Source organism: Harpia harpyja, chromosome Z, assembly GCF_026419915.1.
Source record: "Harpia harpyja isolate bHarHar1 chromosome Z, bHarHar1 primary haplotype, whole genome shotgun sequence".
Classification (NCBI taxonomy): domain Eukaryota; kingdom Metazoa; phylum Chordata; class Aves; order Accipitriformes; family Accipitridae; genus Harpia; species Harpia harpyja.
In genome coordinates, this window is record NC_068969.1 from 30,281,806 (window position 1) to 30,353,894 (window position 72,089).

The following is a 72,089-nucleotide window of genomic DNA, read 5'->3' on the forward strand; positions in this document are numbered from 1 at the left end:
CCACAAAAATACTCACCACATGGTGAGCGACTTTTTAAAAGCATCCATTTAGGAGCATGGCTTTGCTACAGAAAAAGTTTCCAGTGTGGGCAAACAGCTACTTCAGCGAGCATTGAATTCACTTGCACATGACCACAACTCCGGGGTCTGTCTAGGATGCCACTGAAAACATGCAAAGATGTTGTAAACCAGCAACTAGCATGATGGGGGAGTTAACAATACACTGCAAGCTGAAAACTGCTGTATGGGCAAAACTGAATGGGTGTTAAAGCAATGGCATACACATAGGAATGGATTAGCACGTTAAAAGTAATCCCAGGGATCACATACAAAGAGTTGCCCCCCCCAGGTAGAGAGGGGTGGAAATGCTGAACAATGCAGGTAAGCCCCATCCAGGAGTAGAGTCATGGCATGGAGGATCTTGAAATCTTGTAGATATTCCACTACATATCTACATATCTGTATCTCAGCGCTGGAGATGATAACCCCTCCCTAAAAAGTAGAGGAAGACCGCTTTGCCCTACATCAGCTCTGCCTGTTCCTCAATGATCAGAGTACCTGGGTGCACAGGAGACCTGTACCCAAACCCTTGTGTAAAGGCACTTTCTCTCCCGTTGTCCTCTCAGAAGACTCCCTGACTGACCAGCTATAGGGCATACAGAAAGGGTCCGCAAAGAGTGATCCTTTCTTTACAAGCTGTTCTCTTTAATGCTGTCACTCAAATTCCCTCATGCAGGAGCATCCTGGAACTAGTGGGTAAAAATTAAGAAGGTGAGGTTACCTTCTCCTCCACTTTTGTATAATGAGTCATCTAGAAGGCATAGTCTTTGATCGCCTCTCAAATTAACATCCTGAAAATGATGTAGTTAAGGAAATTCAACCTTATAATTGTAAGAAAGGAGCTTAGCACCCGTCTGGTCCTGTATATGGGTACACAAAAGTCTCTGCTTAGGCTCCCTGGGACAAAACTCCCTTCCTTTCATGGTAAGGTGATTGCTAAGGAAAGTTAGAGACAGTACATTAGTTAGGGACAAAAGTGTCTAAATCCACATTTAGAGCCCAGTTCACTAGGTGTCCCTTCCTGTGGATTCAGCCCATCATTTTCCAAGGGATGACAAAATAAGTTTAAAATGAAAGTGACAAATTTCAGTCAAACCATAAATGGAAATGAATTATTACTTCATAAATAATATCAAAAAGACAATTTGAAAAGTTCCCATGCAAATGTCCTTCGAATGCTTTTTCATATGCCCTAAGACAGTTTTTTAAAAATTTAAATGATTATATTATTTCAGCTGGTTGATGGAAAAATATCATACCAACCAAACTCACTTGGTGTAGAAGGGTGTTATATATATGATATGGTAGAACATGTGTCCTAATTTAAAGATACTGCTAAAAAATCAAAACCACAGAACTCCTCAAAATAAAACCAGAAAGCAAAAAAAGTATTTAGCATTTCTTACTAAGTGGCCTTCGACGTAATAAAAGAATAAAGGAAAACTAGTTTTCTAGCTGTGTATAAATAATAAGAGATGTCAACAATGTGCTGGTACACAAAATCAATCATATTTTCAAATAATATGTTAAATATTAAAATAAAAAAAATCCAATTTTTTACCTATCTTTGGAGATATTTTCAGGGATATGTTCCTGCCAGTAACTTCATATGGCAGCTGTAGAAAATCAGGACCAGGAGATATGAGGAAGCTGAAACATGCAGCTGGACAGGAAAATATTTAAGACTTTAAAAATCCATAATCTGAATTTAAAAAAATAAGAAAAACATTAGTTCTGCCAAATATGAGTTCTGGTATTGAAAATTTTGAACAATTTTGATTGCTGTTAATCATTTTTACTATAGTATTAAAAATTTATACCATAATCAGCAGAAATTTTAAGAGCTTATTTGAAGAAGTACATAACTTGAAAAAATATTTCTTTGTTTTGGAACTGCCAAAATATTGCTTTTCATCGATGGTGGATATTTACAAATAAAGAACATTTCAAAAATTAGTGCTGGAATTACAGTGAAGGAGCCTGGAAAACAAGAATTATCTACCAATTCTAACAAATGTCAAGACTGTGAAGACTAATTTTCAAAAACCCTGAACACAAATTTTGAACGAAAGGAAATGTCATTTGCAAATGCACATCTCTGAAATAGAAATTCTGCTGAATCAGCAGCTATTTCATAAAAACTGAGGTGCACTTTACATGCTTCAATTTCCCACAGTGAATAAAAGTAATTTTCTCATTTCATCCTCAATGCTTAGTATTAAGTATTGATTATAAAATTCTTTACAATTTCTCTATTAATACATCTGTATTAATACAAGGTATTCCCTTAGGGAAGAGCAACTAAAAATCGGCAAGATGTTTTCCTTCCTTCCTTGCTTCCTTTCTCTCTCCCCTCCCATTTCTCTCCTCTCTTTCTGTTTCTCTCAGTGTGTGCATGTGTGCGTGTAGCAACACTTTCTTAATTCTTGCTTGATCTCTAGCGAAATTATCATATGATAAGATTTTTAAAATTCAGATGGGCTGGTCAGATAGGCTTGAATATTTTTACTATACAACACTACACCTTTAGAAAAGAAATTGCATGCCCTTATTTCATCAGTCAAGCCTTCCTTCTTATGGAGGACAGGTATCAAAGAATTTTGAAAAAAAGGGAGGAGTGGCATGAATGAAAAAATGTAGGTATGCTTCATAAAAAAGAAGGATCATTTTGGGAACGTAGATAAAGCTTTTGCAAAATACTAGCACTTGTCCCTGTAAGGAAGATAGAATAGTTGCAGGAAATTAATGAATCAAAGTTTAGTTTTATATTTTCTTACCTTGATTACAGACACAAGACTATGACAAGTTTTGCAAAGTGGAAAATACGTTGCAACAAACACCAGTTTTTTGAGAACAAACGTTTAAAATATGTTGTCACATTTACTTTTTGAAGTAGTTGGTTTAGGTCTTTTCTGGAAACAAAAACTTTTATATACACAAATGGACAAATTAAGATTCTTCCAGACAGGCCAAGTACACACCCTGTTAAGTGGACAATTTACACAATAGCTGAGGTACTGATAAGAAACCTCTGTGCAAGACAAAAAATAATAAATGAGGCACAGCATTACAGCACAGTTCACTGTTGTGTTAGTAGGCTCACACCATGACTCAAAAAGAGATTACACATTTACATGGGCAACAAGCCTATCTAGAGACACCGTGGCTAGGGCTAACCAGAATTTTAAAGGGCTATTAAAATCACACTTCTGGGTATAAACTGTTCTAACTATTACAAATTATTTATCTAATGGGTTAAATATTTCTCATATCTTTGTAATTTGGGATTGCTGGATATACATCTAGAGATAAATAATTGGAGTAAAGTAATCCCAGACTTGATTAAGAATGGCAAACACTTTTTTTTTTTTTTTTTTTTGCAGCTACATCACAAATTTGGAGCAGGTAGAGCACAGTTTGACATCCATCAAACATATCCTTACCGGCATCGTTACACACACTTGAAGGAGGAAGAGGAAGGGGAGAAGAGGACCTCTATTTTAGCACAGAGGATTTCTCCTAAACAAACATGAGATGTAATTACTCTTCAGTTCCTCTCTTCTACCACCTGTTTCATGCTGTATCATGGATATAGAGCTCCATAACACCTTGGCAGTCCAGTTTCTCTGACCAATTTGGTACACCCTTATAAAAAGCCTTATATAAATCACAACCACATAACTTCCTCTGGCTATCAGCTCTCAAGCGCTCTCTATTTCATGGAATTTTCATCTATATGAAATACTCTGGTTGCATTGACTGTAATAGTATATTAATAATGAAATCTTCAAAGTAATATTTGTATTCTAATAAAACAGAAGTTCTACAGCTACCAGACAGACATAAAATTTACAGGTACTCTTGCTACTGTGGATTTTTTTTTCTTTTGTTTAAGAGGCAGAAGTAATTTATCCATTTCTAAATACTGTAGCAGCCATTCCAAAAAGGACAAATATTTTCATCTTATGTGGTAATGTCAGAGAAGGTTCAATCACAGTTATTAGAAAACATCATCTAAAACTCCTAAAGGGACCTAATATTAAAAAAAAATTCCGAAACCCATGAAGGGCATTATTTGCTGAAAAATACCTGGTTTTCCAACTAACTCCAACTACATGTAAAATATGTGGGCTAAGCTATAAAAGCTATACATTCACATAGACCATTAGCTGTTGTGAGAGACTATTCTTCCTGCATAGCAGCCACATAATACAAATTACTGGATTTCTATTTCACAGCTATATGATCACTCGTCTTACCCTAAAAATCCTCATCTCGACACCTGATCAGCCATCAGAGCAAATTTCGTAACTGATAAGACTTAATTTTCAAGAAGGGATAATATACTTATCCAAAATACTATAAAATAAAAATAACCAGTTGCAGAGATTGAAAGCTAATCCCTGTGACAAAGCCATAGTACTTTAGTCCATACTAAAAAATGGCTTGGTGGAGCTGAAAAGATTTGGTACTCAGACTGATTCAGTTCTCACCTTTTCTTTAGACATTCCCTGTTTCATAGGATGGAGCATTTGTGATAATCTTTGCATTTTTATCTGTCTGGGATTCTTGAAAAAGAGCTGTATCTTGTCTATTTTTCTTGTTACAAAATAAACAATAAAAGCGCAAGTACTTTGTACAAACTTTGGATAAACACAACAGAGCTCAAGGCACTTCCCCTTCTGTTGGACAAATAAAATGAATCCTTTCAGCAATTTTTCTACTTTTTTTTTTTCTTGTTGGAAACCTCTGATGTGTGAAAAGTTACCCTAAGGTATAAGAGGCAAGGATCCAAAGACTCTTCAGGTCAGTACAGCACTTTATCACAAGAAAATATCATTACTGACATTTTAAAAAGATCAGGTATAATAGTCTAACAATAGTAAGTATGTATTTCCTTTGTTTCAGCTTCTGTTTAAATACTACTTCCTTTAACCCAGTATGAAATACATTTCTTACACAGAACATCTCAGTTCATGTGTACCAATACAGAATTTCATGACCTCCTGTGTTCTGTCTGTAAGACTCTGTTCCTATGCATTTGCCATGCACACCTTTTTACAAGATCAGGCCTGCTGTACATAAGATCCTTGTCCCGTTTGTACCATGAGTGAAGAAAAGAGAGACAGAATAGAAAAATATAATCAAGGACCAGTTTCTTAATTGTGTTACATGTTATTGTACCCTTTTTATTGCACCACTGGCAGGGATAGGGGAGCAGGGGATAAAAGTGTTAGTCTGTCATTGAAATAAAAGAAGGTTTTCCACAAAAAGAAGCTATGATTCTCTAATCACTTTAAGTGTACAATTCTGACAGAAATAAAAGTAAAAAAACCCAAACCCAAACAAAAACTCAAAACCAAAAACCACAAGGAAATGCCATAGTAAAAACACCTGAGGGATTACACATGAATATTCTTATTTCTTAAACATTATCTACAGGCCCTCAAAACAGCTGGTTTGTCCTTCTCCACAGATGCTGTCATTAAAGACAGGGTTTCCCCTATTACAAGAATGTTCCAGTGTCAGAGAGGGCAGCTGCAGAAACCTGGCCAACCCTGCAGTGAAATGTGTGGGTTAGATTCCTTTTGGGTATTTGACTAGATGAGCCAGACACAAGTTTCCCTGAAGACCCCATGGATGCACATGAGATTCACTGCCATCACACCCTGAGTTCAGCAGAGCCTTGTGGATACATCTTCGGAGCTCCCACTTTGGAAATTTCCCCATAACTGACAAATAGGATAGGATTTAACATTAGCATTGCTTCTTAATATCATCAAACTAAACTAAAGTAGGATTTCTAAGCAACTTAATTAGTATTCTGAATATTTTCAGAACTCACTTTAAATATTTCTTTCCTTCAAGCACATGGTTAAGCACTTTAATATGATTCAGTGTAATATGACTAACAGAATTCATTAACATGGTATTTAATTATTTGGCTGTGAAATCTTAGTTTCTCCATCTAATTGTAAACACCCAAAATACAGATTGCAGTGACTGCCTGCCACCCTTCTTATAGGAGAGGCTGGAAAATCATAGACAGGCAACAAAAGGACAGAGGTTTTCTTTTCCAAAGAAGAAAGTTGCAGGAAGAGGTCATGGAGAGCTTACACAGCTTGACCATCTTCAGTGGAGTGGCCAAGCAGAAAGGCTGGCAGGAGACAGGACTGAATTGCATCTCCCTTCCACCATACTGTAAGCTGTGAAAAATCAGAGATATAGGGCAGTGGTGCAAAGCTACTGTTAATATTATCATCAGGAAGCCACTTCTGATTACACAGGGAGCATAAAAGATCATGACTTGAAGTGCTACACAGAAGAAAGTGATGTAGCAGCTCCAAGGGGCTGCCAGCTAAATCCAGGTCACACAGCCAAACTGACCTGCCACCTGCCCTATTTGTATCCTTTATTATACTGGTCCTTATAAACATCACTTAGTTCATGGGATTGGCACCCTGAAGCTACATATCGATTTTTTTTCTCGAGTGCTATTATAGACCTGGGATTTCTTGTGGCTGTTTTCCTTTTAACCGTTTACTCCTGTTCCAACACCATCAACAGTGGTTGTTTTTGACAGTCTTAGCAAGTCTGCTGTAGCTAGTCACACTCACGGTGAATAGCTTTGCATGAGTAGGATGGATTTGCATATGCTAATGTGACATCTGGCCATTGTGCAATTTCTTATTTCTGTAACCCTTGAGTAGAAGATCTTCCTAGAAGATAAGTTAGCAATAATCACCATTCAAGCTTTCAACTCAAGTCTTTTTTACTATAGGTGTCAATCTTAATCAAAAGATCTATTACACGTAAGTCTGCAGGCAGACCAAAGAAAGCTACTTAAAATACCAGTAGGATGTTCCACGTTCATTCAGAAACAGCTTATTTGCTTTTATGTAGTCAGAACTTTGAAATGAAGAACGAGAATTTAACTAAACTTGGATATTGCAAGTTTTATCTTTCCCGAGGTGAGAGTTAATTCAGATGTAGAACAATATATAACACAATTATCCAACCACAAAATCTGCACTGTGGTTAGCAGTGGTATTATAAAGACAAATGTAATTTATATGACAGCTTAACAAAGGTCAAAATGTAACCAATAGGGAAATAAAATATGACTTTTTAGCTAGAGTCAATACTGATCGTGTATTTTACAAATATCTTCTTTTGCCAACTACATTTAGGCCTTTCGATCCTAATTTCAGTAGTAATTTTAGACTTGGGCAAAAGAAAGAATGCTTAAGTAAAGGAACATCATTAGCTCAAACCTTTGAATTTCAGAAAGTATAATCTCAAGGGCAATTAAGCACTGAACAGATCTTCCTTATCCAAGCAGATTATTTCAGTTTGATTCCAGAAATTTCCATGAGAGACGTAAGATGATTTTAAAAGATATTTTCCGATCAAATTTGGCCAAAAAATACTATTTTAATATAAACAAGCTTTAAAAATCCTAAAATCACCAACACATTCATGAAGCTTTTTCATTAACACAGCAATTCTTCTCTGAACAAATAAGCATTCTCCTGAATTCCTTGTATTCCAAAGCAGGTGTGCCAACATTGGTAAGTATTACAATGGTAAGTAGGCAAAAAGAAGAACTGTGGTTAAAATATATCTCTTTTTTTGTTGTCTTCTGGGAAAGAAAACCACTTAACAATAAGTTTTGGTGAGATTCAGGTCACCTAGGCAGAAAGTCCCAATTTACCAGGAGTTAGGAACACAATTCTCAATTTGAGCCACAATCTCTCAAATGAAAACTAGACCAGGAGTTGTCTGCAAACGATTCGTACTTCCATTATGGACCAAAAAAAGTCACACTGTGCTTAAAATCCCACATGTATACAGAAGCAACCTGATTGCAGGCATCTAAGCCTGTAAGCAACAGCAGGAGTTAGCCTTTCCAACAATAAGCATCTGGATGCTTGTTGTCAATCCAGCTCTAGGTGTGCAACTGATAACGAGTGTAGGAACAGAAGTGCTACACTTCTAGACAGTATTTACCAGCGCTCGCTGTCAAGCAGGGCATTGAACCTAGATATGAGGACACCTCCTCAGAAGCAGGAGAACCACATCCTACAGTGTTTGTAGTATAACGCACCTTGAAATCACATTCTGGGTCAGGGAGCAGTTCTAGCTATCTTAGTTTGAGGTATTTTGAGTAAAATCTTTGTAGGTACTTCCTACTGAATCTGTGCTATTGTGCATGCAGAAAGCAGCAGTCATGAGTTCAAAGGAGAACAGCCTATAACTCTAGCACAGCAATTAAGGCATCTGGCTGGGTAGGGCAGACTTGGTATACTTGATCTCATGCTTTGGTCTGTCTTACGTATTTGAAATAAGACAATTACTGTTTCATAGAACATAGAATCATAGAACAGTCCAGGTTGGAAGGAAACTTGAAAGACCATCTGCTCCAGCATTTTATGGGAAAGTGAGCCTAGATGAAATCACCCAGCACACTGTCCAATCACATCTTGAAAACCTCCAGTGACGGGGACTCTACCATGTCCCTGGGGAGGTTCTTCCAGTGACTGATTGTTCTCACCATATGAAATTTCTTTCTTATATTGAGATGGAACATCCCTGCTGCAACTTGTACCCATTGACCCTTGTCTTCTCCATGTGGCTTTTTGTGAAGAGAGAACCTCCGACCTCTTTGTAGCCACCCTTCAATTACAGGAATTCTGTGTCTTCTCCAGGGTGAAAAGACCCAGCCCCTATAGTGGGATGATCATATCTCTACCTCTGCTAGCAATGTCCGTGTGGGTGCAGCCCAGGATCCGATCTGCCTTTGCTGCTGTAGTGGCACGCTGCTGACTTCTGATCATTCTGTTGTTCACCAGGACTCCCAGATCCCTCTCAGCAAGGCTGCTCCCCAGCCACACAGATCCCAGCCTGGACTGGGCTCTTTAGTTATGTCATCACTGGTGCAGGAATACAAATAATTTCAATAGAAATAATTGAAAAGATAATTTTTATAGACAGATTTAAAGAAAGAATAAATTATTGGAATTTCCACTAAAGGCATTTTGTTATTAATGACAAGAAGACTGAAATAATTTTCAAATTAAAAAAGTAAGTTGTGTTTGTTTAAAAGACAGGTCACACTTCTGAGAACAAAATGTCTTTTTCTTAAAAAAAGGGGATTTGACAAAATGGTGAATGGACAAATTCAAGAATTTTTAAAGACAACATAATTTTTGGATTTGCCAGTTTGGACACACATGTTCCCATAACCTTCAATTGTTACTCCAATGCAAGGAACCAACATGGGATGCAGGGGAGAGCACCTAGAAGGAGGGAGGCTGGAATAGCTGAAATCCATAGTAATTTCTGAAAATGTAGAAATACTTTTCCATTAGTTTGTGTCCAATTATTGTAGTCCAGTTACAGAGCCATAATTAGACTGGATCCATAGAGCAGCTTCTAACCCTTTTCAAATGTAATTTTCTGTTGATCTACATATAATGTATCTTTGCGTTATACACATTCTTCTAACATATAATATTGTTAGCCAAAAGTATACTAAAAATTTAGTCTGTGGTGTGTAAAAGACAAACAAAACATTTAAATGTATTTCCAAAATAAAGCAAATCTACAGTACAAATGATGCACTTATCAATTGTAATATGTTATGTTTTCTGTCTCATTTCAGAAGGTATTATGGTAATAATTTTGGATTTTAGCCAAGTGCTCAGCAGAGGATTTTAAACATCCTCTGAATAGACACATTTAATAGCTTTTAACTGTACAGAGCACTGCTCTTATCAGTGAGTAGCAGGAAAATGATTAATATACTTTGGGTAAACTTGCACTTGGTCTTCTTTAGGTGGAGAAGGAGGCATCACTAAGGGCTGAAATCTCTAATTATATAAGAAAATATAAAAGACAGCAACTCACAGACATCAGATGCATATTCTGTAGGTCTACACAACAGATGGTGGTGTCTGGCAGTGTCTTTTCTTTTAAACAGAAAAATATTGTTATAAAAATATTCAGAATACATTTTTAGTTACTTAACCAAATGTGTGGATGAATTAGTGGGAAATGAAAGTCATGATGTGGTGCATGCAGGAGCAAAAATTTTCTATGAAATCTCGTTATTTAAGATTCTTCTACTCTTATGCTGCTTTCAGCTTTAAGACACACCGATGTGTTCATGTCCTTGGTACTACCTATTTAAATACATCCTGAACCCGTACATTTTTGATACATTTAATTTGTACTGCAGTGTATTGGGATATCCTGAATACCATGTTTTTACCCCTTCCCAATCCATTACTGCTAAAAAGAATCACTATTATCAGCCACAAAGGGAATTCTCTCTTGCAACCAAAGTTCTCTGAAGGGAGAATCCTCTGCAGACCTACACTTTGAGTGACAAGTTCTTATGCATGTCTCATTATGAGTGGGTTAAATTAACATATATTCTGCCAAGCAGAAGAAAATAGCTGTGGCTAATAGACGAACATGCAGGAAATAGTCTTTAAATCTGACTATGATTAATTTCATCAAGGTGATCCAATACTTCTGGGGGTCAGGTGAAAATATTACAATTATGTTCAAATCTAAGTAAATCCTACACATCTGGACTGCTTTTTTGTTGGAACAGGTATTTCAACTCTTCTCCAAAGAGATCAGCTCTTTCTCCTGCACTGCCAAAGCACAGCATTAGAGTAAGTTAGAGTGAAAGTGGTCACACTGCCTCCTGAACCACAAAGCTCTATACATAGTCAGATACCCAAAACCTGCAGGCAGACTTCACTGAATGAACATTTTCTGCTGAAAGGCTTTTTTCAGTACGCAAGTTCTTTCTTTTCATAAAAATGAATGTGACTACCTAATCCCCTTCCTAAACAATAACTATACGAAGATAGCACTCATACCTTGAGAAGGACATTATATGAGAAGTGGAAATAAAAGATTTTCTGTAGTCTTTTTAATGTTTTGCACACATGGCTATACAACACCAATGTTTAAACCAGACCATTAAGGAGCAGTATCTTGCATTGTAAGCAATCGGGAGATCTTCTGGAAGAAAGACGCTGGGCAGAATGATGTTGCCCTACACAATTCTTATTTTTACAGTTAAAACAGCAGTTAAGACAGAATCAACAGTTCCCAACAGACAACAATGTGATCGAAGAAATAATTCATAATGATGGGCACAGCATTTCGAGAACACGGACTCTCTGTGATGTCTCCAGTCAGTCACATCTTGCAAGATCCTTCCATCTATTGAGATGGGAAAAGATGTCAATATGCCAGTGTCTTTATTTCAAAGACACAAAAATGCTAGCCAAAATGAAAACACAAGACAATAATGATTCTGAAATTATGTCATCAAATCTTGTAAAACATTTGCTACAGGTGTTTGAAATCACCCACTTAAAAAAACAAACTCTATTGATTTCAGCAGTATTTAGTGATATCTATTAAAAACTTACTGTTATTTGTAAAATCTATAAATATATTCTACAGCAGCATCCATCTAGTGACTTTTACATGAACTGCAAAAACAAATGATCAGATTGCCAAAACAAATGAGATCGATCTAGGGGCAAACCCTGCCAGCAAACCTCAGTGCAAAAAGAGATACAGCAAATCACCATAATCTAACCTCTCTGTTTCCCCTCTAGATACCCCATACCATGCACCCTAAAAGAGAGCCATGCACCGTATTGCTTCAGATCAAACACAGGGAACAGTTTCCAAATGGGGACCCATGTCAGGAATGCCCTGCCACACAGCTCTTCTTCCTTTAAAAGACAGGGCCTCTGGTGTAATGCATGGCTTCTGATCACAGATAGGATAACATTATAAAGTTAGAGACGCTGTCTTAGGCAGAAAGGTCCTGAGCTGTTTGGGCATTCATAAAATGATATCAATAGGCATCCTGGGCAGAAAAAAGCCCATATAGAACTATCTTACTGAGGAAATGCCAGTTAATAAGCACTCTCTGTTAAAACAAATAAAATATAAATAAAACTTGGTGCTAACACTTTTTCCATATCTTTTACAGTTTTTCCTTTTTTTTTTTTTGTGAACAAGCTATACAGGGATTTTTTATTACTTTTTTAATCAACGCTTGCAAAAATAAATTAATTTACACCATAGAAGATAGTGTTTGTAACCTTAATAAAAACAATGTGCATTCCCTGTACTGAAGTGTGACAAGCGGTCTGTAGTTTCTAGCTATTCTTTGCATTTTTCACCAGCACAGAGGAACCAAAGGAACTAAGAGTTCTATAAAAACAGTTTACCCAGTTTGTAATTCACAAGCCTTAGATCAGAGTTAGTTCATGCTAAACACATTAACGTTCCTAAAAATGGATCTTTTCTCCTAATCCACTTGATCAATGTGCAGAGCTTTGATCAGAGAACAACTTAAAGGTACCTTCATATTTCATACCTGTTACTTTTATATCCAAGGAATGGGTACCGCTACTTCAGAACGAAACCATGAAAGCCTTTGCAACACTTTCATTAAAAAAAAAAAGAAGAGTTCAAAAGAGGAAAAAACAATGCTTTTGCGTCTCATACTCAACAACAAAGGTAGTATATAATAGTTCAATATCTCTTTCAGGTCAGAGGTGTATTAAGAAAAACATCAAGGATGATTCTGTCTAGATTTATAAGTAAGCTAAATGACACATACTGCACTTTAATCTTCTTTTGATGCATACAGTTGACAGGAGCTACAAAGGTACAATATAAATCTTTTGAGTATTTCCCCATATATTTTGTACAAGATGGAGGAACACATCTTCTTCCATAAAATACAAATACTTATATTTGTGCATTATGTATGTGAGGTTCTACAAATTAATAAGTTCCCTAAAATGTACCAGAGTTGAAACACAAAGAGGATGTACAGCTTGCAGGAAGAAAATCAATTAACCTGGTACACTAACAATACCAAAATGAAATCCTTTCTCAGTGGGGCTGATTCTAATTTAACTCTCATTTGTCTTGATGTAACTCCATAAATTTAATCAAATGCTCTGAAATTATGTTGTTTAAAGAAATACCATATTCTGATAAATTCTGGTTTATATTAATTCATATTTGATATTTGCTGCTTTATTTACTTTGATGCATTCTGGTCTTTCAGGCAGTTAATGAAAAGCTGCTTAGAAAGCTACACAGACTCGAGTAAACAAGAAAGCAATTCATAAATTACATTCATTTACACACAGTTGGACTTATCACAATGTCTTTTTATAGCAACAAATAAAACATCCTGTATTTTTCACAGAAATGATTTTTCATGATTTCACAGAAATCATGTTATAGATGTCCCATGCCTGTTTTTTTGACAGGTAGCAGGCCATAACAGTCTTCTTCAAAGTAAGAATTTTTTTGTTGTTGTTGTCAATGGTATTCTTTATCCAAGAAATTACATGACTGCCTTGACTTGCGGGAGCTTAGTTATGAGCACATAGAATTGCAGTGAAGTCACTATAAACCAATTCATATCATCTTATCAAAAGGAATTAATTCTAGGATAAGGTTGATGTGTCTGTAATGCCTTATGCTGTACAAGTACATAAAAATGAACTCCAGTGAGATCAACTGTATCTGTCTTTTGATTAGATCAATTCCATAAAAAACTACTCTGAAACCTTCCACAGGAAAAGATGCATGTATTCAGCTTCAGGATCTGGGTCCATACATCTCAGAATAGTAATAATAATCAAATGGTGAATTTATTTAGTGCTTTGAGAGGCAAAGGCTCAGAGAAAAAATGGGAATTGTTTTGTTCAGGAGAAAGTCACCACTGACCCTTCATAAGGCTGTCACAGGATAAAGCTTTTGTGAGTGTAGTGAGGAAGACAAAAAATGTTGGAGGGTCTTTTGGAAAAAAAATGATAAATAATGTCCAGGGATAACTTGGCAACAGACCTTTTCAGATAGGTAACTGTAAGTAAATCATGATTTTCATAAAAGTCATATAATGGATTTGTTTCTTAATTTTGGGGTTATTTTTTTAAGAACAATAAGACATTTCTTCTGTATGAAGAACTGATTTGACCATAATTAGAGCTATGTTAGTGGAATGGACATGTATGGCTATGTTATTTCAATAGAAGTCTCTGTTATATTTAATGAAAAAATTATATTCCCCAGAAAGAATGGTAAATTTTCCAAATGGAGAGTTGTTGGGTTCTTGTTGGTTTGGATTTTGTTGTGGGTTTTGGGGTGGTTTTTTTTAATGCTCATGTTCTGTTTTATATTTGAAGGGAAAAGGCTATCTTGTCATGCATTTTTATGGCTGGCAAGATAAAAGTCATTCTGACATTATTGTGTTAACTCTAGAACAAGAATGAAACATGAATGAAAATCTGAAATGCATTTAAATCTCCATATACAGAACTTTTTAAGTATGGAAGATATAAAGATTAAAATATTTAGATCTTCACAGCTTCCAAAAAAACCTCTAGTTAACTTAAAATCTGGACTAGAATGAACCTCAAGGAGTCATCTAGTTACCCCTCTGTACTTCGTGGTTTGAAATATGCATACTACACACTTATTTAAATAATAGTAATTGTCTAACAAGCCAAATATATTTTACCAAATGTGACAGAATGTCAAATATTCAGCAAAGATTACTTTACATTTCAGCCAAAAATAATGTAACAGCAACAAGAATGAAAGTGTATGCTATGACACTTTCTAAAGCCTCAGGTCCACTACAATTTGTATGAACAGTGGTCTTTTAAAAAACATTACAAAACTGAATTTCAGGAGGACTGCTGCACTAATACTCAAAACATATTTCTCAGCTTTTCATGGTTTCATGCTCTAACTATTGTTCCTCTTTTCTGGTACTCCTTCAGGAATTCTTGCTTTATAAAATGCTATCGTGAAGGGTTGAAGGATTTTTTTCCTCCCACTTGTATACTGTCAAGGGATGCTTTTTGAAGACCTCACTTTCACCATCAAGAGCTAGGGAGGCAAACCTGATGGCCTTGTGGGATTTAATTAGAGTTCACCAAGTTAGAATCTCCAAGCTCTCAAAGCCCTAATTTAAATATAAGTTCACTCACTCTTCAACTGTTCCTTAGGTCCTTGTTAAAATTTCAAGTTATTAAAGAGAATATTCGAAGGAGTTTTTTTGCAATAGATATAAACTAAACTAGAAATGTGCCTCAGTCAAACAGCCCTCCTGTGTTAAAACCCTTGCCAATTGCTTGTGACAAAACTACCTCAAAAAGAACAGAATTTGTGGAAACGCATTTACGCTATTTGGTGTTCAACCAGAGGGAGATAGAGAGACACCTGCATGGCCGGGGTGAAGCTGGTGCTGGATCACATGCACATTTCAAAGGTTCTTTGGGTATCTGACTTAATGTAGTCTTAAGGTAATAACAAGTACTGTTACTCTTGCTTGGTGTGATTGGTGTAATATTTCCTCCATTAAGATGTCATTCAAAAAGCTTGTTTTACACTGATGACACATCAGATCCATTTAAAATAAACTTTCTTGTCAATCAAAGCTTTACAACATGTGGCTATGTGGAAAGAAGTATATATAACAAGGTTTATGAGTGACAATGTAGCTACACAGCAATTTTTAAAAATACAAAACACACTGCATTTTTTTTTTAAATGAAATCCTGGCAGCAGCATTCACACCCCAAGACCCCGTGACTCCACAGAGAAGTCAGGTTAGAAAATTGCAGGGACCAAAGTGAAAAGAGAGTGAGCTGCAGCCACACTGATGTTGGGGAAATTAAGCAGAAATGAGAAGGCATAGTACAGGGAAACAAAATATTGACTGGCTGCAGAAATCATTCATGGGGAGATGGCAGGGACAGCATTGTTAGCATTATCTCTGCTTTATCCTTCCTGTAATTTGAAAAAGTTGCAGTGATTCCTAAAATAGTAACTAGGATCACAAAGCTTCCTACTCTGTTTTGTGGTTTCCATGTACTTATCAGATTGCTTGAGTTTACGTTTGTATGGCTGGCAGCAACGCCAGCAAGATGCAACAGATGGAGCAGCTTCCTCTTGATCATGACCACCTGTCTTCTACTTGATTTACTTTATCCCACAATTGTCATATTGACCGTCTCACCGTTCATATGTATCAATTTTTAAGTAGCTAGATTTGGGATTAAACGATATCTGAAAATTACCTGGAAGAAGCTTAAATAACCCAAAGTGATTTTTAGGCACTTCTGGTACACTTTCTGTCAATTCAGCCTGGAGAAGGAGAAGGCTCCGGGGAGACCTTACTGCAGCCTGCCAGTACTTGAAGGACCTACAGGAAAGATGGGGAGGGACTCTTTAACAGGGAGTGTGGTGATAGGATGAGGGATAAAGGTTTTAAACTGAAAGGTGGTAAATTTAGATTAGATCTAAGGAAGAAATGTTTTACGATGAGGGTGGTGAGGCACTGGAACAGGTTGCCCAGAGAGGTTGTGGATGCCCCATCCCTGGAAGAGTTCAAGGCCAGGTTGGATGGCGCTTTGAGCAACCTGGTCTAGTGGAAGGTGTCCCTGCCCATGGCAGGGGGGTTGGAACTAGAGATCTTTAAGGTCCCTTCCAACCCAAACCATTACGTGATTCTAAGATTCTATACATGCCAGGTGGATTAATCATATATTCCCAGAAATGTATGTGAATGTTAAATTGCAAATGTAAAGGGGAGAATTATCCTTCCTGGACTTTCACTAATTTCGGCATAGATATAATTGAGGGTACTCTAAAATGTCCACATATCATTTAATTTTGCTCTTATTGGAAATTAACCGAACGAGTGCAGTTTAGATTTGGTTAAAAGTTTGAACTTCCCCACTTGCAAGAACTTTTGAGAAGCTGTCAGAATAGGAAGAAGCAGCCAGGATTCAGGTTTGGCTTGACTTCCAGACTACATGCAAAAAGCAGATAACATAAATTAAATGTAATCGTATATTATTTCTCAGTGGCTAGGTAACCACTTGCACAACCTTCACAGAAAGATGTGCATTTCTCTAATTCTCATCACAAGAGAATTTTAACACCCTTTGCCCACAAATCCAGGTTACTTGGAGCCATGTTTGAGTCTGCTGATGAACAGAATAGCACCTAGGATTGATTTGGCTGCTTTGTGAAATTTCAGTGTTGACCTAGACAGCTATGGCAATGATACAGCCATTGCTAAAAATGAGGTGCCCAGTTCAAAGCTCTTGAAGATCAAAGTCTCTCCATCCACAACAAGGTTATCTAGCATATGGATATCCCACAACTGCAACAACAAAAATAATTTATTTTATTACCTAGACCAAACTGAAATCATCCTCATGATCCTTGGCCAGGAAAAAGGTAAGTAAAGGGCACAGAGCAGAGCTAAGGCAAGTCATACTGCCCACAGAAGTTCTGTGTTGGCAGCAATCACTTAGCAGGCTCCAGCAGGGCTATAACTGTTAAGTCATCAGTTTATTTTGAAATATAGGAGCTGGTAGATAAATCCTAGTAATGTCAGCAAAGATATGGTAATCAAACCCACACCTGTTCATCACCCTGCCAAACAGGAGCATACAAATATAAACAAAAATATGTGTATAGAACTCTAGGGGTACACATTTTAAATTAAAAATTTCTGATAATCTGTTTACCCAATATAGTGTGTTCTGTGTACTGGCTAAGATAATTACATTTCAAGCCAGTTCAGTGCTAGCCATGACACCATGTGAAACACATGCCATTTTCTCCAGTATTAGAGGTGCTTGAGACATCTAAACTGAAAGGCACAGATAACATTTTTAACTGGTAACCATTCACATATCTCTGGAGCGACTTAAGTGGGCAGTCTCACATTCGAGGACCAATCATAAAGCAAGTTAAAATCTATCCAAATTTCTTTTATCAATTAAATGTTCCTATAAATATGTTCTCAAAAGCTTCTCAAGCAAATACAGATTAAGAAAGAGGTTAAAAAATTGGGAAGTCCTTCTTGAGAAAAGCAAGTTAAATTATGAGGTTATAAAAACAAAGAAAAACTGGACATAGATGAATTTCAGATTTCTGCGTGGGGATTTAGTTAATTGACTGATATTAACAACAGATATTGCAAGTCTAAATTTTAACATAATTCTCTGAAAAAAAAAAAAATGAAAAAGCCTTGCCAACAGAAAATAAGTAAGCTACATTATGCACAAAAAGCCAGTCGTGGGCTGAGATAGTAGATATTTAGCAGGGGAGCCTGTTGCATACAGTTATGAGGCAAAAAAATGAGAGTATTGGTTTCTGACAACCATACAGTCATTAAGAGAATTAACAAGGCAGGCAAAATCATGGTCTTTTTTCCAATGTTTTTACATGTCTAACACTTCTCATTTTTTCCTATCATCACCAGTATTCTACTAATTCACTGGCTACGAAATAAATACTTCTTCAGAACTGAGGACATGTCTTGTGCTGGAGGCTCCTCAAAAAAAAAAAAAACAAAAATCCACCTTCCATGGGGCGATATAATGATTGCATGACAACATTTGTCAGTTACTTAGTTTTGGGTCTAGAACAATACCTTGAAAAATCGGTAAATAGAGTTTGCTCTTGGTGATGTTGACTAAAGATAGGACATACTAGAAGTATGACATTTTTTATTTGAAACATTTATGTGCATAAATGCTTGATGCATATGTGCAAATACATTCCCTGCTTCTCCATATAGTCTTAAAATAAAAAAAATATATTCTTGATTTTGACAAGAAACTGCTTTGGAAAGCATCAGAGAATTAGTAATTTTTTTTTTAATTAAATCCTTTCAATATTGAGAAAATATTTTTTACTTAGTTTCACATAGTTCCCCTTTAGAGGAGGAAGAGGTGAATTAAAACTATGAGACTATTGGACTCAATACAGTCAATTCTTCCTACCAACATACAGAAGAAATGTTTCTTGCATGCCATAAGAGATTCAGAGTCAGTACCCAAAAAATCAAAGTAGGATTTATAGTGGAATTTAGATGCTTAAGTCCACAAAAAAACCCACCACCAAATCACCTTGAGCTGCTGTTCATCTGAACACTGACCGCATTTTATGAACAACCTGAATATTTCTTGTAGGATAAATTTAGGTGCTTAAATGCAGGTAGTTGCTCCAAGATATCCTGGTCATAGGCACCATCTGGCAGATAAAAGTCAGGCTCTATGGGAAACCCACACAGTTCTAGAGCAGATGGAGGTTCCCTGGACAAAATGTCCCTCTCCAAGTTAGGAGGCTGCAAGGGACACGGAGAAAGCAAGGAATTAACTTTGGTGAAGACAAGAGACATAGGTACTGGTCTCCACTTAAAATAGGTTATATTCTTAGGGTTCAAGACCAAGAGATTTCAGATACTATCAACATCCACTTTAAATTTGAAGGAAATAATTGTTTATGGTATGTCCTATTTGTAGCTCATCTCATCTCAAGATTTACAAAGGTTATAGCAATTTCCAATGTCACACATACTGTGGATGTTCTTTCTGCATGCAGTTCAGTCCTCATGTTTATTTAAAAATAAAATTCCTGCTATTTGTAAAGGCGGTTTCTTGATCAGTAGTATTTTGTTAATGCTAGAAATTAGAGTGAATATTATAGCAATAAAGTTTAGCTTAGGCAACTATACTTACTTTTTATAGCAACAATGAAGGAAATACTGTAAGGTCCTCCTCCTTTCTGCCTGAAGAAGTCATCTGCTTTACCTATGTCATCTTCCTCACTTGAACCCCTATTTCCTTCTAGACTGCTGACAGCATCTCTTCAGGAGCTTCTTTTTTCTTGAATCTATATTGTTTCACTTCCAAAAATAATTTCAACAAATTAAAGGAAAGAACATACAATTTCCCTGTAATGCCGGTTAAGTGCTAAACCTATATTCTTTATGACTTGTGGAAATTTGACACAGTTTGTGATGTTCCAGTGAAATTCAGCCAGATATCAACAAACCTCAACTAAAAAGAAATTTTTCTTTCTTTTCTTGGTATTACAGAGGCAGGGAAAAGCTCTTAGGTCTGAAGTTAAAATATACGAATAAATAATGATGAAACAGGCAATGTACAAAAGAGAAAACAAAAGGTTCTTCTGTCATCAATAATCTTTTTTTGAGTGTTAGAAAAAAGAAAGCAACAAAATTCTTTGTATTAACATCTTCATGCCAAGACAGCTATTATTTCATTTCTCAAGATCTCCACATCTACAGATACTCATACCTTCTCTAAATCTATCTTGTCTACATAGGGTCACCAATTAGGAAAGATATGAGCGAAAATCAAAGAGCAGTTCTGCTGAAGGCAATAAGATGTTAAAAGTAGAATGAAATAAGAATATTATTAATTTATTTAATAATTTGGATCTTGACTAAGAGGACACTTTTGACACAGGTGCTCTATAGCAATACTCTGAAGGGAAAGAAACAAAATTAATATACTAAAAATTATCTTGCTTTGTGTCAAGGTCTTCTTTATCATTTATAGATTTTATCATTAGGTTTGTACCAAATTATGCATAAAATTTACTTTCTTCTGCACAGAGTTTTCTGTGTCAATGTTGAGGATCCAGAGAATTCTAGGTACTTTTGATATTTATTTCTTTGTCTTTATTTTCCTTTCCCAAGCAGGATAGTAAGTGAAGTCTATGACACACAGGTTTCTAGAGTGAGCTGGGTATGACTTGACCAGCAGCTGGAGTGTAAGCAATGTGTTGTGCAATGTGGGTCTGTTCCCTGCAACACCTACAAGTGTAAAACAAATAGGGCTCCCTCTGACCGTTGCACGGTGACCGACTCAATGGAAATCCAGTCAAGAGGTCACTTTGTCATATGCAGCATTCGTTGCCTTACATGGCATAATTCCTTTGCAACTGTATGCAAATTACAAAACCACAATGTCCATTTTCTTTAAATGAGGTTATACCAGTATCAACAAGAGGTAGGAAATGGTTTTCCACTCATGAGAAAACCCATGACATTTCAAAAATTTGCCCCAACAGAATGATAACAATTCTAACTTTTATTCTGAGGAACTGACATCCAAGTTTTTCTCACAGTTCAGGGGTTCCTTTATAACAAGCATGAAAAGGAACAGGATGGTAAGTGGAAGATGTAAAAGAAACTCCTAGAAGTTCATTCCAAAAGAACTCTGAGAACTTCAGTGATATCGAACAATTTTCCGATTAAATGTTTTATTGTAATAGATCTTGATGGAAACGTGCTTTGCTGGAATTCCTCCAAGTGGCTGTCACTGAGGAAGGATGCTGCAGATAACACCTGTAGGGGAGTGATAGCTGTAAAACGTGTGGAAAGAACAGCCCTACCAGGACGTACAAGAAGATTAGGGCTTGTGGGAGTGAGCACTGGCAGCTGACCATATAGTGGTCCTGTTTTATTGTCCATATCAAAGTCAATGCTGTATCTTATGAGTACCAGAGCTCTAATGTTCCATAAGAAAGCCATCCTGGATCAGATAAAGGATCGACCAAGTGCATTATTTTGTGTCTGACAGTTCCCATATAACATCCCTAAAAAGTAGTCTAAAAATAGAGCAAACATCCTCAAACACTGCCCTGATCTTCAACAGTTTGTGGATCAGGAACATCACAAGTCAGTGCTGGTACTTTTTCAAAGATTTTTTTTTCCTTTTATATAAATTTTAAAAGTATAAGAAGAAATTTGTCTGACATAGCTTCACAAATACTGTTACTGTGTCAGTGTGTCTATCACACTTTCTACCATTGCACTGCTGTTCCATCTGCAATCATTTCCAAATCTTTCATATGCAAAAAAGTGAAAAAGATGAGATATCTGTCTGTAGCTAGGATCATTGGTCCTTCCCAATAGTCCAGGGGTTGTTTAATAAAGTTCTCCTGCAGTACCACAGCACTGGATGGTCATCAACGGTGTCATACTGCCAGCAGTCTTGTTGCTATACAAAATCAATCTTGTCCTGTCACGCATCTGTGATAGTATATTATTTTTACAAGAGTTTCCCCAAAAACTTTTTTTGCATGTCACAACCTGAAAAATATTTTTCTGTAGTTAGGAACTGGTCATAGGTAGACATAAATGGAAGACTTCCCCCATTTTAGAGGAAATTCCACAATTTTTCTGCTTGCCAAGGAAGAAAAGAGCAGGAGGAAGTTTTTTCAATGATTTGTCATGTAACATTGGTAATGCTTTTAGTAGTATTTTTTCTTTAACACCTATGAGCTATCTCCTCCTCTGACAGATGAATGGTTGGCATTAGTGAAAGCGATATTGCTAAGGTACACAGCAAAGCATATAAAAATTGAAACATTATTCCGGTCCCGGAAGCTGTCACTGTCCAGAGCTTTTCTCTTGATTATCTACACTAAAGCTTTCTCAGTTTCATTAAATTTCTCCTACACAATCCCCTCTGTATGGTCAATCAAATGTTCTCTATTCCTAGTGATTATTCCTTTCAAATATTCACAGATAGTTATCATGAACCCTCCAGTTGTCTTTAGCCAAGCTATAAATATATATTCAGTGCTCTACATATTTTCATATTTTAATTCCTCCAGTCTCTTAATCACATTTAGGGCTCTTCTCTGAACTACTAATTTTCCATTACCTTTTGTGAGGAAGTGTTTACAAACTCATGGTAATATCTATGTGAGCTATTATCACAGTTATATTGAGGGGAAATATAATTAATCTGCCCTATGATGTTACTTCTCCAAATACACCACTAAGGATCACATTGGTTTCCCAGCCATGTTGTATGTAAACACCTACCAAATCTGATGCTTAAGGAGTGCAGGTGTTAACATTATTGCTTTTTTCTGTTATAATCTACTTATTATTCTTTATATGATTGATTTTCCAAGTTAATCCCTACCTATGGTGTAATCAAGTGTGTTCCAAGAGGATGAGCCTGAAGCTTAACCACTCATTCATTCTTTCAGGGGTTACTGTTGTGCCACATGAGCATCAAACAGGGCCATGCACTTCTGGGTGTTTCAAGGTATTTTCATTTTTGTTTGTGATAAATATTGACTATTGTTCAAAATATAGTCCCTCAATGTCTGATTATTTGTTTAGATTTCTTATTACAGCTCTTCTGACTACAGAAACTTAATATGATTTGGATAGTAACTAAGTAATAACTCATTAAAAATTAAAAACCACATTCCAGCTTCAGTTGGTTGGAAGGAAAGTGGCGTTTTGATTAGACTTTCCCTGAGACATTATTTCAAAACATCTGTTGCTCTCTAATTTTGTTTTCTTTTTCTCAAAGCAACATTATTTCAGTTTGTGGGGGTGCAATCATGTCTTTCCCTATTGACAAAGAAAACAAAAACCAACTAGTTAATTGAATAAAAATGTTTATGGGGAAAAGTTATTTCCCTGCTCTAACTCAAACTATGCTAAGAAAAATTAAGAGAAATTATTTCATAGGAGGATATGAACTCAAAACAGAAATATAAAATACTTAAAAGTATGGCACATGCCTGCACTGCAGTAACACAAGTGATTATACTGGTATAGGTAACAACCTGAATTCTCTTTAGACCAGCTTAGGTATCAAAACCAGCATACTTGTCCTATCTTAGTGCATGCTAATTTCAATCTGCTGAAAAGGGTGCATTTCCTGTGACTACAACATGGGTATAACTCTAACTGGGGTAAAATCCTTTGAAAAGGATTTGTTCTTGCATGCTTTTGGACCATCGGTATAGAATGAGGAAATTCTTAATATGTAATATTTGAGTCAATGTGGACCAAAACTTTGGGTTGATAAATTTACAGTTGGTTATTTCAGGGTTTTTTTCCAAATGTTGTCTATGAGGTTAAAATACAGTTGTCAGGTCTGTGCCCCTCACTGTCTCTGGACAGAGAATGATTCCAAAGTTGCATATTGCTCTTTCAATGCAGCCAAGCAAAGGAGATTTCAGGTCAGGGAAGTTCATAATTTTTCTTCTCTTTTTTTTTTTCCTTCTCTCCAAGTCTAGAAAACTAAATTTAATCACTAAAAAAACTGGCATCTTTTGCCAGTAGGGATATTTTCATACACTCTAATGGATTATTTTTGCTCTGCTTGGCAGGGGACCTTTTCCTCCATATGCAACAACACTGTACAGTGAAAGTTATATTAGATGAGTTGAGACTAGATACCCATTTTACATTTCTGCAGTTCACCCTTTGAAATCCACAGCCTTTGTTCTTTACATAATATTCCTGTGCTGCTGACCTTCCAAATGTTTCTTTAATTTCTGTTCCCTGCTGCACTGCAGGAGTTTTATGAGGGTGAACATAGAATTAGTAGTCCATTTCCATTAGTAATAAATTTGCTTTTGCCCTTGCAGGGGAACCTTTGCTTCAGTGTCTGTACTTTTGCAAAAATAATGAATTCATGCAGGAGGTTACCCAGATAACAGCAAACCAGGGTTTAAAGTCTAACCTGGTACATCACCACCTCAGGGCTAAATTCTGAGCCCATTTAAGCAGGAGAGATGGGCCACAAACATGAAAACACTCCCAGCAGCCCCCATGGCTGCTTGAGTCACCAAATCACATTCAGAGGCTAATGATTCTTTAATTTAACTGTGCTGTGAATACTCTGTTTTCAAGGGAACAAAAAGGCCCTTTAATCAGGATTTTCTCTCTCTTTTCTTGATTGGTTTCAACCATTTAACTGGCTTGTGTTTTAGCTGCATGAATTCTGGGAAGTTAGTGCATTCATGATCATCTTCAGAAACATTACATTGTTTTATTTATTTGTTTTAAATTTTTATATATGTTACCTTTATAGTTTATTTATATATTTATAATTTATATATTTTTACTATAAATTTGTTATTCTTTTCTGCTATGATTTCAACAATGCTTGAGAAAATTCTACCTCTATTGTGAACCTCATATTCAGATTACAGTGTCAACATTTAAAGGAATTTCTCCTGCTGTTTTTAAATGAAAACAAAATGAAATATTTAGCTTGAGGTTCCAAGATAGCACAAAACCCCCCTATCATTACATTTTGCTACATATTCTTTGCAGGACATAGAAAGTACAAGACAAGGCTTAAATATAAAATTACCACACCCAGAAGTATAATAAAACTGGTTAAATGACAAAAAAAAACCCACCAGCATGTACAGTTTTTTGATGATATCTTTTTGAAATTTGGATAAATTTTTAACTGATGTGACGAGCTATAAAAATGGCCATTCAATAAAAAAAAAAAAAATCAGAAAAATGCTCTTGTGTAAGAATGGTATTAACATTATATTAAAAGAATTAGAGAGAGATCTCCTACAACTAAAGTCCAGCATTGTTCGGTATATATTTAAATATATATTTAATATGTATTAAAAAACTAACTGGTTACCCACTTATTTATAAGAAAGCAGCTTTCTATACATGTATTGGTCTAAGCCTGAATACCAGGCTGCTGAATAAATGTAGAAAAGAAAGGATAGCTGATAACTTGCTCCACTGAGCAGCTCAGAAGAGTGATGGAATAGCATCAGAACAACTTTCCTAAGCAAAAGTTTATCTTATTAGTCACTTCCCATTTCAATGCAACAGTAAACAGTGTGATCTGTTCCGAGGATCAACTGCCTTGAATAGATTAGCTTTTCATCTGAATTTGGCTGCTTAAAAGTTAATATGAAGAAGCTTTCAATACTGATCTGCTTATGAGTGAAACAATGAGGATTACAGGGTGTTAGGGAGGTTGGATGTACCCTAAGGGTATAATCTCTGGTGAGGTCAAGGCTGGGTGGCTTGGGGAAAAAGAGACATGTAAGCACTGTAAAGATCCATTTTCCCAGCTCAATAAAAAAGGCCAGAGCATAGTTTGATGCCTTACTCTTTACCAGGCGAAGTGCATGAAAAAAAGGTTACACATGCTCCTCTTGCATTTAAATTGAAAAATAAGTAGAAAGATAACTCCTGTTCCTTTTGTATTTAATCAGGTTTATAACCTGTTAAGCATGGACAAATATAAGTGACAGATAATGAAATTTTTGTAAATACATCTCCATATTTGTTCTTGTCTGAGTCTCCAAGCTGCTAACATTTGGACTTTCCTGAGAAGAGGTTGTGGAAACACAGGGAAAAGAGAAAAATTTTGAACAAGTAACTGTAATAAAAATTAATATATCCCTTTTTTGGTAAATAAAACAAATGACCCATACACTTTGATTTTCTAAATAAGGCTTCCAGACTTTCCCCCAGACCTTTGTTCTGTTCTGCCATAAAACAAGATTAGCCTTCTGGAGGAAGGAGAGTGCATCACAGAACCAGTATTTCAGCAGCATCCAACTGTCAGAAATGCTCCCCCTTGCAGAATGGTTGCAGCTGCTTTGATTGCTAATCTCTATGCCTATTGAAATCTGAATTTCTTACTTTCAAAAGGAGTTACATATGTTGTGGTTTAGCAAAATTGCATAGTCAGGAATACTAAAGTTTCACAACATAGAAGTGTCTAAAAATCAGAATAGGATTTTTTTTTTTTTTAAACAGCTTTCTGAATAATGGGGAGCAACTGAGGGTCAGAGAACAGCATTTTGCAGCAAAAGCAGGCAAAGAAAACTTTTCAACTTATGAAAATGTTCCATTTTCCACATCTCATGTCAGAGTGGCACTTGCTTAAATGTGAATGCTCTAAGTCATGGAAGGATAATAAAATGGCATAAAATTTAAACTATATTTAATTTGAAATATTTTGAACATTTAAAACTCTTGAAATATGAAAACACTTGCACTTTAATATTGGGATTCAGTTGAGAGAAAACCCATTCTTGTAGTAACTAATCAAATTAATTGCCCTGGTCATATTATTCTCCTAATATCTGGAACTGACAGCTGCCAGATGAGATGAATGTGCGATGCAAGCTTGTGTAGTAATTTTTTTCCTTGCAAATGTTTTTGTCATACGATCTAAGTGATTCTTGCAAATTGAGAACCACATTAAGTGGGTAGTTGAAATCACTTGCTGTTCATACTAATGACTTGCAATATCTGTGTAGTAAGATATATTTTGAATATCTAGATATGTATCGGTGTAGAGCTTCTCTGTGGGATAAATTGAAAACCCCACACTCCACACTTTTAAGAAAGCTTATAAATATTACATAAATCCTTTAGAAATAGCCCAACTATAATTAATTAGGCTGATAATGAGATCAAGTTTTCTAGACCTTTTCCCTACACAGGACTGTAATAGAAACTACAAGTACAGCTGCACTTCCTTAGATGAAAGTTACAATCTCCATGTGTTATAAATCAGTGTCCTTTTTTTCTTTTTCGGAAAGAAAATGACAAAGTAGCATGCAGCCAGACTTTTCCACCTCACTGCACCTTTCTGACCATGATCAGCAAGACCAGTTGCATAATAATCAATTCTGTTGCTCATGTGCTTAAATTAAGTGTGTATTTAGATGTTTTGCTGAGAGAGACTTATGCTGCTATACAATGCAAATAAGGGGGTTGAAGCTAACTCTTCGGGCCTCTGACAAAGTTAATAAGAACCTTGCCATTGATTTCCATAGGCTTTGTATCAGGATCTTAGATTTTAACAAGTGGATCCTTGGGACCTGAGGGGTAGAGTGAATGTAACACAACCCACAGGGGAGGTTTCTCTTCTCCTCCTGGGACATATCCACACTAAGGGTATGAGTCAGTTACAGCTTTCAGCAATCAGCCCTGTCAAATTCAAGTCGTAATTGTTCGGATGTTCTCTTCTGACATTTCTCCTGCTCAGCCCCTGTGAGTTAAAGTGGCAACCACCGTATAAATAAAGCCAGTTGTGAGAGCTAAGCCTGCTAATTATTGAGCATCTTCAAATGCATCACATTAGCATGTGCCTTAGTTAAACGGTAAGATTTTCCTTCTCAGTAGTATGGCTTTGAATAGGAAAATCGATATTTGCATTATTTCTAAAAAATAAGCACGTCCTTGGAGATTTGTATTTTTATGTCATCTCTGGAAACAGAGTGACCTTTCACACTTAAGGGTGGGACTTCAGTAAGAGAGCACATTAGCCTGATGATAATTTCCTGAAGTTAAATCATCCCCAAAAACCCCACCAAAATTTTCTTAATTTAATCTGTTAAAAATGTTAGAGTAGCTTGAAAATTTTCTGAAGCAAGTCCCTTAACACTGCCACAGCTAAGGTTGGACAAAATAAATAATTGTAACTATTCCAAGTTTTTTTTTCCCTGCAAGCACTATTATCTTACTCCCAGAAATGGCAGACTTTTATTTTTCCATCCAAAAATAAAAATAAAAATGATTATCTTGTTTTAAAGGATAATCTAATTTATTGTTAATGGTTTGAATCATTCCAGGGGTCAAAGGCATCTTTTACATCAATTTGCAAAAGCAAATTAATGTTTTGAAGGAAATGTAAAAGTCAAGTTGCTTGGGAGTACATTAAATTATATGCTAGTTAATGGTGTTAGAGAGATGGTTTAAAAATAAATTGCCCATAATACCTTTTAATAAAGGAGCTAAATGCATTTTTGTTCCCTGCTAAAAGCAGATGCCTATTTGGCACTGTTTTGAATCCCATTTGCCATGTATATTTTGATTAATACTATGCGGGGTAATCTGCACTACGTGGTCTAGTTTCAGTAACCTCACTGTAAAATAATGAGCCTTCAAGAATAAAAAATACGTTAGCTATAAGGTTGTATATTCTGAGGGGCTCTGAACATATTCAAACAAAAATAAAACAATAAAAAAAAAAGACGCTTTCACCCAGTAAATTTGCTCCAAAGTGAAACTTGCATATCTCAATTTGTATTTAGCGTTCTGTCTGAGCTCTGAAAATTGGACAAGTCATCAACTCTTTGCAGATGTTTTCTATAAATACCTTTTCTTTGAGTTAGCTGCCACAGGACATTGCAAAAGCCCCAGTCTTAAGGGAGCTTATGGCAACTGGGATGCAGCCAATAACAATGAGTTCATTCACTAAGTAGTGTCTTCAGAAAAAGGTCCAGTGCTCATATTTTATGAAATATGTAACATGATTTACCCAAGGTTGTCAAAAGAGATGAATTTCAGCCAAATGCAAGGTAATAAATAGTAATATGTGCTGCATATAGTTGACTTATAACCCCTGGCATTTTGAAACAAAATTCTTTTGAAGAATTCATTTTATACGTCATAAACTTTCCTATTGTTTTTCCTGTTTTGACTGTCTTTGTCATCAGATTTCTTGTCGAAAGTATTTCTGAAAACTGTAAATGAAGCAATATTTTCAAGAATACTTATATAGGTCTCTATTTCCATGGTATTCTTGGAATAAGAAAGTTAGTAGTGTAGAAAAATGGTCTGTTTCATTAAATCGGAACCTAGGGGGAAAAAGAGGCAATAAGGTAATGTATATGTGAGCTTTTTTATTATTATTTATTTAATGATTATAGGAAAACCTTTTCCAAGGTTGAAAGTTATTTGTTTGCATGACATACACACGTTATTTTGAGGAACAGAGTAATTTAGGGGTTGTATTATTGTTATTACTATTGTTGTTGTTGTTGTTGTTGTTATTAATCAATTTTGTGATAGAATGCAAAGTACATTTATTCAATCATTTACACTTACTTTAAAGTAAGTATAATTGAAAACGTGTATTATATTATGATGTATCCACTTCAAATCTGCTCGTTTAAAATACGTATATGCAGTTATAAATCCTCAAATATGAGTGAAATACATGTCCTTTACTGCCATCCCATGCACCTCAATTTAGGCTTCTATAGCACTACTTGTCATCTGTTAAAACAACAACCAGGCATTGGCAGGGCATGCTGCATGCTGGTGAATCTTAAAATGGATTTGTAGACTTCCAGACAGCATGATCATAATTTGGCACATATTCCAATTTTTGAAAAATTTTCCAGTGTAGTCTTGCTGAAAAGATTCACTGACCACAATGGTAGCCAACAGGGGATCCTTTGAAGAGCCTCAAAGCCCTGTAAGCATGCAATGAGTTTTCCCCAAAACACTGCCCCATTCTCTGGTGGTCTGTGTCTTAATGAGTCCTTCAGCCAGGACTAGTATCTGAGAATAACGCTATACATACATACATATGCTCTTACATATATATACATATATGTGTGTGTATATATATATAAAATGATATCATAGAGTCATAGAATCATTCAGTTTGGAAAAGACTTTTAAGATCACCAAGTCCAACCATTAACCTAGCACTGCCAAGTCCACCTCCAAACCATGTCCCCAAGCACCACATCTACACGTCTTTTAAAGACCTCCAGGGATGGTGAGTCCACCACTTCCCTGGGCAGCCTGTTCCAATCCTTGACAACCCTTTCAGTGAAGAAATTTTTCCTAATATCCAATCTAAACCTCCCCTGGCACAACTTGAGGCCATTTCCTCTCATCCTATCACTTGCCACTTGGGAGAAGAGACCGACCCCCACCTTGTGTTGTGGTTTAACCCCAGCCAGCAACTAAGCACCACACAGCCGCTCACTCACTCCCCCCCCACCCAGTGGGATGGGGGAGAAAATCGGGAAAAGAAGTAAAACTCGTGGGTTCAGGTAAGAACGGTTTAATAGAACAGAAAAGAAGAAACTAATAAGGATAATGATAACACTAATAAAATGACAACAGCAATAATAAAAGGATTGGAATGTACAAATGATGCGCAGCGCAATTGCTCACCACCCACCCAGTTAGTCCCCGAGCGGTGATCCCCCACCCCCACTCCCCCAGTTTATACACTAGATGTGACGTCACATGGTATGGAATACCCCTTTGGCCAGTTTGGGTCAGGTGCCCTGGCTGTGTCCTGTCCCAACTTCTTGTGCCCCTCCAGGTTTCTCGCTGGCTGGGCATCAGAAGCTGAAAAACCCTTGACTTAGCCTAAACACTACTTAGCAACAACTGAAACCATCAGTGTGTTATTAACATTCTTCGCATACTGAACTCAAAACATAGCACTGTACCAGCTACTAGGAAGACAATTAACTCTATCCCAGCTGAAACCAGGACACCTCACTACACCCTCCTTTCAGGTAGTTGTAGAGAGCGATCAGGTCTCCCCTCAGCCTCCTCTTCTCCAGACTAAACAGCCCCAGCTCCCTCAGCCGCTCCTCATCAGACTTGTGCTCCAGGCCCCTCACCAGCTTCATTCCCCTTCTCTCGACACGCTCCAGCACCTTGTCCCGATCCAATGTGGGGCAAGGTTTCAATATGATCCCAAGAATGAGATTAAGACATGAATGATTTCAAACACTGTATACCCAAACCAGCTTTTATTACCAAAACTATCAAAAGTAGAAAATAATAGTGACGGGATAGAATGGAAGAAAAAGGCAGAAATCAAGCAAGCAGTCGGGATAGAGTTGCAAGGATAGTGACCGCCATGGATCCAGTGATGTCCCGTTGGTTGTCAGTCTTCAATTCTTCAGTGGTGGATGCACACCACAGCTTGTCTCCACAGTTTTTTAAAGGGCAAAGTCCAATGCACATACATACTGTTCACGCGCTGCCGGTTTTGTCTATCACGGGACCTTCGTTTTGTCTATCACAGGACCTTCATGTGATCAACAAACCAGTATGTTATCTCAAGGACTACAATTGCCATGATGATGGTAGTCTCCTTGTATTCCTGCATGCTTCGGGTGGCTTCAGCCCCTCTCGTCCCTAGGAGGCTTCAGTGGCCTGGTAATCGTCCTTATCGGCCAGAGGAGTGTCCTGCTTAAACAAGCCATCCTCGAGACAAATGGCTCGAGATAAATAGTTCACAGTTCAGTCTTTCCCAGCAAACAAGCTTTGAGACATATGGCTGGAGATGAATCAGTCTTTCACACACCTCCATGTCTTTCCTGCAGTGAGGAGCCCAAAACTGAACACAGGACTCAAGGTGCGGCCTCACCAGTGCCCAGTACAGGGAACAACCACCTCCCTGCTCCTGCTGGCCACACTATTTCTGATACAAAATATATCCTATATACCATATGTATGACATATATGGTATATTTTATACATATACATGTGTCCTCAGATACAGGAATGATGTATGGATGTACAAGAACAAGTTTTATAAAACCCCTCTGTCGACAATTTTGGTTTTCACCCGTTCAGTTTATATGCAGAGAGATAATAACAGTTCAATGATCCACTTTTTCTAGACAGATACAGAAAGGCTGGCCCCAAAGGCTCTCCATGTGAAGATCTCACAGGATTGTCTTTTTCATAATGTCAAGGCAGGAACTGTAAATCTGAAGCATTTGGGAAGGCAATCCATCCCCTCAGATTTTAGGGTCCAGTTAAAACAAGTTTGGACATTGTTCAATATAATCCAAAATTATGAGTATCTGGATAGAGTGCTGTCTCAGTAATATTTGCAACCACTGCTCAAATAATATACAGGCAGATTGAACCTGATGTTGTCATACCAAGCTCCAATTACAGTCAAGGAAGCAAGTAAGCACTTCCAGGGAGCAAGTAATCTGAACTATTTTCAATATCTAGCCTGGCATTACAATAATTGAACTCTAAAAATGCTTCCATGAACCATAAAGTGAGGATAGAGGACCAGATCAGATGAAGAAGTCTGCATTTCTCCCCTGATGCCAACTTATTAAGAAAAACATTGATCCACCCAAGACCCTTTAATTTCTTTGTTGTTCTAAAGCAAACTGTAACAAGCTGTTGGAAAGAAGCCAAGCAGTGTAAGCACAACCTTAAAAAGCCAGGGATAATACCAGTAGGCGATGAAAGATTTTGGAAAGGTGTGTAGGTACTCCTGTAGCTAGGCAGGAATACTTGTCCCAAGCACAGTCCTCAGACATGCTGTTAATCCTAAACCCCAAGATTCTCAGTGGTTTCCATTTTTGCACTTACATGCACACCATAGCGGAAGAAACAAAAGAACATATTAGAGAACTTTTTTTTTTTTCCTACTTTTGGCAAATATGCATTCACATAAACATAAGCTGGAAGAAATTGAACAGATGCTACTTAACTAATAAAACGATACAAGATTCAGATGCAGGAGACACAATAATTTTTGGAAATACTACATGCATCAAACATATAGCCAATGTTCAACTTACAATAGCTGGATGTAACGAAACAGACTTTAAGGTCAGAGGTAGATGTTCTCATTATTTAACCTTTTACTCTGGCCCTAAAGAGGACATACAACTTTACCCAGCAGCTACTGGAAAAGGGCTGCAACATTTGAGTCAGCTTGGGTGAGCTGATGGGAACTCCAGAAAATGTAGGAAACTTCTAGAAGATGGTTGTTACCTTGTTAAAAACTTCATGAGAAATTTAGTTCTTCTGAAGTATTCTGCAGAAGTCTTCTGGGAAATAATGTAAATACCATCACCTCAGCTGGGGAAAGAGTATCGCAAATTTTGATGTAGGTACTGGAAATTGGGAATTGTGATTTAAGGCAGAATGCGCCCCCAGGTTTACAGAATTAAATTGAAGTTAGAGTTTTTTCCTTCATTTCAACCACATATTTTCAATAAAGTGTATATCTTTTATTTTATTGCAAATAATTAGTACGAGGGAATGAGACCTTTAAATATAACAAGAAGAATTTGGAGACAGAAGTCCCAGGAGGATCTTATCTGCCGCACAATCTAGAAAAGGAGATTTAATTCCTTGATTGTTGCTCAGTTTGTAAATTGGGATGTATTTGACATCGTCTCTCACTCCATCCGCGAGGGCGCCCGCAGCCCTCGGCTGACCCTTCGAGGCATTGCGACCAGCACACCCCAGGCAGAGCTGGAAGGCACCTTCTGAAGCACCAAGGAATGTGCACAACTGGCTGAGGACAGCTGCTCAGCCCATGGCATCTACCTCTCATGGGCAACCCCCCAGACAGGCTCCCTGCTGCTTCTTCTGTGGAAAGGAAAAATGTGACCAGGACGTGGTGGCTCCCAAAAGCAATCTGGGCTTACAAAGTTTAAAGTCTACCACAAGGCTTCTACACAGCATTATTTCAGAGCTGATCAACACCATAAGTATAAGCATATCAGTTTGTGCTTTAGTGAAAGTATGTGTCTTTAAAAGAGCTGTTACTGATTTAATAAATTATTTCAATTGTTTTCTGTAACAGAGAATTTGAAAAATTTTTACACCTAATTTTATTTCCATATGATTTATTTTTTCCTTATCGAGAGAAACTAAATATGGGTGTTTTCTGCACTGTTCTTTCTAGCAGTTCTAATATTTAAATTATGTTAGCAAACTTAGCAGCATACAAATTACTGTTGAAATGGAAAATTTCATACCAACATTAAGAAATCTCTTAAAAAATCATCAAAGGTAACATAAAAAGGGTTATGATTTTTCAAAATACTTCAGCCACAAACTCTGCCCTGACACCTTTGATCTCTAGGAAAAATACAGAAAGACCAACTTCAAAACTCCTGGATTACATCAGGTGTGTAACATCCTTCAGAAGAATACATACAATACGTGTTTATTTATATCAAAATGCACATATACAGATATATAACTTATGTGTACAATTATAATATGGATTCAAAACTCTCTATATATGTTTATATATATGTGTTGTATATATATGTTATACACACACACACACGTATTTACACACATGAATGTGTGTACACACCAATACATATACACATACTTCTAATCTGAAACCTGTATAAAGGGTGGAAACCACCAACCTGAAGTTAGGGAGGTGATATCAGGAAGATATTCTACTCTTGGATTTTTTTAAATTATCTGCTGCAAGCACATAGTCTCATATGCAAAAAGAGACAGTAAATTATCAGAAAGGATGACTTGACCGGTGGAAAAGATCTTCTGCTCTAAAACCAAATATGTGTGAAAAGTCAGGCTATGTTACTTTTTTTAAAAAAGAAGCATCCTCGTGCTACTTTTTTAAAACAAAAATCTTACTGGTGACCCCATTTACCTAAATTAAGTACCACTTTCATTTTGTGAAACTCTTAAAACAGGAGATTTACAAGGACAAGATAAGAGGACTGGCAGATGTTCTTTGATTCATTTATTTGAAGGGAAGGGCATTTGGAAATGGCACTGGCACAGAATGACATTTGGAATAATGGCCTGTGATTCTGTTGGCACTTTTAGTGTTAAGCAAGTGATCTGCAAGGTAAAGTGGATTCACAGTTAGAGTCAGCACCAGTGCACAGGTCGCCCGTAAAAATAGAAGATTCCATTATTCTTCAGGCTCCCCAGAGGGAGCAAGGTCTCCAGCATCATTACCAGGACTAAATCTGACTTTTCTACCTCCCCTAATTTCCTCCTAGTAATTATAGGTCAAGCACTCTTTTGTAAATTATAAAACCTTTGTTCTTATCAAAAATGAATAGCTGAGAAAAAAAATTATAAAGAGAGTCCTAGGAAAAAAATTTCAATTAGAAAACCAAGCTAATTTGGTATGACCAAAGACTGTCAGGCATACTGACAGTGCTCTATTATGCAGTCATTTGGGCTCTTTCAAATTAGTTATGTTAATGTCCTGTGAGTGAATGTAACACTTGGATGGGACAAGATTTCTGCAATTAATTTCTGCAGTCAGTGGAGAGACAAGCAAATTTATTTTCCCCCTCTCTGGGAATTGGTAGTGGAGGGTGTGAGGTAGAGAAAGTGCATTTAGGAACAGAGTACAAGCTAAACACAAGCCCTAAATAAAGCAGAAACAATGGGAGCCAATGCCTCCTCATTCATTCAATTGACAATGTTTTGCAGCTTAAACCTGTTTTATTAATTATGTTTGACATTTCCTTAATTAGTTTCATTTACACCAAATCAATCCCTACTGCTGTATGGCATCATTTATCATTTTGAAAAATTTGCATACTGAGTGCTGACTTTTTCTACTTAATTATACATTAAAAGTGTCAAGCGTGCTTGCTGCCTGGCATTATCTGCGCCAGAAAGGTTTGTGGCTGGACTGTGATGGTATTAATCATTAAGAGCCCCCAAGTGCTGCTGGGTAATACCTGGGGAGTAGAGTGGCTCTCATTTTAACGCTAGAGAGCAGAAGTGCTTCTGTAAAATGACCCAAAGCAAAAACAAAATAAATGACCTAAAACATCCGGTCTACTGTAATGCTTCGCTCTTTCAGTAGAAATATGCTCTGGGAAAAAAAAAAAAAAAGGTTTACTGTTAACTATTAGCCTCCTGCATGTGGAAGCTGCAGAGACACCTCTTCAGGATAGCCAATGTTTTGTCTGAATGGGAAATGTGACATTTCAGTTAAATATATATTGATGGCTGAGTAACAGACCGAGCAAAGCATGTACGTATCAGTTTTTTCTGATTTTTACTGTTTGGGCTTTTTTTTTTTCCACTATAAAGGATTTAAGGTAAAGCATGACCAGGAATTAACATCTCCTTTCATAAAACCCGTAACTTACTTTAAACCTCTTAAGAAATAACCGACCATTTTTTAAATAAGTGTTTATGTCACATTCTGCAGGTTGTTAGTAAAGAATGTGGCTCCAGCCACAAGTCATTCCCAAACAGAGAAGTAAAAGGATGGAGTGCATACAGCACCACATTGCTAATCTGTCTGTAAGTACCTATAATCCAGTGCAGGTATTTCAGTGGCAAATTAGCTGTGAGTCTGACAACTCACAGGTGCACTTCCACATTTAGAGCAGCAGCTGCTTTTGAACAGCTTTAACTACTTATCAGCAGTAGCTTTCAGAAATGCTTTTTCACTCCCAACAGTTGTGCTCATCATTTAACTCCTTCTGAGACCCCGTGAAGACCCTTAGCCAGGCTGACCATTGATTTCAGGAAAAATTGAATCCATTACATTTATCACATGTTCTCTCTTCTTCCATATGCCTAGTTAGGACCAGGGCCAAAATTAATGTTTTTGGCTAGCCCAAGGTTATCAACAGCCAGTTTAGTTTCTGCCTTTGACAACCAGTTGCAAGAATTGTTTTGATGCCCCACCAAAGCAAATGCAAAAACCTCAGAATTGGAGTTATTGTTAATAAATATTTGTGAAGCCATGTTAGATATCTTGTTTTACCAAATTCTTAGCTGTGTTAGAGTTTTTAGCGGTATTACATAAACCAGCATGTTTTGCAAAATGACCCAATGCACACTTTGGGAGCTGGACCCTCCTACCTACCCCTCCCAAATCTTTATCCACTCCAGCTGAAACTGCAGTTAGTGAGCTGCTAAATGTATTCATAAATATGCATTCCTGTAGACTTTTTGATCTGCCATGATGCCTGCTATAAAGGCCACCAACTCTGCTGAGTAGGAAAGAAAAATCACCACACAAAGATGGAAGGAGTTAGCATGGCCAAAAATGCAATTTTCAGTGAGAAAGCTCAGAAATACATGAACACATCTTCTATCAGCTGGCAAACACAGGTTCAAAAGCACCCTGTCACTCTCTGTCACAGGACTAATTTCTCCTTTTCTGCCCTTCTCTCCTTCTCATCGCACCTGAGCAGAATCAACCTCAAGTGGAGAGTCAAGTCAGAGCTTGGCGTTGGCAAGAGGTGAAGGCTAACCCTCGGCCAATATGGGACATCACCATCAAGTGAGTCTGCTTTGGACATCTGACCGTTCTCAGTTTTCCATTCCTGTAGGTGCAGAGGCTGTGATACTGATGAGGACCCTGCCATTACTCTGCCCAGCAAAAAACTATGGGCCGTGCGTGTTCATTCCTAGCCCAAATAAGAGGAATTTGACTTCTATCTTTGATATATCTTTTTTTTCTCTCTAATACACACATGTGCACACATGCCAGTAGCAGCATTTGTAGACACTCCCAGGCACATCAGCTTTCCCTGTGCCTGCCATTCAGACATGCCAAGGGTATGAAAGACCATGAAAAAAAATCTCATTTTAAACAGAATGTTTCTGTTTCACATGAGAAGAGCTAAAGATAAGGTAAAGGCTGAGACATGCAGCTATATTGTAAGGAAAAGCAACAAATTTCTGCAGAGGACCCCAGAAGGGACTTGTGGTCTATGAACCAGTGTCTCATAGCCCAGTGCCTGCTCAGAGGATGAGGGAGGAGGAGCAGTGATATAGCTGTTTAGAGGACTAGAGGGATAATTAAACAGGTATCGTGGTCTCACACAGCCACAAGTGGGGATCATCTTAATTCTTGTGTTTGCCACCAATAATCCACTCCCATGCAATTCAGTTTCATTGCTTGTAGGGCTGGGGAAGGACCATGAAGCATGTGGCTTTCTGCGTGCTCTACAAGAAAGGTTTGGAAATAGTTTCGCTAACACTCTGCATGACAAAATGGGAAACAAAGTGCCATGTTAAGTCAATATGGTCCCTCTTACTTCTGCGCTCTGTACTCCATGGTTTCTAAAGGCATAATTATGGACATACCCAGTGGTGCTTACAGTCATGGAAGCATGCAGTAATTTCATTTGCAAGGGGTCTCTGGAGGCCTTTTGGTCTAATCCCCTTTTCAAACCATGGCCAGATCCAAAGACACATGGGGTTGCTCTGCACCCCATCCAGTCTACCTTTGAGTATCTCCAAGGATGGGAAGCATAGTGCCCGCCCTGTGCAACTTCTCAGGGCAACTAGTTGGCCCTTAAGGAAGACTAGAGCCCTATTTATTTCATGTAATTCTAATTGCTTTTGGCTGAAGCCAAATAAAATGGCTAAGCATGTGTCTACCCCTATTATACAGTTCAGAAACTGCTTAAAAACTGGCCAAAAGCCGATGACACATCTGACATACTGAAGATGAGAGTACATAATGTGGTGGTTAGTCTTTCACATCTCCGTCATGATTACAGCTGTGATAGATGCCTCCACCACAAACTGAGCAATCACCAGTGAACCATATGCGACTCATGTGGCCAATTTCCAGAGAGTGGTGCTCACCATTTCTGCACATTTTCTGAAGGATGTGCGGGGCTGCTGCAAAAGCAGAAGCAGCTCATCTCCTACAATTATTAGCAGCAAAGGCTGCTGCACTTGAGCTTATTTTAGCCAACGGAGCACAACACAACTGACTTAGAAATGCACTGATGTGAAGGAACACAGGATGAGCTGTGGGATTTGATATGACAGGGACTAAACTTTAATAGCAATACAGATGGTCATCTGATATTTCACTTATAATTATGGGTATTTTGACACAGACAATATCCTACCCTGTAAGAGCCCTGAAAGGGTTAAAAAAGAATCTATTTCCTATGCTATACACCAGCCATGCCTGCATTCATGTCAGAACCCAAACTTACTGTGTTTAATATTCAAGTTCATTTTCAAATTCTTGCCCATTAACATAATATATGCCATTTTGCAAGCCTGGTCAGGGAAATCTGTAACTAAATAATTTTCAAGTTTCCTTCATATCCAATGCATTATATGCAGTGTGAAATTATTTCCCCACTCTATCCTTCATAGAAGAGCAGAAAAGCAATACACAATATACATGATATTGTTGTAAAATGTATTACAGACTTTAAAAGTTACTACATGTGTATGAACAATAACAATAACTAATCCTAAATTACTATTTAATTGTCTATTTTAAGTTATATTTGATATACCATTACAAGGTAAGCATTCAAAACTTGCAGGACAAGAAATATATAAATGTTAGAATTATTTTTATGAAAACCTTCTCTCTCTTTCTTTTGGTACTGCAGTATAACTCTCCTTAGTCCAAATCCTCTTGTGAGTATACCCGCTATATGTCAAAATTGTGAGAAGCATAAACATAAAAGAAGCTAAGAATTTAGGCCATGCCTAATTCATAAGTAATTTTTGTTTACACAAAAATTTCTAATAAAAATTTAATGAGAAAATCAAAGATGGAGAGTCTGAGAAATTCGTGCAACAAAACTGGGAGTCACCCAATCATGTATGTAGTGGATTAGATGATACTCTAAACTCAGATAGGCTTATCATCAAAGAGTTCACCAGGTTCAAAGAACCCTTTTCAGCGTAACCAGCCACTGCTCCAAGCAGACCTGCCTGTGTATGGAAACTGAGCAAAAAATCTGTTTTTACTGAATTAGCTTTGAGATCTCAAGACATTCTAAACTAAAAATTCAAGGTAGATAAATGGTTATGCTTTGGTATGCAAGCACTTAAAAATAAACTGATCTCATCTGCAAATATAAGCCTCTAGACTTTAAATTTATACCTGTTTATACTGATACTGATTTTGAACCTCTGTTAAACTTCTGAGATAGGAAACAGAAGTCCACATATAAAAAATCCAAATTCCACTACTGAAAATTCTGTAATAAAGTATTACTTACTAAAGCCAGTAAGAATTTGCACTCAAATCAACAGAGATTAAGATTTTAAATTTCTGAATATTCTATTTTCAGAAATGGTTAAGTATACTCATTTATCATTTAATCAGATTTTTTAGATTTTTTTTTTTTACAATGAGATTCAAATTAACTCAAGATACCACAGTAAGCTTATAATAAATATATTGCAGGTATTTTTGATCACACTGGCATAGGGATAACCACAGCAGGCTTACATTCAGTGTATACTACTTTAGATAATGCACATTACTTAGCTCAGATACAGTGTACAGTCAAATATCATGAAATTCTATTCATAATAATATGCACACACAGTGATATTTGAACTAAAATATAGTCCCAGATCCAGATCCTGCTACATACTTAAGCTCTAGATTAATTTAAAGAACTTCAGTAATTCCACTGTACTGTTACACAGGTCTTTAAATATAAAAATATGTAGTACAATTTACTTTGGTAGAGCTACTCACAATGGTAAGCCTTCACAAGATCAATCTCTAAAATTCTTTAAATACATTAAACCATTTGTCCCCACTGAGCATTAAATCTCTTGTCAGTTGAGTATTTTTTAATGAATATACTTTTGAGTTTTGTCATCATTTGAATGACTCAATTAACAGAAAGTCACCTCCCCCACTTTTACATACCACTAAATTCCAAAGATGTCCAGAGAAATAATTTTGCCAGATCTTCCTAAAAAGTCCTCAAGACTGGATTAAGTACAAGAATTTTGACAGAAATTTATTTTCTTCAGAAATGTATAAGCAAGTGTACTTCATAATTTTCTACAAACAATCATTTCAAAAAAGTTAATTCTGATTGTAGTTGAAATAATTTTTGCTCCATAGTTTATTCTTAAAAACCTTATTCCCAAAATACAGGGATTCAAATTTAGGATATGTGTCAATTAGTCACACAATATTTTGCATTTTCTTTTTGGACAACTTTTGTCTAAAAATCAATGCTATCTAAAATAAAAATCAGTTTATAAATATTTTTAAATATGTTTTACAAGCATGCCTACTGGTTCTCTTGCATCAGTACTATACTATTTCAGTAACAGAGTTATTTCCAATTTTTCCTAAAAATTTAAATAACAAGAAAGACAAGCTGATCCTTTTCAATACCTATGTAAAATGTTCAGTGACTATGATTTTTTTTCTTTTAGCAGTTTTGTTACCTTACAACTTTATTCCAAAGTGAATTCTTTCATAAATTCCTCTTGTTTTGATTTCTAGCAGTATTCATCCATCTCTGGATGCATAATTTCTAAAGCATAAGCGCTGCAGTTATTTCTCATCTAATGAAATCAAAGATATATGGAATCAGCCTCTCAGAGTCTTTATAGCACCTCTACAGTCATACCATAGTCACCATCACTCTGCATTTTAGTAGCAAAACTTCCCATATTTCCACTTCCCTTCTATGAGGTCCATCAACGTAATGACACACTCATAGGTACCCTATATAAACAGCTATTATGTAAAAGTATTGAGAGGATAGCTGTGACAAAGACAGAAATTCTTCTGAAAAACAAGCGCAGGCAGATGTCTTTCATTCCAGGGCTATGGCTCCTCTGCAAGCAAGTGTCCCTCTGTAGTCCTGGGCAAAGTACATCGGAGGAGATGAAAGTCCTCCACAGTTCCAGGCAATGTTCTCACCAGCAGGGCATCATGAGAGAGGGAGACGGTGGCAATTCAGGAGACATCTTTGCAGGAGGTGTAAGCTAGATAGGCTCAAGACTGTCAAGGGTGTCTGTTAGGCACCAGGATGAAATATCATTCCTTTTAGATACTGCAAGCTAAGACATGCATGGTCTCACGATTCAGATCAAAAATAAGCAAGTATGAAGGACAGAGCTGTCACAATACAATAGTTGTTTTCAGAGGGTTAAGGAGAATGCTGAATTCCCAGGTCTGCAAGACACAGACAGTAGTGCTTTCTAAAAGTATATAATGAACTCCATATCTCAAGAGGCAGGACTGACCTGAGGCCAGCTGCTATCATTTGCTCTGCTCTAGAATGATCCTTTATCTGACTTTCATATGACAGCCCTACCAAAAAAGTAGCAATACAAAAAGGAGAAAGACAACCATTTTCCCAAAGTTATTTTTGCCTAACTTGTTGGTTTAAAATAAATAAATAAAGCTAATACGAAGAGTATAAATAGCCTATTGAATAAGGTTTTTCTCTATTGCAGACAGGGGAGAAATGAAGGGAATTTTAAGTACTGCTTAAGAAATAAGACTTCACAGAAACAAGAGAGCCAAATCCTGTTTGCTTTGCTAAAGTGAGTTCTCCCACTGACAGTGGAACTACTTATGGATGAAATTTTTTTACTGTGCAAGGAAAAGACACACAGTCTAATCACCAAATACGCTCCACTTCAGTTCTCAAAACAAGGGCTAGTGAACCTCCATGCAAGGGTAGAATTCAGTCTGCATGAAAGAGAACTGGAAGGTGATGCTGGATCCCCAGCATCACAAAGCCCTTCATGACTTTTGCGGATCAAGGTACATGAGGAAGGGGATAAAACTGGAAACATACAAGGAAAAAGAAAAAAAAAAAAGCTTTGGAGGAATTCTCTTCACCTTTAAAGGGGTGAATTACATGAAGTAATTTTGGTTTAAGGTTTCTACCATTAGTCAAACTCTGTTAGACCAGTAATACTGTTCTCAAGTAGGTGAAATCTTGCTTAAAGAAAAAAAAAAATCACTTAGAATTTTGAATTTTGAATAAAGCATGATTATGTTTTATTAGATTGTAAGATCTCTGGCTCATTTTTAAACTGGATAGTTAAAAGGCGGCTATTAAATCTGTATTTGTGCACTTAAGCAAGTGGGCCAGTTTTATAAGGTGCTCTCATTGTTTTGAATTCAGCAAGACGTTCAGCCAGGCCTAGGTAATTACCTGGCCCAATGACTCTGTTGGAGATATTTTGCTTTTGTGCAAAATGTTACAAGTCTTTCTGTCTGCACAACAGGGGTATTAACTCAACAATCTTTTAAACTCTCAAAATGAACCAAGATTTCACCCTTAACAAAGGTCTAGTGGTACCAGCAAAAACCAAAGCAAACAAACAAAAAAACCCCACCTTCACTAAATTGTTTTCCAGTACTGCAATGTTACCTTCCTGGTTGAATTTAAAAAAACATAATCCATAATGTTCAGAAATTAAATTCTGCTAGAGACTTCATGCAGGAAAGAAGAGACACTTTTTCTACTTTTCATGCATGCTGATCTTTCATACTGATCCCTACTGGAAGCATTATTGAGGGACACTACGTTTTTGTTGAACGCCTGTCCTTTTAATCCTGCATTTCAAGATTTTCAAGTCTTTGAAACTGAATTATAAAGAACAGAAAGATTTCTTCATGATGAAATTGCCCATTCTACAGCCTCAGCGATCACTTGACAAATTCAAAAACATTGTTTGCTTTTTCCTTGTGATTTCTGTTTCAGGCCACCTGGTTCAGAAGTTTTATTCTTCAGGAATGTCACATCAGATCAGTCTTCAGCTAGCCATTGAAGGACAATCAAAAAGGACATTTTGATACTTTGATCTATAAAGATGATCATTCTGCTTGAGAATTTTTTAAAGTTATTTGTCTTTTCCTTCCTATCATTGTGATCTTTGAATGTAATTAGGCTGTATTTAATCTCCTGGGGAGGAGCAAGCTTACAAAGATACCATTCATTACAAACACAGGTGGCATCTATTTCAAACATTTTTATGTACAATGTAAATTTATTGTTTCTTTGTCAATAATGAACTTCTGGAGTAATAATAATATTGCATATGTTCATTTTTGACAATTTTCAATTATGGGAGAAAGTACAAAAAAGTCCCAAGGACTTAAACCAAAAGCATTCCAGTAGTAATGAAGGTGTAAAATCTCTTTTTTTTTTTTTAAATTTACATTTTAGATTTAATTTATAGAGCTATGCCTCATCTTTGGAGAATTTTACAATGAAATTTTTCTGCTTGATATTTAGACACAGCTAATATATATATACACTGATATATGAATATGGTGTGTGCAGAACAGATATGTATTATAATTTAGTATTATACAGGAAGAAGTGGATTTGAATTTTACCAGTGCACCAGAAAAAGGCTCCGAGTATAGCAGGCACAGTCATACTAGCTGTACATAGGTAGTCAATAGCAGTGAGGATGGGGTAACATGGATTTCGGAACAGATCAGCAGTGAAAGAACACATCTGAGGTCTGCAGTAGGCTCATGCAGCCCGTGGTAAACTATGTGCTGCCACATTTTCCCCTGTTACTAATGAATACATTAACTATATTAACAGAACATGGTTGTGTCTATTTGCAATGAATCCTGCTTTTATTTGACTTTATGGGTATACATGAAGAGACAATAGAGAGAGTAGGAGCAATTGATACAATTATGATGGAGGACTACTTGAGTTTAACAAATGTTCTGTATTCTATTATAAATATCAAAGTTAAAACAAGAAGAAATACATTATGCTATCTTTATAATGTAATATTGAACTTAATTTAATTTATTTGATTTTGGATTTCATGACACTTCCCAAATTGTACTCACATTCTCTGAAGATATGCTAAGCCTTATTGTGAGCCAAAGCCCAGCTTAGACAAACAGGCATTATTTGATTTCATTCATTTGTGGCATATTTTCATGTAATATCAACATTTAATACGCTTCAGCATTTTCAGCTCCATTCAGAGATACTTTACGAATTCAGATTCCAAAGAGAAATTAGGGTCTGCAAGTGCACTTTAACTGAGGCCAAAAAAAAAATGGTGTTCTCAGGAACCCCTGTTAACCAAAACTGCTATGTTTCAGAGAGCTCTGGAATTAACACAATTCATGTTCAGGCAGCCTTTCCAAATGTCTTCTCCAGATAATTCAGCTAAACTGTCATATTTTTTTAAAGTATTTCAGAGTTGGTACAGAATGAGATCATTGTTAGAAGCCTCTCTAATATACATGTGCATTCATATGCATTTTTCCCCAAGGTGATTCACACAGCTGGCTGTGGAATACATTTAGTAGACACTTATACATAGGGCTGTCTTTCTGTCATAATCTTTCTTCTCATAGGACAATTTGTGGGACTCCATGATATGCAGCTAGAAGTGCCTGTACTCAAATGAAGTGATACTGAATTTCTATTATGCATGTGCCTTGGAAACCTAGCAGCTCGCCATAAAGATTTTATTCACACAGCAGATTTGTTGTTACTTAGATAGTTTCAGACAATTTTAGATTTGAATGGACATGGCAGGATCTGACAGCATAAAAAGAAATACCAAGAGAAAGAAGCATGTAGAACCAAATGATACATGATGCAACCTAGAGAGCAACAAAGAAAGCAGGATGTCGAGGTACTCTTGTAAACAACTATCTTTCAAGGAATTCAGGTTTCTTTTTCATAACACTTTTAAAATATTCAGTATGCATTACATAGGGAATAGATAGACGCATCGATAGATGCATACACACTCACACACGCTTGTACACAGATGCTGTGTTTGTCAAAATCCTTTCTTGTCTCGTAATGTTTCTGGGATCACTTTTAAAAATTTTGTGTCTAAGCTGCAAACACAGAATATGCAAATCTACATATCAACCAAAAATGCACACACAATTTACACTTCTCACAAAGTTTCCTTTTGCAGTTGCACCTGCAACTGGATGTACAGTTTTGTACATGTATTGCAGGAGGAAGTAGTGTATTATTTTTAATGCAGACATAGACTCTTTAGTTCTTCTTACCACAATTAATTTTTCATTTTCCAGCAGCAAGGGAGGAAATGTTTATATATATATGAAGCTGAAGTCCTGCTCATTGATGCAAATGATGAGAGAGAGAGAAGAGTATGTCAAAGAAGCCTTGTCCTTCTATGTAAAGAAAAGGGGCAGAACAGCAGTGGCTGAAAATTTGCTGCATATGAGAAGGAAAAGAACGTTCTTTGTTTAGGGGAAATTGTACTTATGTCTGTGGATGGAAGCAGCAGTGTCAGGATTTCCCCATACAGTCAACGTTTCTTTCTGGATGCAAGACAAAAAAGGACAGGATATAACATATGTGGCTTAATCAAACCACAATTTTATTAATTCAAATCATCTGGGAACAATCCATCAGTAACTACTACAGAACTTCTTTTGTATTCATCCCCATATAATGTTCTGCCTCAGATTCCCCACCTCTTCATAACTCCATAACTCACGTCATCCCTCCTATGGTGATTAAGCAGTGAGGGAAAGGGCCTTGTCTCATTTGCACCAGGCAGCAGGACCTCCAGCCCCTTCTTTTATCTTCCTTTGATGATATCTTTTCTTAACTCTTTTTTCAACTCTGATTTAGCAAGAAATTGGAAATTTTATGCATTAAATATACTAATTATTAGTAGCAATCAGTACTTAGCTTGTTTATACCCTCTCCCACACACCCATTTCCACTCAGATTAGAGGCCAATAAGGCTCCTCACAGGAGAAGATGTTGTCCCACTTTTCCACTCAGGAACACTTCTTGGGATTGTGTTTGGGGAGAGAAAAACACGAATCTTAGACTCTGTAGAAAAGTAAACCATCACGTGCAACATTATGCAGATATGGCCTAGATCAAACATCAGAGATTTATGTGAGGACAAATAACTATAATAAGGAACCCAATCCTTCTGAGGAACTAGATCTGTGGAGGAAAGACCAAGAGAAAGTGAAAGGAAATTAAACAGAAATAAAAGGTAAACAGAAAGCAGGGAAAACACCGAACCCCACAGGAAGGTGTTATCTGTTCTCCATGAGCCCATACCTTTGTTTAAGGGAAGACAGCATCACTAGCAACTGGACCATTTCCTACAACTTCTTGTAAATCTGAAGAAGAACACCATTCTCTGCAGATCTTCCTCCAAGTATTTTAGAAGAGCATGAGTCAAATTAGAGTACACAAAAATTAATATACGTATGTTGGTGTTTGATTAAAGTGAGAGACTTATGACGTGGTTACTTGCAGTATCAGGGTAATGGAAATGATGACCTAAAATGACCTTTCTAGTGCTTTGTTCCTCTGCTTGGATAAGATTTGATGCTTTGCATAAAATGAAACACAGTGGAGAAATGCTTTCATGTATCTGCTTTCTTGCTTACATGCAGAAATATGTTATATAATTCATGGACAACCATGAACATAAGGACAAGGCTGCAGCTTTAAGTATGCATCTGGGACATTACCTTAAAATAAATGGATTTAGGCTTTATTTGTCTTAGACATGGACATTACTGTGAGTGCGTTTTTCAATGAGTAACCTCAACTATCTTTTTATAGGGCATACTGCAGAATGCTTAACTATATTTGTAAAAGCTTTGTGCAATCTTCTTTCTGATTTAAACACAGGATCTTCAAGAGTGCAGAGCAGGCCCTTTGGTAGGAGTTGCTAAGATAGCTATACCTATGAAATCAGCATTCTTCCCATTCTGCCTTCTCTCTCCAGGTTTATAAACTATCTCTAAAATGAGCAAAAATATTCTTTGATATTTCATTGTCTGGAAAATGTATTGACTTGATAGCACGAGTACTCCTGCACTGAAGAAATCTGGGGAATACTTTGACAGCAGGTAATCAAAATCATCCCTCAATTGTTTCATCCTGATTATTAAAGGGAATCCAACCTCCAAAGTCAGGCCTCCAAGCCCTTGCCCTTCTATTTGTGCATCTGAGAAGAAATTATGGTAATCTTAAAATCCTATTGATGCTGAAAGGCATTTCATCAACTGAAAAATTAAGAGTGAGATGCAGAGGATGTTTTTCTATTTAGAGGAACCCCTGCTTATATGAATAGGCTTCATGTGGTGACTCTTTTGAAGCTGAGGACTTCAAAGCAGATCACTGACTTCCAGTGGGATAATCACTTAACGCAAGAGTGGGTAGATGGAATTATTACCATGCAGTCAAGCTAGATTTATCCCTCCTCCCCTTCTTAAAAAAAAAAAAAAAGAGAGAGAGAAAAAAAGGAACAAGTGGAGCTTTGGCTTCTCTGTCCCCACAGTTCAAAAGTGATGATGATATGTTGTTAAGGGTACTAATCCTGCATCAGATATCAGCTGAAAAGTAGAGCAGGCAAACGAACAAAAAAAATCAAGGATATACAAGAAACGTGAGTAGCTTCGATTCATTTACAAGAACAACAATTTTTTATTTTCACTACAAAAAGCTTTACAATGTAAATACTGATAGTCACCTTTGTAAATAAGATCAGATCAATGTGCCAATATACTTTTCTAATCAACAAATAAAATGTCTTTTGGAAAGTTCATTTACAGATGTTTCTGCATGTAGATGGAGTCATGGCCAAGAGAGAAAATTGCTGAATAGGTAACAAGCTTCCTTGTTTCTTAGAAAGTTGAAGAAATTAACTAGGAATTGCAATTTTCTACATTTTCATGCAGTATTGGGTAGGATTTCTAGTCATTTCTAGCCCTGCAGATTTGCGTTTGAACCAGCAGCACCTTTGTCTCTCATCTCTTAGAAGTCCACAAGTTCAGTGGGAGGATTTGGGACCCTTAGTTTAGTGTAAGTGAGGTTATTCACATTAGAGAGAATTAGGCTGTTGTCAAACTCCCTAATGTGTAGTACCTCTGTATCTGTTAAATAACATTTCTGATGATGGAAAAAAGAAAATAAAAGCAATTTTGGTTTGTTTCTTTTTTTTCCTGTTCATTTTTTAAAAAGGGGGAGGAAGCATGAAAGCCCAGTGATCTGATCTCACCTCACTATGAGATTTCATTTATTGAATACAACTGAAATTAACCACACATCTGATGCTACATGTCTGATTGTTAAAACTGTGGTGGTGCTTGAGAAATCTTGGCTGAAATGTGTCAAGAATCCAAAAAAGCATGTGTGTGTGTGTCGCTGGACTGACAACAGGACTCCAATCCAAATGTCAGTGACACACAAATATATATACACACTTCCTACAAGCTAAGCATGTCAAGGGCAAGATTTCCAAGAACAAACATCATTTACAGACTAAATGTGTATATTACAAGTCTACCAACTGCATAGGTAAAATTCTACAACCATGCACTCAAAGGATGCCTCACAAAGCTTGTATGTCATTTTCAGGTAGTTGTATGCCGCTATTCTTCATCTTACACACACATTTAATGTTAATAAAACACCCAAAACTGGGAGTTAATGCAGGCTCACTATTTCAGAAAATTGGACACATTCTAGGTGCTCTGGTATGGCTTGAAGGGGCACAACACTTTTGAAAATTTGAGCCTAAGAGCCCAGAACCTACAGAAATTCCTTTCTTAATGTTGTCCACACTGGCAAATAGGAACCAAATTATATCAATTATTAATTAATTATTAATCAAGAAATTATTATTTAATACCTTCTTCTCAACTTTCTCAGACAGCTGTATAACATTCAGAAAGTTTTTAGAACATTATTTCACAAATTATTTCACCCTTCCTACAAACTAACATTCCTAAACTGTAATGGCCATGTTCTTTTATGCCACATATAGCACAACACATTGTAAACTACATTTATTGTCCTCTTTTCTTGTTGTCTTTTCCTACCAAAACATGTTTGCAACCCCTTTTTCTAGTGGCTATATGTCCCAGATACAGGAAATTCCTTTTCCCCTAACTATTCCCTATATACTTTTTTTCAGGTAAAAGAGTTTGCACTCCTATGACAAAGGCTAGGAGCCATCCTTGACCCTGGTGGTAGCTGTATGCCAAATAGTATGGACTTGTGATGACAGATTTTCAAATTAAAAACAGTTAATACTTTGCTTTACTAACTACTGCAGGGTTGGGTTTTGGTTTGGTTTTCTTTTTCTGTGTTTATCAAGATAGCCCCTGTTGCATTAGCATCCTACATATTATAAAGGAACAACAAAAGGTGTCTTCTCTAAGCAGCATTGTGAGTAAAAATAATTACATAGCAGAAAATACTGGAGAATACATACAGTAGTATCATTCATTGCTAATGAGTTAAAAGGATATCACAGTGCATTTATAAATCACTACACAGTATTGCACAGTTTATTTAAATTCATTGTGCCTCATTATAATTGAGCTATGCACCTTTAGGTCTGAGTTGATTAGGAATGCTATAGCTCAGAATAGCTTTTAATTCAGCAAAACATGGTCTGACCTTTACCATAATCCTGTGTGAAACACACTATAGTTTAGACATTAATAATGATACTACATCTTTTTTGTACTGGTAAGATGCTACTTAAAAAAATTGTATTATTAGTTAACAGGCTCAGGACAATTTATCAAAACCAAATTATCCTTCTGTGTATAACTGCAGTACTTAATTCCAAGTTCCTCATCTCTCATAACTATTACCTACTCTTTAAAAATGTTAAAAACTAAAACATAATAGTGTCATGTCAGAGTAATAAGTCACAGACACACACTTACTGACTCCCCATGGACTTACGTCGTACCCAGCTTAGGGATCTGAACAACATGATGTACATTACACAGGATAAGGCATCTCTTTTGTTTGACCTTTGTCTTCATATTTAAGTGTAAAATTTCCTTAAACTACTTTCTGGTAACTCTGCAGTTTCCACTAACAGCACTTTGCTGCTCTTCCATCATTATTGCTCAGTTTTAGACTAAAATTCCAAGCATGACCAAAAAAAACTGTGTACAGCCTGCAGCCAGCAATCAGTCCCATAGGAGGTGAAGGGCCAGGTTAGTCTGAGAGAACTTAAAGCTCATCCAGCAAGCCTGCCTCACCATCCATGACCCCAGGGACCAGAGTGATTTCTTCTTTCCCTCAGATCTCCTCTACAACTCAGTGCATTTGCTGGTCACAGCTGCTCCTTGGGTTTTTGGATGATTTGCAGTTTCCAGCCTTCCAAAGTCTTGGTTGGTGTTTGCATGAATTGTCTTCTCAAGACAAGTCCTTTGTTTCCAGTGTTGTCACCAGCCTATTTTTAATGGCTGTCAGGGCTTCAGTAATATTCTCATTACAGCTACATAAGATTCATAAAGATTCATTCTGATGGAAGAAGATACGGGTTTGCATCTGTTATACAAGTGTATTTCTAATCTTGAGTTCAATGAGCATATTCTCTAAGCAAGAGTGACATTCAGAATAAAAGGCATCGAAGAATTGGTTTTAATGTTCCTACATAACAGTGATTAGGATTATATGTCATCAATCTACTTCAATTTACTTACGAAACAAAAGACATCGAATAACTTTATTTGTTCACACTTTATCTGTATAAGAGGAAATCAAGGTCAAACTGACATTAGCTAACATGTTAAGTAATCTAATCCTTTCCCCTAGCTGTAGCTGTAGGTTAATGTCCCAGTTTAGCAGACTGAGATCAACACAACTGTGTCAATTTCAATTCCCTAAGCTGAGCTGTGGGAAACACTGTTTGTGTCAAAACAAAAAAATATGGATTTTAAGTTGAGATTTAGTAATTGCTGACCTAGTCTCAATGTTCCTGCTTATAAAGTTTCTCTCCTCAAGGGACTAGTGCTTCCTGAATACTTAATAGAAAGCAAACAAAAATACTTTTTTTCTCTCCAAAACTAAAGACGACAGTTTCCCTTGTTTTCACGGCTTGTGCTGAGTGCTGCTCAGTTGTGAGGAAGAGGACAGCATAAGTGGTGGTGTGAGCCAGGAAAGGAAAATTGGTTTAGTATGGTGTTTACTTCTGAAAAGTGTATCCAAGAATAAGCTGCATTTCCATCCTGAGCAACTGATTACAGGTCCTCTCCCTCCTCCAGCATAGTTTGTCTCATCACTCAGAGTATCTAAGGGAGGAAAAGTCAGCATTGTGCCAGCTCTGAAGCACAGACTGAATAAAGAGAAGAAAATTACAAAGAAGTTTGACCTGGTAATTATCGACATAGATTCAAATAACAAATACCTATTAAAACACTTTCTGAAGGCCTGGAGCTTTCAGAAGAAAATATAAAGGCATCTCTCCCTGGAAAACGTTGTCTTTCATCTTTGCATTCTTTAGAAAACCAGGTCTTTTCAAGTTTTCTGGCTAAGATGTTACTTTGTGATGTATCATGTGTTATATCTAAATGCATCTGTCATGAAGCTTTGAGTTGACACATGTTCCTGTTTATACCTGTTCACTCAAGCAGTATTCACTTCCACACAAGATGGTTAATACAGTATCAACTTCTAGTGCAAATATTCTCAGTGTAAATCTTTATTATAATAGCCATATTCAAGACAAAGCTTCCCAGGTGAATACAGGACACAAAAATATGTCAGAATGGGTCAAACTATGTATTATAGATAATGCATGCTATATATTTATATTAAAATTCTGCAAATATAAATGAATTCATTATTTTCCAAAGGAATGTTCATTTTTAGCACTCTGCAAAATTAAGTCTGCAGAAATAAATAAGCAAATATGTCTTTATTCTCTCTGAATATTTATAGCTAACAAATAAATATTTGATAAAGAACATTCTTTCCATAGGACTTATAGTAATACTCAGCTTTGCATAAAAACTCTACAAAAGATCATTTATAGTGTTGTAGGTATTATTGGAAGAAAATAGCATTTCTCCTCCTTATTAGTGGTAACATTGATCTGCATTTGCTTGGGAAAATATCAGAAGGCACAGAGAAGATTCTACAGAAGGGAACAGCTCAGGTGCCTCATGGTATTGTCCAGACATCCATGTGTGGTTGTTGGGGATTTACATCCCTCCGAGCTAATGCATGACTTGGAAGGACTTGGCAGGAACATTGACAGACTGCAAAATGAGACCAGTCACGTACACCAAGGGATGACAGCACAGATTTGGTGAAGTACAAGGCTTTACAAACAATCCCTTTTAAAATGTTTCTGGTCTTGTATCTTGGTTTTTTTCTGTGTTATGAGATCTTACATAGCCATAGGTTACCAGAAGCATACGCAATGTTATTTCACTCTGCCCAAGTGGAAACTAAAGAGGACAGCTCTGGCTGAGAATAGAAAACAAAGTGCAACCCAAGAAAACAGTGTGGGATCCCGTGGATGAGAAAAAACCCCACATAATTATACTAGCCCTTGTTGCCAAACCAATATGTCCTCGTATTGTTAAAAGCTAAATAAATATGTTAATATAATTTATGTGCCTAAGTCAAATAAATAGATTAAAAAAATTAATAATGTACATATCCAAAAACATTTTAAGTAAATGAGAGGCCTTAACCAACTAGATCAGTCAATTCCCATAACACTAAAAATCAAAAGCCAACAAAAAAAATTACAGAAGCAAAGGCTGAATTTGATAAATCAAGCAACTGCAGCCAAACCTCAAGCACCAGAGTTTTCCAAGCAAATTCTGTTTAAAGGAGAAAATCCGATGAAATAAATCAATTCTGATGCACAAGTTCAAAGACTAATGTCTTTAAACAGACTTCCATTGTATTTAACACTTTACAACAGAATCATAGGAGGATATACCCAGAACTGAGAAAATCCATTAATACATATTTAGCTCTGTTTTTTTCTCTCTTTTGGGGGAAATGTATAATGTTAAAACATTTATCAATTTTGAAAAGCTATATTTGGAAGTTTCTTTGATTTTTGAATCTATTTAGCTCTTAGAAAGCACTGAGAATTGGCACTGCTGAAGACCACATAATTCTGATGTTTATCCAAAAAAAAAGGAAGAGTAAAGCCAGTAGTGCTTCTCTCTTTCACACATGGATTTGAAGGGATCTCCTGCAGAAAAAAAAAAAGTACTGTCTTCCATGGGACTATAAGATTTTTTTGATATATATGCAGAAACTGCCAATAAAAATAAAATCAGTGGTTACTGTAACTTTTGGTATTCTGAAAAAAACCAACTGCCTCAATTAAAGGGTCAAACCACCATGTCATATCACATGGTTTAACAGACAGCTTTGATTCTCTATACATTTTTAAAATAGTAATGTACAGCATGGTGGAATTAATGATATAAGAGATGAAAAATTCGTCACTGTGTTACATCTCAAACATCTCTATAGGAGTTATACATATTTAAACATAAAAGATTCCTGAAATAAATATTTTACCAAACCTGTTGGGAAGTTGGTTTATTTTTCTCAGTTTTTATGCTTAGCAAAATAAGTAGAAATCTGTCATACAGTTACAAGCCTAGTTTTTAAGCTAGGTTTTATCTTGCGCTAGTATAAACATTGCCAAAAACATTTCTCTACTGTCACTATTTTGGAGGCAATTTCCAAAATGCATGACGTTGTTATAACTCTGTCCTACTGAAACCAATACAAATTAGCAAGTGAAGAAGATAGGAGGTCTCCCGGGATATTCTTCAGTTGCTGTGGGCAAAAAGTATGTCTGGCATTCTCGAGGAATTGTTAAAAACAGGGAAGGAGAAGAATTCAGGCAACATGAAGCAGTTCTGTATGGCAGGCGAAAGAAGGGCTGGTTGCAATCCCAGTGCAATGGTGGCAGCCCTGTAGCTACCCCTGCTAGACATCATGTCGAAAACAATTAAAAGGATGTGAGAAGCACCCACCACTACCTCATTGTCAAAATTTAGCCTCATTCCCCAAAGAAATTCCTTCCTGAGCAGACAGGTATTGTCATAGACATGTTTTGAGGACAATTTCATAGAATATTCTTGAACGGGTGAGGCCATACACATCCTTAGCACTAAGGGTTGGGCAACACAGCTGAGGAATCATCTCGTCTAAGAGAAAAGGTGGTTATGAAACTCAACATGGGACTTCATCAATTCTTCTGATACATTCTCCTCAACTAATAAGGCAAAGGAGAAAATCTACACATATTCACTCCATTTTATTAAAAAACTATCAAATAACAAAACAAAAAATGGTGGAAGATGGAAAGGAGAGAGCAAGTTAATAGCATATTCAAAAATTAAAATACAGGAAGAAGGGATGAAATCCTAGAAAGTAAATTGCAATAATATAGCAAAGGCTCAGGAAAGTCAAAGACAATGTTATCCTTGAAATGCTACAGTGGTCTACTTCCTCAGTGTAGTTCTGTATTTAATAGGCATGCTGATAGGTACTTGCCTTCTTATTCATCATGGTTCTAATCCCATGGGAATATTCACCTACCTCCTTCTTGGAAAAATGTTCAGAGGATTTTAGAAGATCAGTTCTGAAACACGCCCTGTCCCCAAATTGTTTTGTCAAGTTACATTACAGGACAAAGGGTTTGGATTTGGGGATTTTTTTAAATCCCAGGCTTTCACGTTTGTGCACAAATATAGTTTAGCTTAACTTTTCCTCAGAAATTACAGTGGGTTTTTAAGTGGTTTGGGGTTTTGGGGTTTTTTTGGAGGGGGGAAGGTGTTTAAAAGCATGATTTGTCCCTTTGGCCCCTGACTACATACCTAACGGCTAGTTCTGTGAGTTTAGTGACTGAAATCTCAAAAAGCTTATAATTTCACTTATCAACTACCTTTGCTTCTTTCTTACTAATAATACTGATCATAGGGTTCACTGAAATGAACTGAAATTTATTTCAGTTCTCTTCTTAAAACAGCAACATCCTCTGCAGGCTTTGCAGGACAAATGTAATATTGTTCTTATTCCCATTACTTACTACACATTCCAAGCATTCATTTGTTTAGTTTCCAAGTTGTATATTAAGGCTATTTCAGCAAAAGTATGTGTTTCTTCATACCCTGCATAGGTGTTTTTCAGTCTATCATGATGCTGAAGAGGGGCACAGTAAAGGTAACAGGCCTGTGTAAATTGTTAGTACTACAGAAAAATATTTTGTTGAGAATTGAATTTCAAGAGTTAGAAAGGGCCCAGGGGACACCCTAGCCTCAGAAAAAAAACCCAGATAGCTCAGAATAATAAACACATCTTTGAAAGTAACTGACTCACATGGTTACAAAGAAAAGTTAAGCAATGTAAGACTGCTAAGAAGTGAAATTTAAGTAACTAGAGAGTCATACTAAACATGGTACGCTTAGTCCTTATGCAAGAATTTCATGATAGGAACCAGACAGCTTTAAGTTTGTTTCCCTCCAACATCACGGACCTGTACTTTCTATAATTGAAAACATCATAAACACAATACATGGCACTGGAAAAAACTGCAAGAACTCCAATAAAATGCATTATGACTTTTCACGTTTTTACTAAGTTATGTTATGGACTACGTAACGTGAATAAAGAGACTGGCAACAGCACACTAGCTTAGAGGAAAGTTTCAACAATCTGCAGAAATTGGCCAACAGGAATTCCATAAAGTTCAGCAAAGGCAAATGCCAAGTCATCAGCTGGGGAGGAACAACCCCATGCACCAATACGTGCTGGTAGCTGACCAGCTAGAAAGCAGCTTTGTAGAAGGTGTTTCTGGTGGACACCAAGTTGAACATGAGCCAGTGTTGTGCCCTTGTGGCAAAGACGACCAGCAGCATCCTGTGGTTGAACTAGGAAATGAGGACAACCATCACCAGCAAGTGGAGGGAGGTGATGCTTGCCTTCTCCTCAGTACTGAGATGTATACAACTGGAGTACAGTATTCAGTTCTGGACTCCTCAGTACAAGAAACACATGGATATGTTGGAGAGAATCCAGCAAAGGGCCACAAAGATCATTAGGTCATTGGAGCATCTGACATAAGGAGGGGCTGAGACAGCTGGGACTATTCAGCCTGGAGAAGAGGAGGCTCAGGGGCATCTTACCTCTGTGTATAAATACCTGATGCGGGAGTAAAGACAGACCCAGACTCTTCCCAGTGGTGCCCAGCAAAAGGGTAAGAGGTAATGGGCACAACAGAGAAAACTCCATTTAAAGAAAAGAAAAAGAATTGTTACCATAAGTGGGATCAAATACTGGAACAGGTTTCTTGGAGGGGCTGTGAAGTCTCCATCTTTGGAGATATTCAAAACCCAGATGCACAAAGACCTGAGCAACTTGCTCTAGTTGACCCTCTCAGAGCTGGGCGAGTGGAGTAGATGATTTCCTAAGGTTCCTTCCAGCCTCAGCTATTCTGTAATTCTGTGAATATCAGACTAATCTCAAATCCCAGGTCTCAAAGAAAATATTTTTTGAACATCAAAGATCCTGAACAAAATAGGCAAAATTTGAAAATATTTGCAAGGTTAGAGAAATTCTCATCTGAACACAAGATATAGCCAAAAAAGATTAATTTCTCACTAATTCTTGCCTTTAGAATAATTTCTATTAGTAGGATGCAGAAGGTAATAGATATCCTAGCCTGGTTAGCCTATTAAAAGCCAAAGGACCAACAGAGGCAGGGTCTGGTTTATTGCATAAAAGAACCAATTAATTCTACCTAAAAACTGCAGAATTTTGATGCGAGAGATATTGGCATATTTTCAATATTCGCTGTGTCAGCACAGTTCTCACGGGTCTTACAAAAATCAGAATATGCATTTATGTTCAACTTGTACTCTTCTTGAAAGTCATTCTGGAGATTGTTGTCTGGTTTCTGTTCAACACTCAAAATATTTCACAAATAAATACAATATGTTTTACATTATAATGTAAATACAATGAGTAAATACAATACAAATAAATACAATGGGTATACAAATAGAATAAGGAACACAAAGGTCTAGATGAGATTCTGTTATGGAAAAAAACAGTGTAAGAATATGACAAGAATTTTTGAGCAGCATGGAAAACAGCAGAGTTTCTATCCCAGAGCTAAGCAAGCAGTAATGTAAATACTACGTAAGAGAAAAAAACCAAAGCTGAGGGGAATTTACCACTAAGTATACAAATAGATCTCAATAAATTTGTGGCCATCCTTAATATGTTTGCCTTAGTAAATATAGACAAAGTACAACATTTCCTCAGGATAATAATTTATGTTAGGATTATGTCTAAGTGCTTATTCCATCCACTTGGACTGGTAACGACCCTGGGAGTATGAGCATGCTGCCACATCCAAAAGCCATGAGATGCAAATCTTAATGATGAGGGGAAATGGAAGGCATTAAAGATGCCTGAGTGTTAGGTACAATGATAGTACACATTTAACCAGATTTCCACAGATGGCTCACAAGGAAGGTATAGCACGCAATTATCTCACAAGAATATGAGGCTGTTAGTCTGTATGTGACAAAATGTAATGAAAGTTATATGTTAACCCATTTTAAAATAAAATAGGCTCGAGCCACAGCCCAAAGGAGTAACATGTTTTGCACCATTAGTTATGGCATGCATATGTTAGCTTAAAATGATCACAAATTACAGGTTATGATTGCTGAAAGAATCCTAACAAATAGTTCACACAGAAATACACAGGGGTTTCTTTCATCCTTAAATCTTTCAGTTGGAAATGGGATACAAATCTGAGAGATGTACGATATTTGTAAATACACTCCATAATATTTACCAAAAGCATGGTTAATATCCAGATAATTTAACAGCTGTACATGTAAAAATTATTTTTTTTAAATTGATCAGTTTCATAAAAAAATGTGAACTGTGATTGCTAAACACACTACTAGTGATGAAACCTTGTAGGCAATAATTAAAGCTACCAGTAGACTATTGTCAAGACAGTGTATTTTCTAGTTGTTTTGAGAATTCACAATATTATACAGGGGTTTTGTTTTAAAGCAACTAAAAGATACTTGCTAAAGAATAAAGATCATCCTTGAATTGTCGAAGAACAAGAAATTTGAAAATATATAAAAATTTATTTACTTTACAGATCTAAAATTTGAAGATCTGAGACAAGAATGTGCTCGTTCTTGGCACATACACTCAAACATTGACCAAGTGAAGAGAGACTGTCTTTGAAATGCAGGAAAAATGAACTTGTCATGAAGTAGACAATAAACATTATATTATCAGAGCTGAATTTTAATAGGAAATGAACTTTCATTAAGGTCTAGATACAAATACCACAGTGTGAATGTAAACTTAAACCAAGAATTGTGTTTAGAAAATTATTGGTAGTTAACTGTCAAGAAGGAAGGATGTTACAAATGTACTATGTAATATTAGGAATATCTACATAATGAAATAAAAGGTATAGATATTAAATTTGCAGATTGCACTAGACTGGCAAGGATTACTAGCATCTTTCAAGATGATTTTACAGTTCAAAATGATCTTGACAAACTGGAGTCATAGTCTGTGTTCATTTTCAATAGGAGCAAGTGCAAGATGTTACAGCCAGGCAGAAAAATCAAACAAACAAACAAACAAAACCCCCTTGCTATATAACCTGGGAAGCAGTTGGTAGGCAAAATACTCAGCAGGAAAGGATTAGAGCCTTTCTGTGAATCATAATGACTCTTAAAACAACAAAGTTTTCCATTTGCAAAAAGGGTGGTGCTGACCTGGGGTTTATGAACAGTAGAAAAAACACACTGGTATCTGAAATGATCTTCTTTTTTCTGTTCTGACAGGCAAGGCTTTAGGTCGATTACAGTGTATTTCTACAAGAAATTAACTGCTTACATAAAGTCCAGAAAACATGAATGAAAAATAGCAGTGGTGTAGAAAATATAGCCTATGAAGAAATATATAATAATAGGAACTGGTTTGTTTAGAGGAGGAAAATGAAGGGCCACGTGACAACTGTTTTCAAATTCATGAACCATTTCTACAGAGGGAAAAGGAACACTGTTCTCCAAGTAAATAGGATAAGAAGTCACAGGCTTGTACTGCAGGCAGGGTACATTAACCATGGTAAACATCAGAATAAATTAGGAGGTTACAAAGATCTTACAGAAAGTTTAGACAAGCCTGTACCAGAAATTACAAGGGCAGCTGACTCTGGAGACCTGAGTTGCCTGGATGATTTCAGAGGGTTCCCCCCAGCCCTATGACCCACTTACAAGACATGAAAAAAAAAAAAAAAGAAAAAAAGGAAAGTGATTGATTATTTTCATGTGGCAGCTTCACTAGAAGATTCTATAGCTAATAATCGCATCAAAGTATTCTTAATTGCTGTTTATCTAATAATGTACTGCATTAAGCAGTCTGCAGTGAAGTGCAAGTTACATCATGTTACTTTCCACGATCCCATGGAAACCATAAACCAATAGCTGAGTTGAAAACGGCCTATATAAGGATACAAACTCAAACTTCAGCCTATAATTAGTATTATGAAATTCCAGGAACACATCAGCGAAACATGGGTCACCATCTGCTGACATTTTGGCAAAAAAGGGAAGAGAGGAAACTGAATGCCTGCCTAATTAGAAACTGATGTCAGAATCACCAACTCTTGCAGCTAAATACAGGGATAGGAAAGGTAAAATAAAAGCCCATACTATGCTGAGTTCACAGAAAATTATATTCACATTTACAGTGGGAAACAAGGTTTTTAAACATGCAGTGCTATCATAAAAATAATTCTATAATCCCCAGAGATCATGATTTCAGACTGATTCAACCATAATCCTTTTTCATTGTTCTAGATTAGAAAGGGTCCCTGTTTGTCCAGAGACAGTTGATAAAGAAATCTTATAAAAGAGAACACTTCCGATGTAAATATTTGAAAATAAAAATGTAATTGCATAAAGGACAAGAAAAATATAAGGAACAAACACCCTATAGCCTCTGATGTGCAAGCACACAGATCTCCTTACTAAGGGACTTTATTACCGAAGTATACTATGTCTACAGCTAAAAGGTATTATGAAAATTGAAATCTTCCCCAACAGCCATCAGTCTCAAGGACCCATTTTCCTATAATCTTCCAAGAATGTAAAAACTGATAGAAAGCACCATGAAGCCTTACAATCTCCATGACCTGACTGTTCCTGTGCGCGGTTAACAAGGACAATATAACCTGTTCTGCTCAGGTGCAGAATATCAACTGTGGTTTGATCACAAAACATCTCCAAGTTGACACCGCCACAGCACCATTGGCACTTGCCCATCTCCAGTCTATCCAGACTTCCCAAACAGGAGCTAAACACTCAGACCTGACTTTGCTCCAGCCCTTCTCCAGAAAACTCCAACTTCTTGCTTGTGACCAACCTTGTCCAACACTTTCCTACAGCTTAGGTTGGGTATGAAGCTGGCTTTGTCTAAACTACAACCTGAAAAAATGTAAGTGCTTTGGGTTACAAATAATCCTTTTAATGCAGGTCTAAAATACCTAATGAAGTGCCATCCAAATCTATGCTTTTTAATATTTAATAAAAATATTAAATACTACATTTACACATCAGAGGACTCCACAAGAGTGTATTAAAGCAGAAAATGGATTCAGAAAGTTTGCATCCCACATTATGCACTGAAGTTACTAGAGCTTCAGTCATTATTCAGTCAAAAGAGATTTGCAATAACTGCTAAGGAAAATTTGAAGTGTTTTAGAATCAGCAATTAAACATTTTTTCCATATTAAAAAAACTTGACTAATCTCAAATACAAAGACTATAGATTAATGTCAAAACTGGGAAAAAAGGCTGAAAAACAGGTGTAACAGACATTTAAATTTCTCAAATTTATACCCTCAGGATGAGAATCCCTTTATTTTATTAAAACAGTGGAAAACTTCATAAACAAGATAGCTAAAATCAAAATTTTGTTAATTTTTAGAAAACTTGCATCCAGGTCCCCTCCACACAGCATCAAACAAACATGTTTTTAGCACATTTAGATTGGGTTGGTCACAACTTCTTAATAGGTGTGAAAAAAGCAAATAAGTTGGTAAAATAGTCTTATCAAAGGGCAAAAAGATAACATAGTAGTCCTAAGCAGTTAATATATGAGAGACTCAGTTACTAGATTTTCTGCTTTATATGTAGCATTGCAAATTTTCTGGATTTGAGAATATGTGTACAGCTTTTTATGTTTAATGAATGAATATCATATAAATGAAATTACCAGTTATATGACACCCACAATCTTACATGCACCTTAGAAAGGTATAATATAATCCATCCTAGCAGATTTACATCATTACGAAAAAAAGAATGGAATCTGTCAATTGTTTTGTCTCAAGAATCCATCCTTCAGATGTTAGGAGTTTTTCTATTAAATTCAGGCTAGCATTACAGGAAAATCTGACTTAAACTATTGGCCAGTCCTATAACATTTAGGATTCTGTTTAGCATTTTCACTTAGATCTCTACAGCATCATTAAAAGATTTTGAGCCATTCTGTAACTTGTATTGAAAGAGTAAGACACATTAAATCTTCACAGGTTCAATATGGTGCAAAACTGTTACATTATAGAAAACCATATGTTTTAAGATTTTAATCATTTCCAGCAGTCCTAGTTCTAATATTTTAGTTTTAAAAGCATAATAATAGAGCAAGAAGTGGCCAAGCAGACTCCATGGTCTTCCCCAAAATGAGAAAGCATATAGACTATAGTATAAAAGTCTTGCAAAAGCTACTTAATATTCCTACATTAAATTCTTAGAGAAGATCCTTCCTGCCTCTTTTTTACATACAATCAATAGATTACTTAATGCAAAAGGTCAGTCACGAACTGTATCACTCCTTCTCAAAGCATTTAAATGACTTTAGGGACTCAAAGACATATTTCAAGCTACGATTTCTTGAGTTTTGATGTTGTAAATATGCCATTCTGCACTGTAACATTTAACACAATAGCCTAATTTTATATTGAGTAGACCTTTCTAAATAATTAAGAAACTTATTTGAAAACATAATAAATAAAATGGCTATTTGACTCTACTGTGAAATCATTGCATCTGCATCTCATTTGTGCAAATTTAAACATACGATAAAAGTGGAAAAATATTAAATCTGAACAGTTTCATTAATCCTAAAACAAATTATCATTCAGGTAATTGGAAATTCACTGAAAATTCAGGTTAACAGTTTACCTGATATACTGGTTAACAAATTTTGGTCATTTGTTACTATCTCTTAATTTTTTTTTCCCATTATTGATCTAAGATATCTAGTCAAAACATTTAGTTATTTAACTAAAATAACTATTCTAGGTCATAGTGAACACATTACAAGTTAGCTCTCCCAAACCTTCCAAAACCTAGGTATTTGAACAAAACTGGCAAAAAAAAAAAAAAAAAATCTTCTATGTATTTTTTGTATTTTTTTCAATGAATATTTTCCTGGAGCTTTGTCCTAGAATATCTTGTAAAAAGTTTAATTTTGTGAAAATTTTAATGGCCGAAAATATCAAAACTACTGCAGAAGGTTCATTTAGAAAGTGTGCTTTTTAGTTATTCTTTTTCATTTGTTATTATTTGTACAATGTTTCATCTTTTGCTCCACGTCTAAACAAAAATTATGTTTGAAATGTCAGTCTGAACACAGAAAATCCTACCTCACTTTAAAAACTAAAAAAATGTTGGTGCATTCAGCAAATAATCATAACATTTACTAAGTAATTGTGATAATACAGTTTCACAAGGAAAATAAATGGGATGAAATGTACCTATTTCTCTTATTCAAGGTAGAACTCTGATTTAGGATGTCTGCTGAAGAAAGGTATTTAAAAGATATTGTACAATGGTTGTTGCAGTCAGTAAGACCTACACCTTCTGCAGCTATGCTTACATGCTCTTTTTACCTATGGATTGAACAAAGAACTGGTTGTAGTAAAATTCTCAGACTTCCCATAACATAGAATATATTTGATAGTAAAACAAAGGTGCATTACTGAATCAGCGTAGTGTTTATTTTGTTAGACTCTGTCAATTGCAATAAACAATATTTAGGTTAGATTCATCAGATATTAATCGAATAATGATTATGGACATATGGATTTTTAATTGCTGTATTGTTCTACTGTTATCATTTTTTTACCAAAATAATTTTATGTTTTAATATTTAAAAACATATTATGGATATTTACTTACCCCAATTTTAAGTAAAAATAAAATAAATGTGATTCTAATTTTATTTGATTACATACTGATAGCACACCACTTGAAAGTGGTGAAATACAGTAAAAAATATATTCCCAAGTTTAAAGCACTGTTAAAAAAAAAAATTACATGATTACACTACTGCATGTGTACCACAGGAGCATTTTCTAAATAGTACTATCATTCTCAGTAGAATTTTATGTTCAAAACAAAGAATAAAGAAAATTATGGGGAAAAAAGTGGCAAATTGGAAATAGAACCAGAAGCTCTGTTTCACAGGCTGTTGATGATCACTTTTCTATTTTATGTGTCAGGTTTAAATTTCCCTGTGGCAGCAATTTAAATCTTTTTTTCTTTCCTGAGGCTGCTTAAAAATTTAATTTAGCTCAGGCATGGTGTCTATGTTTTATAATAGGAATATAGAAAACTCTTCTAATTTGGGGGCTGACCCTTTTAACAGATTATAGAAATTTAAACATAATTAATCAGCTTTATTCATAGAGTTACATGGGCTTTCCACAATTTACTCATGTAAATTTCTTTGCTTGAGTTACAGTAGACTACATTAGAGAAGGGTATTTGAAGGCAGATATTCACAAGTCATACATTCATGTGGTGCATATACAGTCGAAGAGTCATTTGCATGCACATCCACACACACATAGATACACATACATAAATCCAATAAATCTACATCTCTTCAGAAGTTTCACCAGTCATCCTCAACTCACATTAACTCCTTCACATTCAAGTTCCTGTATTATTTTTTCTGTATTTTTAGCTAAGGATTGGAAATGGATTCTCACTTCAGAAATTACTGCATGGTACAGTCCTTTCATTCTTCTCTCCTGGGTTAGAATATCACAGTCCTCAATATGAAATGGTACTAAAGTCAGATATTAGGATCACAGGTTTTTGTTAGGGTCACTGAGTGTTAAAGGCAAATACAAAATTTTAAAAGAATAATGTCACTGTAAAATCCTTAATTACATGCTTTACTGTTTTCTTTGTAGGTTATAGCTGAAGAATATTCTAAATGGCTTTAACTAGTAGGAAGGATAGCATTTTTTGTAAAGCATAGAGTTCAACACAGCAGACTTAAAGACTGCATTTCTCAGAACTTGGATTCTACCAGTGGATGAATTTTTAAAAGGAAAAAAGGTGCCACTTGATCCACTTCTGGCGTATCCACAAACCTATAGCTGCACAGAATTCAGGCAATGTCAACAGCAGTGATGTTCCCCTTAGCTTTTATCATACCTGTGTATATTTATTTAATTTCTTTGCAATGAGTCATTCTCTTGATTCTGAGAAAGAGTGTGGGTATTTATGCATTTCTATTATTATGTTCTAGATTCACCTCATCCTCAAAAAAAAAAAAAATACCCAAACCAACCAACAAACCCAAAACATGTGGACTTCATGTTATCTTCCACACCTACCAAACAAGGTGATGGAGAATGGCAGCTCGATACAGGCTTCCAATTCTGCATGTTTCACAGTTGTCCAAACAGATGAAAAAGTGTGGTTATGAGGATTTCTGTGCCCTGTTCCCACCTCTTTCTCACTTTGGTTCCTACAGCAAATTTTGTTTTCAATTCTGTGCTCTTCATCTTGCCCAGCTGTGAAAAAGTACACTTCTTCATACAGGTGTTTTTTAACATATAAATATATGACATTTAAAAGAAGATTAAAGATGCTAAAGAAGAGAAGAGCTTTATTAAAATAGAGAAGAGCATGAGAAGAGATTTTGGCTGCTGCTCATTGTACTTTTTGAGGTCACTGAAGAGAAATCAGCTGAAATTATCTGAATAAAAAAATACCCTGGAAATATTGTTCAAAGGTTATGGGTGAATAAAAGATCACAGTAAAATTAGAAATTACTGCTAAGAGAAATAAGAGAAGTCAAGGGGATAATTAACTAAGAATGATTTCAGAGTAAAAGGACATTGCTCAGTTAGCTTAAGTTCCATCTATTATTAAAGAACACAGTTAAATCTGTGTAATAGTATTGGAGTTGTTTTGCTTATGAGTTGATTGCAAACTGCTTTGATAGCCAATAGCAGAACATGTGTCACACACAGGAACAACTAAGAAACTGGGGGCTTTTTGTGTTGTTCCAGCTGCTCTTACCACAATTCGTTGAACAGAGCAAAAGGAGAGCAAGACAGTGAAACAAATCAGTGAACATATAAGAGGGGGAAAAGAGTGTTTTCATTATATCATCCCCACAGACACCATAATTCATCTCTCTGCATGTAAACCTCTTGTTCTGCTGGGAGGGGAAAGCACCAACAGGACCGAAGCTATCTGTGTCATGATCCATCTCCGTGATGCTACAGGGAATAAAACCATCTGAATTCAAATCCAGCTTGCATTAATTACCTTGTCCTGCTCTCACTCTCTGTGACGAAGGTCAGAACAAATGACAGCTGAGCAAAAAACGTAGGTCAACATGGTTGGTCATGGTATCTTGCATGTATCATCGATGGCCACGGTATCTCAAGACCTACAAGCCTTCACTCCCACATTCACAACACCTGTCAGCTTAGAATACAGACACCACTTTCTTACCCATTTTACTTTTGGAAGTATTGTTCAGTGGTGTGAATACTTTCCCATAAAGAGAAATATGAAACAAACTTGATAAATGGCTCATTTCCATCCCTTAAGAAAGCATGTCCAAGGGAGGCATGCAGAGTCCAATAGTCTTAGCAAAAGTAAATACATTAAAATAAAATAAAATAAAATAAAATAAAATAAAATAAAATAAAATAAAATAAAATAAAATAAAAACAGGACATACATACATACAGCCTGACACCATAAACTGTCTGGGAAAGGGAATGTGACTGTTTCTGAGAATCTAGTACTAATGGTAGTTCCTTCTCTGTCAATGTCTACAGAAATAGTACATAATAAATAAAAATTTCAGTGTATGCTGATTAGTTTTCAGCTTCACTAAGGCTACTCTTAATCACTTAACATTGCTACCATCTTTTATCTAACTCTCCTCCTTATGCTTCTAAGTGTTTCTAGAAAGATATTTAAAAAGCCTTTTTCAGTTCAGTGAAACATTGGTATGAAAGGGCAGATTTATAAAACTGGTACCAAACCAAAGCATCTTGTAATAGATCACAGGTTATTACAGAACCACTAAGAAGATATGTTCAGCTAGATCCAATTGTTATAATAATTAAAATAGCAAATGGATTGTGAATTAGTTAGTGATTTAATTATTTAAATAAAATATAAACTCGGTTGTCATATACTCTTCTTTAACCCCACCATAAGTTTCATTCAGCCTCGAAACCAATTTAAAGATGCTGTGCTACTGAAGGACATGGTTTTTGTTCTGAAAACAAAAAATGTTAGAGAAACATTCATTCATTATCATACTGGTCTATCAACTATATTCTGTCTACTTCATGTTGCACTGATGACATGATAGAGTATTTGCTTTTTCTACAATGTTTTTCAAGGTTATATATCCAGTACAATCCCAAACCAGCTACAAATAGCTAACCTTTTGGTTTTTTCTTCACTTCTCAGATCTCCATTGCAACAAACCTAAATGTTTATTAAGATACAGCATTGGAGGTGATAAGGTGAGCTTAATTTTAAACACTATACAATAAAAAAACCCTGACTTTTTTATCTCTGTTTTCAAACATAATGCACACAGTTGGATTATCCTTTTATATTTGGATTATGAGATTCTAAAATATTCAGGTGAAAACAATCTGATACTGGGTAGAGAATATTTGGAGAATACATTTTTTGCAAATACTATGCTGTGCATTGTTTATTTGCAATATTACATGATGGCTTCAAGAATTTGAGAGTCAAGAGAAAAAATCATCCAGCACATTTATGAGCAGAGTTTATCTGAACATTCTTTAACAATTTTCTTCTTAGCATTTGAGTTGGACCAAGTTTTCCAAAGCTGAGTACCTACTGTTAGTCTTTTAAATAAAGATTTAGGAGTTCACAGATTTCAGAGTCTAGTTATACGGTGGCTTTGAATGGGATGTTCAGCACCTTAAAAGATCAAGACTGGTGTCTGAAAACTTAAGACCATGATCAAGAAGAGATTCATAAATACATTTAACAGTGAGTATAAATTTCAATACATGACAGGAAGATATATGCGCAAAGGCCAAAATAAAGCTATTGGAAGCCTTCAAAAAAAATCAAAGACAGATTGCAATTTACAAATACTCATTATTCATAAAGTGATAAAGTATGAACATTTAGTAGAATATATAAGTTAGGCAAATGCCTTAATATTTTAGAGATTGGAGAACGGTTCCTATTTACAATAAGGTTAATTCCTGATGCTTTAGCAACATGAAGGGACCTTTCAAAGTGAAAACAGATACATCTATACATGCCTACTGTGACCAGGGAGCTAATAATTAGAAAGGTGATATAAACTGTATTGATTCATGCCAGGATAAAGCCTAAAGTGGTTTTGAGCCCAGATTTAGACTACCTGATGCCAAAAGGAATCTTTTAAATGATGGCACGGGATATTTCATCGGGATACCTATAAGACCTTAATTAATGAATGAAAAACTAACTGCCTAATGCCTAAAATATGAACACGTGCTGCAAGAAGTCCTTGGAACTGCAAAGCAAGCTGAGCTGCTGAAAATATTTCAAGTGGACCAAGTTTCTTCCTGTTACAGAAAGTAATATATTCTACATGATAACCTCAATGCAGCTACGCTGACAATTTGATGGTACGTTGCACAGATATCCACAAGAAGTGCAAGTCTAACAGCATTATAATTCAGCCATGCCAGGGAGGCTCCTACCTATGGAAGAACAGACTATGTGAAGCATGTTGCCAAATCAGGCACTGTATCGTTCACACCTCGCGGGGTCTGAGAATCTTGTAAGATCTTTTGCCAGCAGCTCTCCGTGCACATTGAGTTTCCTCGTAAGCTCTTCCTTTCATGACCTGAGTCACATCTTCCCGTTCCTCAGTCTCAGTTTTGCCATCCCCATCAGCAATATTGGCCACTGATTTTTCTGTTATAAACTGTATAGCAGCTTTGGGATTATCATGGTGTAATCCAGAGCAAAAAGTGAACAGATTGAAGACAGAATCCCACACATATGTTGCATAGCAGAGTCTTCTGACTCAGCACAGCAGGAGCTATCTGATACCATATAGAAATTACAATTTTCTTACATTGTCTAGATAGCTGAAACAGGATAAAATCAAGCCACAGCTCCATACTACTCCAAATCGTCTGTGCAATAAATTCCTACCTACATTGCAAAATGCAACTCTGCTTTGAGAGCCATCATTTCACAAAAAGTAGTGCAGTTTCTAGCAATTTCATGAAAGCAGCCTCCTCTGGACCTCAAAGCCTTTTGCCAGCAGTGGACTTTTCTCAAATTGTTTTCAAATAGACCAGGCATCTTCATATTGTGTAATTTGTCTAAGTAGTTTAAAAAGTACCCAGAAATTTTATTTCAACAATTGATAAGTACACTGACACAGCAGGCATTTAAAAAAAACCTGACTAAACATTACCATAATGTAAGCATTAGCAGATTTCCAACTCCAAAGATGAAATGTGTTGTTTCTTTCTCCATTCAACTTTTTCTATGCTACACAGAATCACCTTTCTCCATCTTTCTCCTTCCCTCCATCAGACAGAAGGGAGACTGGCCAGCTCCATTGATAGGAAAGTCAACATTTACAGAGTCAACCTAGACACAGTTGCATTGCAATGCTTAATGAATTCATTTCTCAGGAACACTATCCATGTAATATAAAAAAGTTATATAGGAGAACAAAATAATTTTAGATTTGGTATTATCTACAAAAATAAGTTTAGACTAAGATTAAAAATGAAATAAGATCCATTCGTGATTGTTGAGTGTTTTTAGTGCATTGATCATTTACTACAATATCCTAATTGTGCGATTCACGTTCAAACCAGGATTAAGAAATTTATATTGCTTAACTGTAAAATGCATTTCTAAACTCTGCTCTATGTCGACATTCATGGTGCAACTCATTTTCAAAATGAAACAGAAAACAAGGAAAAAAAAGGAAATACAGAAAAAGAGATAAAATTTTCTAGAAAAAATTTCTAGAACATACTTTTAAAATCTTTTCAGACTCCAGGGTTTTCTTGCTATTTAGATATCTGAATGACCTTCATACAGTTATCCAGCAAATCTGAAGATGAACTGAAACACAGCCGACGAGTGCTACCACCATGCTTCCAGTTGTACAAGTTCTCATAAGACCTTCAGGTGAGACGGTTTCAATAGAGAAGCAATCATGAAACATGCATGAGAACAAAGCTATTGACATGCTGTATTTTCTGGGACAAACTCTAACCTTTAACACTTGAATAATGAAAAGTAAGTTAAATATAAAAATAAATGTAAAAATCTTTCCAACCAAAGGGACATTTTTCAAACTAATTTTTACAAAAATCCAGCTGAAACCTGGGCATTGTTCATGACTGAAAGGCAAATCTTTGACTCACTTTGAATGAACAGGTTTTAGTCATGAAAAGCAACTTTATCTTCATACTGATGGTGAAACTAGGTAAATGCAGACTTGTCAGCCAATCCTCTGTTCCTTTGTGCACTACCGTCAGTGGTATATATTCACTCTCATATTTCTGTTTAAGATAAATTCTGAGTCAATTGGGGCCTAGAAATGTCTTAGTAAGTATTAGTGCCTTGTATTTAACTTTTCATATTACAACTTAATAGTTGTCAGATCATTGTTGATGATTGGAACATGGTAATTATTAGCTTTATTCTTGACAATATAAAAATGTGTGAGACAGAACTGAACTTAACCTTACAAAAGAGTTTGTGAAAGAAAATGCTTTCACCAGGAAAAGTTAAGGAATAACAAGTCGTATTCATATTTGTGTTTCATGTTATCTCCCTGTGAGGAACCTTTGCTCTCCTTGGTGGTTCAGATCTGGTGCTCCATATACGCACTCTGTGACTCTCAGTAGAGATTAAGGACATGCTTCCAGCAGAAACGGACAGGCATCCAGCAAGTTATTTCACAGGAATCAGTTGAAAAGCTAGAAAGAAGTTGTACTTTATTATTATTGATTCAGGAATATTTTGAAATTCTGTTGGAGAAATGTATGCTGTTTACTGTGAGGAGTAAACATGCAAACTTAACATTTACTGGGTTTTGCTAATATCCAATGACACATCTACATTTGACATTTAAATGAACAATTATGCTACATGCATTTTCCTAAAAGGTGAACAAAACCTACAAGTTACTGTCTGAGGAACTTTCTTTTAAAGCTTAAACAAATATTAACCGAGTTCTTCTACCTCCTCCCATGCAAGTATTCCTTTCATGACATTTCATACAATACTTCATGATGTTGGAAATCAACAACCATAAAGCCAAGAAAAAATTTTAAAAAAGAAAAAAAAAGAGAAAAATAATTAAAGATAATGAAGGCATAAATTAGCCTTGGTCTATTGAAACTGCATGGACATGAAAAAAACACTTAGCAATGATACTGAGACACAATAGAGAATTTCAGAACTTGCTTGCTTTTGTTGTGTCATGAAAATTATCAAGACATTAAGATCCTGTCTTCTTTTCCAGATTTCTATGAAATGCTATACAAGTGTGCTAGTAATAAATCAGAGTTCAGCAGATGTCAGGCAGAAATTTTCCATTAGGTGACACCCTGCCTTCTACAGCCAATACAAAGTTATTTCCCAGCAAGAAAACCTTTCCCTAGACCGGTTTTCAAAGACTCAAACTATGGGGCTTCCATCACTTCTCTCTAGAGACTATTCCACAATTCTAATAGATCTCACTATTAGATACATTTCCCTGGTAATAAGACTAAATTTTCCTTTGCTCAATTTCATCCCTGCAAAATGCATCCCTTGGTTGCAGTATGAAACACTTGCTGGTTCAAAACTAACCATGTGTCTTTTTGCTTCCACATAGCAGCATAACCTACAGTGCTC